The 63,266-nt window shown below is 43.3% G+C and overlaps 1 protein-coding gene and 2 long non-coding RNA genes across 4 annotated transcripts; all 3 read left to right on the top strand.

Annotated features, from left to right (window-relative positions):
- Positions 1 to 33,106: 33,106 nt before the first annotated feature.
- Positions 33,107 to 51,826, top strand: LOC126990271 (uncharacterized). Of its 2 annotated transcripts, XR_007744189.1 has the most exons (4): positions 33,107 to 33,152; positions 38,359 to 38,469; positions 38,822 to 38,945; positions 51,651 to 51,826. It is a non-coding gene; the product is annotated as an uncharacterized LOC126990271 (long non-coding RNA). The 2 variants fall into 2 exon arrangements; XR_007744188.1 differs by lacking the exon at positions 33,107 to 33,152 and having other exon boundaries at positions 37,661 to 38,469.
- LOC126990270 (uncharacterized) lies at positions 40,050 to 48,095 on the top strand. The gene is made up of 2 exons (XR_007744187.1): positions 40,050 to 40,513; positions 47,780 to 48,095. It is a non-coding gene; the product is annotated as an uncharacterized LOC126990270 (long non-coding RNA).
- A 965-nt stretch (positions 51,827 to 52,791) lies between the features above and the next one.
- Positions 52,792 to 54,951, top strand: LOC126990269 (SCAN domain-containing protein 3-like). Its single transcript, XM_050848821.1, has 2 exons — positions 52,792 to 52,819; positions 53,140 to 54,951. The coding sequence occupies exon 2, from the start codon at positions 53,151 to 53,153 to the stop codon at positions 54,942 to 54,944; it is 1,794 nt and encodes a 597-aa protein (XP_050704778.1). The 5' UTR covers positions 52,792 to 52,819; positions 53,140 to 53,150; the 3' UTR covers positions 54,945 to 54,951.
- Positions 54,952 to 63,266: the final 8,315 nt, after the last annotated feature.

Here is a 63,266-nt window from a genome sequence, read left to right as displayed (position 1 = left end):
GTTCTTATTCTAATGTTCCTTCTTCTTTCTCTTCTCATTATTTTTATTTGTATTCTTCGTCTTCTTCTTTCTTCCTTTCTTCCATTTCTTCTTCATCTTCTTTCTTTCGTTCTTTTTCTTTTTCCTCCAATACTCCTCTCTCTCTCTCTCTCTCTCTCTCTCTCTCTCTCTCTCTCTCTCTCTCTCTCTCTCTCTTTCTCTCTCTCTCTGTGTGTGTGTGTGTGTGTGTGTTCATCTTTCTTGTTTATTGTGTTTATTACTATTTTTGTATTCTCTCTCTCTCTCTCTCTCTCTCTCTCTCTCTCTCTCTCTCTCTCTCTCTCTCTCTCTCTCTCTCTCTATCTATTTATGTATGTATCACTATTTATCTATCTTTCTGTAGTTAGCAGAGGCAACAAGTCCATGACGTCATAAGAAATGAGAGAGAAACTGAGCACGTTCCTCAGCTCGACTCTTCCGCCCAAAGATTTTTGCCCAGAAATTCATCGCTCTGCCTCCACTCCCTTTGATGTGTAACCTGTCCTGTCTCTTCGTCTCACCCTCGCCCCCTGCGTCTCTGTCTGTCAAGTCCACCACAAGTACCCGTCTGCCTGTCCTTCATCTCCGTGCCTGCTAATTTATGGCAAATCGCCTGTTTGTTTATCCTCCAAGTGTGTCTGTTTTTGCAATGTCTGCAGTCATGACTTTGAGCCGGACGGAAGTACGGTTGACATATAAGTCTCATCCATCCATGGCTCTGCCGGAAATAGTTGACGTAAGGATAAGAGCGTCTGATAACACTATTTCTCCGCGCGCGTGGCTGTCTTTCCCGTCACTTTCCCCGTGCGTCATGTTTATGCGATGGACCAAGACGGCAGCAAGGGCTCCTCGTTCCAGAACCCGCGGCCCACATCATCGAAGGCGCCCAGCAAAGTGCATCGTAGTCGCTAACAGTGTGTTGACGCACGTCCCTGTGGCGCAGCAGGTGTCACCCTTACCGTTGCTGCAACGAACGTGAGCCAAATACAAGCTTGGAGCTTGGGGAGAGAGAGTACTGGTGTGAGGAAAAACATGCCTTCTGTGAGTGGCGGAGGTCCCCAAAATCAGGCACTGTGAATAACCCGGCCCCATTCTCTTCGTCGCGGCATAAGGACGCTTTAATTAGATGAGGACTGAATGCGCTGAATGGGCGAGTGCAGAGTGGAAAGGAGGAAAAACAGAAGTAGAAGGAAAATGTGTTAACCAAAGGGTAGGTGAATATGTGACAGGATGTGTTCCAAAACAAGGAGATGTGAGCATTGTAGCAGAAAACAGAGAGAGAGAGAGAGAGAGAGAAGAGAGAGAGAGAGGAAAGAAGGAGAGAGAGAGAGAGAGATCAGCTGTTTCAGTAACTTGGAGGGTGTTGTGAATTCTCTCTCTCTCTCTCTCTCTCTCTCTCTCCTCTCTCTCTCTCTCTCTCTCTCTCTCTCTCTCTCTCTCTCTCTCTCTCTCTCTCTCTCTCTCTCTCTCTCTGTGTGTGTGTGTATATATATATATATATATATATATATATATATATATATATATATATATATATATATATAGAGAGAGAGAGAGAGAGAGAATTGCAATCAGGATTAATTGCAGGAAATCTCCTCTGATGTGTGTGTGTGTGTGTGTGTGGTTCCCACACAGCCCTAGTCCGTGTTGGACTCGTCATCGACAGCAGGCCTCCAGGCGTGAGAGCAGTGCTCATCATCGTCAGTCTCAGACTTTGGACCTCTGCCCACCCCCATCACTAACTGCTCAAGGGGGACAGTAACTTGCAGATCAACGGAAAGGGCTGGCTGAGCATCAGACGCACTCCTTTGGCGGTCAGCCCTCACCAGCGCAGCGCTCACCGATTGAATACCGGGCGCGCACGTGTGATATTATTATTGATGTGTGTGTGTGTGGGTGTGTGTGTGTGTGTGTGCTCGGGGCTCTGTGTGTGTGTGTGGTGGGGGGTGAGGGGTTGTATAAGGGACTCCGTGTGCGTGTGTGGGATCTTTGTGTGTGTGTGTGTGTGTGTGTGTGTGTGTGTGTGTGTGTGTGTGTGTGTGTTCATCTGCGTTTATTACTATTCTCTCTCTCTCTCTCTCTCTCTCTCTCTCTCTCTCTCTCTCTCTCTCTCTCTCTCTCTCTCTCTCTCTCTCTCTCTCTCTCTCTCTCTCTCTCTCAACAATTTTGATTATTATTTAACAAGTTGTATTATATATAGCTCAATTAGTGATCATTTCCTGTTGTTAATTCATGTTTCACTAAGCAACACTGTCCACTCCCCTAATACTGTTAATTCTATAACCAAGAAGAAATCTTTCCAATGAAAGCATAAGTGCATTTTAAACTTGATTTAATTAACATTAACTGGAATTCAAATGCTCGTGATTATGCGGGTAAATTATTTGTTTGGCAGTATACATAACGAAATTTTATTGAACTGTATATAAGTACCTTACCCGTTGGACACAATAATGAGCAAATTAAAGAAAGTACATATAGGTAAACCTTATATCACTTCTGCCATTAAGAATTCAATTAACATCATCGTAATGAAACTTCAAAAAACAGTATGCCATGGCCCTTTTAGATATGAAAACGCCTTTAAATCATGAAATAAATCAACAACGACCATAGGGAACAGCCAAAGCAAATTACTATAAGAACAAGTTGTCAAGTGAAGCAGGGACTCCAAAAGACCTAAGCTGGTCGGCTATAAATAGTCTACCTCGCTAAAAAACAAGCGAAACTTCCTTCATTTGTTTTATTCAATGGAGTGACTAACAGATTCTTTTAATGGAAGCGAACGCTTTCAATAACTTTATTTCAGTAATACGAAACACATTAATACGAACATCCCAGAGACCCAAACACCTTTTTTTCTTCCACTTTATCTCCTGGGAATCGGTTCATGTTTTCTTTCTACTTACGACCCACTACACTTCACTTCAGAAGTTAAGTCTGTCATTCTTAATATAAAGTCTCTTCCCCGGGATATGATGACATTAGTTACATTATCAAATTGGATCATGGGTAACCAAATTAACATTAAATATTATAAAACTAAATTCATGATTTCTAGTCCACTAATGACTCAAAAGCCAGTTCATACATCAATAAATATTACTACTACGTACTACTACTGCTAATACTACAACTACACCGTGCTACTACTACTACTAGCTACTACTACTACTACTTTCACTACTACCGTAACTGCTACTGCTACTACTACTACTACTACTACTACATACTACTACTACTGCAGCTACTACTACTACTACAGCAACAAGTAACTTACTTACCAACTACTTACCACTACTACTGCTACTACTACTTCAACTACTACTACTACTACTACTACTACTACTACTACTACTGCTACTCATCATTCACTGCAATCAATACTGCAACTACTAATTACTACTACTTTACTACTACTACAGCAACTAAGTGCTACTACAGCAACTACTGCAACTACTAGCAACTACTACTGCAACTATTCATTACTACTACCATACTACTACTACTATCAAGCTAACTTCAACTACTCAACCATTACTACTACTACACTACTACTACTACTACCATTACTGCTACTACTTTTTTTTTATTAACGGGCCTCTGATCTATTAGAAAGTTACAGAAAGCGTATATCTCTGATATATTTCTACCATAACAAAAGCAATTCATTGATTTCCCTGCCATAATATGACTGTGCCGACAACCATCTTTATTTAATATTACAAACTTACTAAACATTTTATTTTTAAGTTAACAGAGCTTGTGGTTGATACAACCATCAACCACCGTCGCCTCAAAGTCCAGGTCAGCAATGTTACCAATACTGATATTACTTTAACGCAACTACTTCACTACACCACTTTAACTACTACTACTACTACTACTACTACTGCCAACTACTTCGCACTACTACTATCATACACACTACTGCAACTTCTACTACTACTACCACTACTGGCCACTTCTACTACTACCGAAGTTACTACTGCAACTTTTTTTTCTTTTTTTTACAAACTTCTTTTTTTAATAATAAAACGGAGGCTCCTCCATCTGTATTAGAGCGCTGCGTGCTGTGAACGATATGGCATTCTCCTCATATCCTCTTCAGCAAGCAATTCCTTATTTACCCCACCTGCCAATGACTGTGGCTTTCATTTACCATCTTTCGTATTTAATATTACAAACCGGTACTAAACATAATACTTTTAGCTAACAGGACTTGTCAGGTTGATACGACTATCAACCACCGTCTTCCCATCGTCATCACTTACTGCAACTATCATTGCAACTACCGCTACCACACATTACTATCACTATCATCGTTGCTGCCAAGGTTGTTGCCGAAGGTTGCTGCTACTTACTACTACTGCAACTACTACTACAACTACTGCTACTACTTTATTATATTTACTACTACTACTACTAACACTTAACCTTATTACTAATAATATTACTACTGTTATTATTGCTATTTATTAATATTTTACTACTACTAGCCATTTTACTACTTACTAATGCTTTTACTATTTACCACTATTGCTTAGTTGTGTTGTATGTTGTTGCTACTATTATTACTTATTTTATCGTTGCTGCTGTTGTTGTTGCTACTATTACTACTACTACTATTAATAATAATACTACTACTTTTTAATACTACTAATTTATTATTACTTCATTATTACTATTTTGAATAATTAATACTACTACTACTACCATTATCATCACTACTACTAATACTACTACTAATAATACTACTATTTTCGCCACTGATTAATAATGTTAATTACTACTACTACTACTACTACTACTACTACTACTACTACTTGACTACTACTACTACTACTACTACTACTACCACTGCCGTTGCACTACCTTGGTTACCTGTACTACTACTACTATTATTACTAATACTACTACTACTACTACTGTACTACTACTGCACACTACTACTACTACTACTACTACTACTAGTACTACTACTACTACTACTACCACTACTACCACTACTACTGCTACCACTACTACTACTACTACTACTGCTGCTACCACTACTACTACTGCTGCTGCTACTACTGCTACTACTACTGTGTTATGTGTGCTAATGTTCAGGATCAGTATCACGGCTATTATGTTCTTATTATCATCACTACTATTTATTATTACTCGGCATTATTATTTATTATTATTATTATTATTATTATTATTATTATTATTATTATTATTGTGCATATCTATGCGTTACCTCACTGGGTTGTAATTATTATTAATGTCTGTCATGACTATCTGTGTCTCATTATTATCATGTCTGTCATTATCACTATTACTGTCAATATTATTATTATTTTTATTATTTTATTGTGCTTTATCATTATTTTCATTAAAATTAATATTAGTAATTTCATTAAGGAAAATATTTTTACTTGTTAGTAGTATTTTGTTACATATTATTATTATTATTATTATTATTATTATTAGTTATTATTATTATTATTATTATTATTACTTATTATTATTATTGATGCTATCCTTTGTTCACATTAATTGTAACAAAATATTATTTTTACTTACTATAATTTTGTTTTAAGTTTTGTATATATATGCATTCTGAGTTAGCCATATACTTATTTTTTTTTAATTTTTATATATTTTAGAGACGCTCGCACTCTGTTATGCTCACTTATATATATATATATATATATATATATATATATATATATATATATATATATATATATATATATATATATATATATATATATATATATATATATATATATATATATATATATATATGAGAGTTAATGCTCCAATGGACTGAAGTGGGCTCTTAAAGACCACTGAAAATGTGTGAAAAATAATCTGTGTGTCTTCTGTTTCTCTGTCTGTCTATTTAACTATCTATCTGTTCCATCTATCTATCCATTTTAAAACTCCATTCTGTCTTTTTATCTATTTATTCATCTATTTTCATCTATCTATTTTCTATCTATCTATTTTTCTATTCTATCTATTTTTTCTATCCATCTATTTATCTGTTCACTGAATCTATCTATATTCATCTATATAAGGTATTTATCTATCTATATGTTTATTTATTCATCTATGTATTTATTCATCTATGTTATCTATCTGTCTTTTTATTTATTCAATTATTTATTTATCTATTTATTTATTTCTATCTATTAATTTCACTATTTTTTCTATATATATTTCTCTATCCCTATCTATGTATCTATTAATTACCAATTTATATCTCTATTTATCTGTCTAATACTATTTATTTATTTATCTATCTCTACCTATTTATCCATCTATCTCATTATCTATTTATCTCACTATCTATATATTTATCACTATCAATATTAATCTCTATCTATTTATCTATCTCTATTTTTCCATTTCTCTCTCTCTCTCTCTCTGTATATATATATATATATATATATATATATTTATTTATTTATTTTATTTATTTATTTATTTTATCTATTTATTTATCTATTATCTATTATCTATGTATTTCATGTATTTATGTATGTATTTTATTTCTCCGACTGACAGATGACGAAGTTGCTGTGAACTTGAGGTGAAGGTGATGCTTTTTGTCTGAGAGAGAGAGAGAGAGAGAGAGAGAGAGAGAGAGAGAGAGAGAGAGAGAGAGAGAGAGAGAGAGAGAGAGAGAGAGAGAGAGAGAGAGAGAGAGAGAGAGAGAGAGAGAGAGAGAGAGAGAGACAGAGAAAGAGAGAGGATAGAGCTGTTTGTCTAATAATAGCCGTAATAATAATAATAATAATAGTCATAATAATAATAATAATAATATTAATAATAATAAATTAATAATAATAACAGGTTTATTAATGTATGGTGTATTACAGACTGAAAAAATACTAAATTAAAAAATACAATAATCTAATACTAAAAAGGCTACACTCAGAGGGGGGAGAGGGTGGGGTGGTTTTTGGGAGAGCTAGAAATAGAGAAACATGCAAGGAGAGGGAGGGTGGTGTGAAGGAGCGCCAGGAGGGTGAGCGGCGAGGTGCTAACTCGCTACCACATGCGGCCCTTTGGGTTTGACTATCCACTTTCTGTGTAATCATCCGCACTATCACTGGCACTGCGCTTCATTTGGTAACGACTGCCCAAGTTCATAGCTTCCTGAAGGTGGTGAGTTGCAATTTGTGGTGTCTGGAGCAGGAGCGGGGTGGGGACGCGGGCAGCATCCGGGTGGCAGAGAGGTAAAGCGGTGATGGAGGATAGGTGAAGCAGGAGATGCAAAGAATTTTCTGAGGGCGTCTGGTGCCTGTCAGGGGAAGAGCCTTCCCGGAGACTCAGGGTGGAATTAGGTGGGTGATTGTCGTATGTGTGTAGTCAGGGCCTAATAATGACCCCTGAATGCTTATCTTCAGGAACCCCTCTCTCAAAGTTCCTGTTGTTGGGTGAGGGGTGAGTGTTTGAAATGACCACGCCGGGAGGCACTTTATGGTGTATTAATGACGCTATGTGTTATACTAATGTTCTTTCTTCTTTCTCTCTCTCATTATTTTATATTTTATTCTTCGTCTCTTCTTCTTTTTCTCCCTTTGCCTCCATTGCTATTCATCTTCTTTCTCTCGTTCTTTCCTTCTTTTCTTCTTTTTCCTCAATATTCCTCCTCCCAGATTCATATTTTTTATTGACCCAGAGAAAAGATAGGGGATATTTACAAGAGGGGAGGGGTACATACATCATGACTTAGCTAACCTAAGCAATTCAAATGCATGAGAGGAAAACACAAAAGGGGTGGAAGTAAACAGAGCGAAAATGGAAGAAAGGGCATAGACGGACGGCTTTGCACTGTTTTTAGGAGGTACGTTTTTAAGTTGAAGGTAAAGGGTTACGAAAAGAGGACATGACAGCTATAAGAGAACTTATTACACTTAAATTTCGAAATTGGAGATAGAAGTGAGTGCAGAAACAATATAATACATACAGAGATACTAGACAGGAAGCAGACACAAGAATATAACGCATACACAGAATTATAAGCCTGGCTACAAACACATTTCACAGAGATACATACTATGATACTACGAACACGTACAAAGTCATATATATAAAAATAGCAGCTACAGGCACACACTTAGAATACAGGTACGCACATACGTACATGAAACATACATTGCAGTGAACAATAAGGAGATACAAATTCTGTGCAGATTTAAATAAAATACAAACACAAATACAGATGCAGATGGACACATACATACATATATACATGTACAGAGATACATAGAATCCTAAAATACTGACATTTACTCAAAAATTAATGGAAATATACAAATGAGATACAATACAGTAAGCAACGCAACTCACTTGATGCACACATGTTAAATATTATTAATATCGTTACACACACACACACACCCACACTCCCTCAGGCAGACAGGGCAGACGATTATGCACGGGCGCGCAGATGTACGGGGAGCGTCAGCGGTAGCAAGGGTCAGGATCTGGGTCTCTAATTACTTGGTGGCCGGGAGGGTTCCGCGGGAACCATCCGTGGTTCCTCTCAGGGGCTTCCTGGGAGGCGCATCAGTTCTTGAAACTGTGCCTGCAGCCTCCAGACTATCCCAGACAGCCCGTGGCCATCTGAGATAGCCGGACGTTGATTGCGTAGGGACAGCAGCCAGTTCGTGCACGCTGATCGCGACGTTTCTGAACGTTTCCTCCACCTGGTGCTGAACACGAACCTTCCCTAACGGCGGTTTCGCACTTTCTGGAGCTGGCTGAGGGCTGTGGCACTCAGCCCGTGGATGGGGATGGGGGAGTGCAGGGTGAGAACAGGGATCACCAGGGCCTTGACGAGATGGAGCTTGATTCCGGGTTGAGATCCCGGAATCGGTACACAACGTGTTCAGCGCCACTGCCTCGCTTTCGCCCGCCTCTCTCTTCAGTGACGTGGGGAGTGAGCCCACGTTTTGAGATCTTAAGACCGAGGAGTCTTCCTGCGGGCGAAAATCTGATGACGGTGTTATCGACTATGAGCAGGGGCGGGGGTCAGTGTCGCCAAGGAGTATGACGGTGACCTTGCACCACGTTTTGTACGTATCCGCCACCGCCTCTCAGTGGCTCAATCCTGGTGATCTGCCTACCACGAACGTGGCATGAGCATCTCACGGCGAGCGCGTCCGGGTAGGGAACCGCCGGAGTACGTCGTCCGTCCATACTATACATTAAGTCCGGTGCTTGGAGTGAGGGCAGTCATTGCGCTCTCTCTCTCCTCTCCTCTCTCTCTCTCTCTCTCTCTCTCTCTCTCTCTCTCTCTCTCTCCCCAGTTTGGTCTCCCCACGATGCAAAGGACCATTGCTAAATTAGAATGTGTTTCAGCGTCCGGGCAACAAAATGATCCCTTCCTTGCAACAAAAATGATTATTGTGCGCAACAAATCCCACGAAACTTTCCATCTTCAACATGTTCTCTCTTGAAACGTCGCCTCCGAGTGAAAACTGATCGAATGTTTTAAAATACTTACTGGTTTCAATGAATGTAGACATGGATCAACATTGTTTTATGATCGATGACACTTTGCGAACGAGGAACAATGGCATAAAACTCAAATGTATGAGCAGTAAATTCAGACTGCACCAAATTTTTTCTTCACCAACGTTGTAGTGCAGAGACACTGGAATAAGCTCCCACCTTCGAGTGGTCCAGTGCCAAATACGACTGACTCCTTTAAAAAACAAGCTCGACCATCACTTCCTTCAACTTGGTCATTAACTTCAGTAGAAATGCAACGTTTTGGGAGCCTTCTGCTACTAGAATCACTTAGGTTTAGGACAGCCAGATCCACCCAGCTCTATGGATACATAGGGTCTAAGGTGGTCTGATTTTCTATATAAAAAAATCTATGTAAATTCTCTCTCTCTCTCTCTCTCTCTCTCCTCCTCTCTCTCTCTCTCTCTCTCTCTCTCTCTCTCTCTCTCTCTCTCTCTCTCAGTGGATTATGTTTGCAGGCTTCCCTTGTGACGAACTCTCCATGCACAAAATCGCATTGACGCCTAACAGCTTGAGACGCCACTGCCTCCTCCATCGACTCTGTTATCATTATTCCAAAACATGAAGATAAACATCTCTCTCTCTCATCTATCTATCTGGCCGATCAACCTATCTATCTTTTTTACAACAAAGGAGGCAGCTCAAGGGCACAAAAAAAACAATAATAAAAAAAGCCAGCTAATCGCTTGCTCCCATAAAAAGAATCAGAAGAGGTGGCCAAAAGCAAGGTCACAATTCCAGGAGGAGAGGTGTCTGATACCCCTCCTCTTGAAAGAGTTCAAGTCGTAGGCAGGAGGAACATACAGATGAAGGAGATTGTTCCTGAGTTTACTCAGCGTGAGGGATGAAAGAGTGAAGATGCTGAAGTTAACTCTCAACATAAGCAAGTATAGGGATGACCATGAGTGAAAGTTGTGTGTATGGGGCCGCGGAGGAGGCATGCAGTTAACAAGTTCAGACGAGCAGTCAGCGATGAAATATCGATAGAAGATGAAAGAGGAGGCAATATCGCGGCGGAGATTTATAGAAAGTTAGAAGACTATCATTGTAGGAGGAGAAATGGCTGATGAGACGAAGAGCACTTAGCCTCCACTCTGTCCCCCACACATACGTGAGATGCATACTCACCATGTCAGAGGGGGCGGACGAGGCCTATAACCATATGGATAGCAACGGTGCGCGGGGAGAAAGAACTAGCGGAGACGATACAGAACCTTAACCTCGACAAAGCTTTTGATTTGGCAGGAGAAGAATATATGAAGTTTCCAGTTGAGATTTTTAGTTAGAGGATAGAATGAGGATGCATTTGCAGTATTGAAGAAGGTGACAATGAGGTGTTGTCGAAGAATAGGGGATAGGTGTACCTGGAAGATTGGTGTCAAGGCTAGTGATTGGTGGAGCAAAATTTGAGTTTTTATAACATGGAAAGGACACAGGTTTACCCTTCTGCTCCCCAGTCGGAAATGATAGCAAAGGTCCGAGGTTAAGCGTTCTTCAGCCTCCAGTCTGAGTCGTGTGCTTCTGTTGTGATGGTCTTCTATTGAAGAGAAGTTGAATAATGCAGAGTTGAGTCGTCGGCGCATGCAGTGGACCAGGACAGTTTGTTATGGAAAGAAGATCATTGATGAATAACAGGAAGAGATTGGGTGATAGGACAGAAGTTTGCCCTGTGGAACGCCACTGTTGATGAGTTTAGGGGAAGAGCAGTGACCATCTACCAATGCAGCATGGAGATAGAAATTTGGCCGGAAAGGAAACTTTGGAGATAAAGGAACAGAGAGAAGGATAGAATCCGAAAGAGGGCAGTTTGAAAGCTAAAGACTGGTGCCAGACTCTGGTCGAAGGCTTTCGATATGTCTAGCGCAACAGAGCAAGGATTTCACCAGAAACTGCTAAGAGGCACCATGTTAAAGAGTCAGTTAAGAGAGGAAGAAGATCGCCAGTAGAACGCCCCTTGCGGAATCCATACTAATAACGATCTTGATAGAAAAGATTAAAAAGTGGAAAGGTGCTTTTGAATCTTCCGGTTAAGGATTGATTCAAAAAGCTTTAGATAGAAGATGAAAGTAAAGCTATTAGAACTGGTGGTTGAGAGGGATTGGAGCGGTCACCCTTCTTCTTAGGCACAGGCTGTACAAAGGCATACTTCCAGCAGGAAGGAAAGATAGATGTGTCCGATAGGCAGAGACGAAGAAAAGAGGCTTTTGACCAGGCAGGGTGTCAGCACAGAAGGCATGCAGTTTTTAAGGACAATAGGAGGCACTCCATCAGGTCTATAAGCTCTTCTGAGTTGAGGCCAGAGAGGGGCATGAAAAGAAAACATCATTAGGAAGAATGCTAATAACTTTGGGCATAAAAAGTTGAGTCAGAGGGAGGATGTGTAGGAGGAATATGCCCAGAATCGTCCAAGGTGGAGTTCTTACAGAAAGTTTGGAGCAGAAGAGTTCAGCCTTAGAGACCAGATGAAGGACGGCTTTGATGTTGCCGTCAGGGTTAAGGAGAGGAGGAAAGAGAAGAAATGAAATTGGAGGAGATATTTTGTACCAGATGCCAGAAGTCGGAAGAATTAGAAGAAGCAAGGTGTTGACATTTTCTATTTATAAAAAGAAGTTTTGGTAAGTCGGAGAATAGATTTGGCACGATTCCGAGCTGAAAATATAGATCAAAAGTTAGTGGGAGTTCAGAAGAACTCTGGAACCTTTTGTAGAGCAGCCTCTCTATCTTTAATAGCACGAGAACAAGCATGATTAAACCAAGGCTTTTTAGCATGAGGAGTAGAGAGAGAAATTACGTGGAATGTATGCACTCATTCCCTGAGACAATCACCTCTGTGATGCGTAGAGCATACCCTTACAGAGGGTCTCTCTATCTATTTATCTATCTATATCTATATCTATTTATTCTTTCTATTTATAAATCTATTTATCATCTATTTATTTATCTATTTATTTATCTATTTCATTTATCTGACTATCTATTTAAGCTATCTATTTATCTATCTATATTTATCTATCATATTTATCTATTTATCTATTTATTCATCTTTTATCTATCTATTTTATCTATCTATCTATTTATCTATCTATTCATTTATCTAACTGTTGACTGTTGCTTGGCCTGCAAAACTTAGAGAGAGAGAGAGAGAGAGAGAGAGAGAGAGTGAAAATGAACTTGAAATGTTTATCTTGTGATGTAATCTATTATTAAAATTCTCTCTCTCTCTCTCTCTCTCTCTCTCTCTCTCTCTCTCTCTCTCTCTCTCTCTCTCAATGTTGAGAGATAGATAGAGTAGAGAGAGAGAGAGAGAGAGAGAGAGAGAGAGAGAGAGAGAGAGAGAGAGAGAGAATGGAGACATAGATAGGAGGATGAAAGGTCCACATGCTCTCTTGTTTACATTCCAACGTGGGTGTCCCAGGTGTTGCGATAACGGACCATTGCATAGATAATCCTTCTTATATATCTCGCTATCTATCAATAATTTAACCTTTTTAGCGACAAATAATACGAAGAGGAGAATATAAAATTTACTGCATATCTTTCAATTTTTATTTCTTTACTTATTTTTTTTAAATTTGATATAGTTTAAACACTTCTGCCCTACACCTACAGTGCTATATTACAGGGGAAATCTAATCAATTAACCTAACTGAGAGCCTCCAGGAAAAGAAAATAGCGTGAGGACGCACAAGAAGACACCCAGCAAACATTTGAGAAAGTCCTGAAGCCGATACCGGCAAATAACGGAACTATGGCATAAAGTTTCAATTTTATCAGGCCAATATAAGGCCGATATAAATATTCTGCCAATCGGGACCCATAAGAGGCAAATGTACATCGGGCCAGTACTAAATAGCCTACCATTACGTCTCTTTTTTATTTTGTTGTAGTTCGAGGATTTTGTTTATCGGGCCAATATAAAAAACGATATAAATATTCTGCAAATCGGGCCATAAGAGGCAAATGTACATCAGGCCAGTACCTTGCAGGTCCCTATATTGAAGGTGTGTGTGTGAGTGTTTTTGTGTTCAAGCTTCCAGTCTGTTTCTTGAGAAGGCACTTGCAATCTAGGACTTGTCTGTCAATACCACTGTTTCTTAATTCACTACACTAATAACCTTGTACTACATACTGTAACCTCATCCTGGAAGGCTTCTCTTTATAATTATGCACTTTTTTTTTTGTGTGTGTGTGTGTGTGAAATAATAGACAGTAAGTAAGGATAAGAAAAAACAATGGAGGAAAAAATCACCCCGTTAACAAAAGGCTGGCAGGCAGGTGTTGACTCTTGCTTTTAAACTATCAATATCAACAAGAGATTCTAATATGGCTGCCCCTCTAACTGTGTCTCCCCTCGTCTTAGCCAAAGCAACCCCGAGCAGCAGCAGCCGTCCCCCTGATGGATTGCACTCCTCTCATCCTATGTGGGGGTGCTGCTGGTGTGGAAACCTTGCCCCCCCAACCCCTACTGCAAGGGGAATTTCTCCAGGGTAGGGCGGCATGTGTGTGTGTGTTTAGTGATTTATTTTTCATTTTCTATTTTTATTTCTTGCAGCCTATTGTGCCAGTAGTGCCGTAGCCTGATAGAATGTCTTAATTTTACATCTGCTGTATCTACCCATTTATAAAATATCTTGACATCCATGATTGAAAGAATACATTAAATCTGTAGGCCAAATCCTGGAAGCATGTGTGTTTAAACGAAGCATGCATCAGAAACATAACAAATTCTTGAAACAGGGGATTAGCTTTGAGATTAATTAGAATGGGTCAATATTAAGGCAAACATAATAAAAAATGCACATCAAATTACAGCATAGTTTAAGGCCCCTGGTATAAAGGACTTTTTCATCATCATTACTGTGAGGTTGAGGTTATTGGCCATAGTCACCTACTAACAGAAATCGGAGTTCATACACCTTTCGTAACTGTTCAAAGTCCCTCATCCTGCTGATCAAACATGGTCGTCTCCATTGGGGTGAGTCTCTTTGGCAGCCGACAGTTGCAATTGCAGCATTACTTTATTTCTGTCTGGCAGGCAGCTGGGAATTTCAGACACAATGGTTTGCTTCTCTGTCTGAAATGTCTGGCCGATGGCTAGTAGGGACAACTGTTCCTGTTGTTCTGAAAGGTGTAAGAAGGTGACCGAGAAGATAGTAATACACTCCCATGACAACTTTGGACCCGTGAAAAATTCATACCCATTTTAGAAGAGGTTTCTTAACACATAACCAACAAAAAGATGAGACTACATTTTATGGTGATATCAATGTTTTTGTTATGAAAAGGTCTGTATTTCCTAAAAAAAAAAAAAACATGGAACGGGCTACTTGTTGATGGCATATATCAACATAACCACTTACCAAACATGAACTTCTGAGCTGCGGCAAGGGTTGAGTACTTCCTATCATGTCCATCAGTGTGTCTGCGCTGCACATAAACATCTCCTCATCCTTCTTCAACTTTCTCTCCTGGATCCTTTGATGCCGAGCACAACTGATGGCGACCAATTCCTGGCAAGACACTTTACGATGACCAAGGACACCTGTGCTATTTGGGGCCCAGTCGGGATTACTAGTATCCTCAAGGACTGCTGGCCGTCACAAGTAACAAATAGAATGCAGGGTTAATAATGAGTTTACCTCAGCAGTCACTTTCTAAGACAACATTTATTTTTCCAGACTAAAGGTCATACTTTTTCTGTAAGTGACATTGTTTTAAATCCATAAAACCAAATTATTACCTATATAAAATTCAATCTATTAACTATTGAGTTGAGCTCATGCCTTCCAATATACGATATTGCGCCTCCTTATTACAGTTTATGGGACTAAATCCATGTCCCTGAACCATAATATGATAGAGCTAGTTCTTAAAATTAAAGAAGAAGAGAAAGGCCTGAATAACGGATTTAGTCTCTTATGATAGGGAAGGTGTAATGTCATCTTTTGGAGCTTATGGGCCTCAACTCAACAATTGCCTGACCCTTCAGGTGTGCCAAAGCCAACATAGCAACAGTGAAATTCAGTTCAAACGAAACCTAGCAATATGAAGTCCTTTGCCCAATGACTGAAGATACATAACAATGACTGACTGTTGAAAAGGGAGGCAGAAAAAATGTATACAGTATAAGCCATATAATATAAAATTTTGTGTACCAGATAAGGCTGGATATGAACAGTGAGAGAGACACACTGTGCCATAAGTTAGGGTTAGAGTCAATTGTAAAGTTTGATTTGACATGGTTAGATTTACCTGTACAAGATGCCGTTAATAGGTACAGAGAATATAATTGTTCATGAGTATAAAAAGCGAATTCATTCCAAGGAACAATTTGATCAGAATATCTGGTCTGTGTCTTTTTGCAGTAGCAGGTGTGGTGGCGCACCATGGTGGAGAGTTACTGAATCCTGTGCCACTTTTGTGCAGTCTTCAGTGAAATTATTGACTTTCATTCCAGATGTTGTGCCTTAAATAGGAAATAAATATATACTTACCTACTCAAAAATGATCATTGCACACACGAGGAGATGCCTTTTTCCAGCCTCGGATAAGTCAACTCTTGCCAGACTCTGCCAGCCACTTCCCTCGCCGTTCTCTTTCGAGCTATTATTTTTCTCTCTCTCTTCCTCCATATCTCTTTGGTCTACTGCTGGGTGTCGTGCCCGGAAATTCCGGGACACTAAATGTTGTAAAAAAAAAAGGGGTCACCTAGGGATATCCTGAGGGAGAACAAGGGGACTCACCCTGGGGGGTAGTTTTTTGCTGCCTACCGCTCAGAGATCTACCGATGAACTATGTCGCCGGAAGCTCACTGGGATATACCTAAGAGTATATGTATATAAAGGACTAAGGATTTAATTGAGGATTAAATGACCCAGAGCGAGACTCCCTGTGATTCCTGTGGGCAGGGTAGCGAGGTGGGCAAGAACTGGCTCTCGAGGGCGGTAAATGGTTAGTTTAGCTTTCACAGCCAACCGGACAAATCCATGGGGAGTGACAAAATAAAAGGCCTATATACAGGAGTGCCGACATTCCTGTGACTTAGTTTGAAAGGCAATACACCAGGCGCCACATACCTGACAGCACGGTTTTATAATTAATTCCTCATTAGAGGCACGATTTTCCGAAACTGACGAAATGGGCAGGCTGTTTTGACACAATTTTCGTTTCTCCTGCCTGGTAACCAGATAAGGCTGATGATTCTCACGAGAAATCTTTACCCCTTGGGCAGGTGTACAATTATTGTAAAACCAGTACATATGATACTGTGAGAGACTCAGAGAGGGAATTGCATTTCCGGGAAAAACTATACGACGAACCATCTCCGTCGTGAAACCTGAAACATACAGCCTCTTAATTCTTTAACACTTCTTTTTACAGGTAAAGCACCAGTTACTGGCCTAAATACTCCAAAAATAGCACCCGCAATGAGGGAGCAGGGAGAGAGGGCTGTAAGGGGACTCGATTCCCCGTTTCCTACCTAGTATGGCTCCAAGAACGCATACAGGGCTCTCTCCTAGCTCCTACTGGAGAATAGAATATTGAGTTTAACAACTAAAAGAACATCAGGGGTGGATGCACGGGTTCTTAGCTGTGTGTGGTGGGTGTGTGTGTGTGGGCTAGAGGTTTCCGACCTGTGGAGTAAAAAAGGAAGATGGAGTGGGCGAAAGATCAAACTTATTTCATTGCACAGGATCAATGCATTTATAGGATAATTAAAGCAGATTGGCTAAAGGAGACAGTAGTAGCTAACCAGGAGCACTTTGGGGGAAAATGGGATGGAGGGGAAAAAATCACAGGTAATACCTGTATTCAGGAGAAGATGGTGGCGAATGCTTATAAACGTATTCCCTCGTTTCTCTCAGCCTGCAGCTGTAGGGAGGGAAGGACCAGTAGCGGATCTGTATCCTCACGTTTTAATTCAAATGAAAGTCTAGAATGTAGTTTATGCATGGGCATGGGTCTCTTAACGTGTAAGGTGACGAAATTTCATGTGGGCGGAAAAAATCTATGTGGTGGACAGTTTTTAACTGATAGGGGATTTTGTAAAGCAAAGGCTAAATAACATTCCGAGGTGCGTGCGCTGGTAAGGAGAAGGGAAAGAGGAAAGGGAGGGGTGACCGACGCTATGTTCAGGGCAGGAAAATACTTGGCGTGGTATTGCGTCATATGGTACCGGAAGGTAGCCGATGATCAGGGAGGCGGGGATGCATTCCTTATGGGTTTGTGATCAAGAATACCTACTACATTCTTACATATCTGATGGCCTTACGGTGACTTATAATTACTTACAACTACATGTAATCGCCTGGCTTAAGCCCCATTTTGTCTTGTACTTCTAGGTTTCTTCTGCTGCCTTCCATTACACTGGTAATGGAGAAAAACTTAGGAACTTTGTCCGCTTGTCTGCGGTGTGTGTGTGTGTGGCAGAGACTTGGACGCCCGACCTGTGAGTAAGAGGAAGATGAGTGGGCGAAAGATCAAGCTTATTTCATTTACTGGGATCAAAAATGCATTTATAGGATAATTAAAGCAGATTGGCTAAAGGGGAGACGGTAATTAACCCTTGGGGAGCACTTTAGGGGGAAAAATGGGATTGAGGAGGGAAAAATCACGGAGTACAATACCTTTGAGTAGGAGGAAGATGAGTGGGCGAAAGATGCCCTCAAACGACGCTCCCCTCGTTTTATACCAGCCCTGCGGCGGCCCCGTAGGGGAGGGAAGAGGGGCCAAGTAGCGGATTAATAATCAATCACGTTTTAATTCAAAATTAGGAGAAGTCTAGGGTAGTTTATACATGGGTATGGTCTCTTAACGTGTAAGGTGACGAAATTTCATGTGGAGCAGCGGAAAAAATCTATGTAAGGGTGGATGATTTTAACTGATAGGGGGTTTTAACAAGCAAGGGCTGGTAACAATTCCGAGGTGCGTGCGCTGGTAGGGTAAGGGGGGAAAGGGAGGGGTGACCGACGCTATGTTCCCGGGCGGGAAAATAATTGGCGTGGTATTGCGTCATATGGTGTAATTGTAGTCTGAGGGGGGGGGGGGGGATGTATTCTGTTATGGGTTGTGATCAAGAATACCTACTACATTCTTACATATCTATGATGGCCTTACAGTGACTTATAATTACTTACAACTACTTGTAATCACTTATAATGACTTAAACTACGTCTTGTCCTTGTACTTCTATGGTTCTTCTCCTGCCTTCACATCCCGGCATTACACTGGTAATCGGAAGAAAAACTTTTCCGGGAACTTTGTCCGCTTGTCTGCGCACCCAATAACACCACAGAATGCTGGCATCTTGGCAAATTCACTGTCTTTCGTATGATTACCAAAGTACCTCGCACGTCAGCTGATACGGGCTCGGTCCCACACAACGCTAAAAGCATCGTCTGCTGCCGCCACGGAGAGGGTGTGACGTCACGTGCAAGTAACCTATGGCTCACCAAAAGCTAGCTTCTGTTCATTAAACTCCTGTAACACATCCAGTCTATTAGACTGTGGCCTAGATGAGACTGAAATATCCCTTGTGAGTCTGTAATAACAACTGGAACCCTGTGGGAGAGATCACAGCCAATAATTTTGGACACAATTAAGGGCCACAGCTTCCTTCATCATGCCTGGACCTGAGGTGAACTATTGTTTTAGTACGTCCTTGTAGCTGTGCCTCTCTCACAATGGTTTCCATAGACAGTACAAAGGGAGGGCGGTTATGACAGCAAGACGCACACAATGGCAGTGTGTGTGTCTTGCTGTCATAACCGATGGTTTCCTCCCAAGACGACTGACTGTTAGCACGCCTCTGTCTGTCTTCTCAGCGGCCTTGCAGTTAAATTATACACTTTGTATCCCCTCTGTGGCATGTTGCTACAGCCGAATGCTAGGCAGCAAGGCATTGTTACTTTAAAAAGCAGCCGAATCCGCTTCCAAAATAGGTAAAATTATGCTTTTAATACCTCAGTTCAAAGTCGGCGCGGTGCTCGAAGGGCCAAAAATGGCGCCCAGCAGCCTTATACACAGGGCCGCCTATGTCGGGACTCTCTCTATAAAGGGACTCTATAGGGGCCGCTTTCACAGTCGTTTTGTTTGTTTTGATCGTTACCAATGGCTGTTATCGCCGCTATAGTATTTCCACGTCAAACTGGCCGATGGGGTAGTGGCGGCTGCGGGTTAGCCTAGCCCGCACCTTGCCACACACTCTCAACACCTCGCTTCCTCTGCAGCCGCCACTACCCCATCGGCCAGTTTCACGTGGAAACTATAGCGTCAATCGCGGCCATTGGTAACGATCAAAACAAACAAAGCGTGACTGTGAAAGCGGCCCTAGGTGACAGTGGCGTACATGGGAGTGGAAGGGGCAGAAGACCGGGAGGAAAATAGGAAGCTGTACGGTGGGAAATTAGCGGCAGGGTAGGCAAAGGAAAATGGATAGTCATGGGAGACTTTAATGAACACATAGGCCTAAATAATGCACCAGTAAATATAGTAATGGACGCATGCTGCTAGACGCTGGTGTCCTACATGACGGTGCAAGATGAGAGAGCCGTGAGGGAGAACAGAGGCCGGGAAGTATGGCGTGGTGAGGAAAGTTGTGAGGGAGTATGCCGGAGAGAAAGTTGTGGTCATGGGAGATATGAATGCACACGTGGGTGTACTTGGGGAGAGAATGAGCCGGAATGGGGAAATGCGGGATGAGTTTGTGGATGAAATGAATCTGGAAAACCTGAATGTGACGACGGCTGAGGGACGTGTGACGTGGAGTGCGAGGGATCAGGAGTCTGCTATTGACTATGTGTTAGTGAATGGGAGAATGTGTGAGTGTGTGTCTCATGTGTGGATAGATGGAATGATTGATGTGGTGTCTGATCACAATATGCTGGTGGTGGAATGTGACCTGTATGCTAGGAATGAAAGAGAAGCGAAGAGGGAAAGAAAGAAATGGAGGTTGAGGGATGTTAGATGGAAAGATTTCCAGGTAGACCTGAGGAAACTAGACTGGATGAATGGAAGTGTGCATGACGTGGATGGAGCCAATAGTGAGTTTGTAGGGAATGTAAGGAGAGCCGCAACTCGACGGATTGGGTATGTGAGTACGAATGGAAGAAAGAGAGAGTGCATGCAAGCCGTGGTGGAATGGGGAGATCAGGGATGTTAGGAAGGAGCGAAAGAGGCTGAATAAGGTTTGTAGACTGAAAGAGAGACATGAAAGTATTGAGGCAGAGAATGTATATAAGAATACATGGTCAGAGTATGTAAAGCAACAGAGGGTTACTATAAATAAACAGAAGATTAGGGAGGCCAAGGTCAGGTGTGAGAGGAGTCTGACTGAAGCTCTGAAAAAAAGGTCTATAGAAGGCGGGCGTGAATGGTATAGATTCTTGAGGGGTGAGAGTGTGACTGATAGTGAAAACGTGGAGTACCTGAAAGTAAATGGTGAGGAAATCAGGGTCACAGACAGAATGAAAGAGTACGTGTATAAAAGGTTTCTGGGAAGAGATTGCATGGAAGGGTGGGTGAAGCTTTTGAGGTGAGAGAGGATGTGTAACGCTTGAGATAAATTAAAAAGCAGAAGAATTGCAAGGCAGCAGGGCTGGATGAGATCCCGTATGAATTGTATAAGAAAGGAGGTGAGGTGGTGATAGACAAGATGACTGAGCTGTTAAACTGTGTATGGGAGAATGAGAGAGTGCCTCGGGAGTGGAACGAATGCAGAGTGACTCTGATACACAAGGGAGGGCATAGGAGTAGGAAAGAGCTGAAGAATAGGCGTACCTAAAGGCGGCTTTACACCTGGCAAGTCCTGGCCGGCAATACAGCCGCGACGATCTAGCAGCTAGACCGTCTGGGTGCTCTCGGGAGCAAGTACCTTCACACGTGGGAGGAGCCGCCGGGAGCATCAAGACGTAAACTGCTAGTAAATGCAAGGGCATGAATTCATCTTAGACACCCCAAAAGGCTACTACCATATCTGAAAACCACAATGAGTTTGGTCCATTAGCCTAATATTGTAGAGATACTTTAAGTAAACGAGTTTTATCATGAGTAGTATTGATTGATTGATTGAATGCTTATTGTTGCATTTAACAACAAAGGAGAAGGGAGGAACATGCCATCCCAACCCCCAGGCATTACATAGTGTGATTATATAATACATGAAAATAATCGTTCCTTTATTACCTCCTTTGATATCTCGCAAAGAGATACACATTTCCCGCAAAATATATTGTTGCTGCCACTCAAAAGTTGTTTTGCGCAGACTCTGCCTCTAGTAGAGCTTATCTTATGGGTCCCACAAGTGTCAATGCTGCCTATTTCCTCTAACAATGCCACCTCGGCCTCCCGGCTCCAAATCTTGTTATCTGCATCTGTCATTTCTTGTTTTATTGGCGCCGACACGTTGTTTACCCAGCCGCCCGTCGATCGGCAATACAAGACGGACATGCTCAACTGCAGAGAACTTGCCGCGAGAAGGGCTCCCAGACCCAGACCCAGACCAAAAATGCTGCCGGCAGCACGTCGCGGCTGTATTGCTGGCCAGGAATTGCCAGGTGTAAAGCTGCCTGAACAATCACCAAATGGGGGGTACAAACTAAGGCGGAGGGACTTTTTTGGCAGCCATAGCCGGTAACGGGCTAAAGAGTATATAGCCTATCCAGATATTTTGTTTTTTTTATTTATTAATAATCCACGAGATATCCTAGAGTTAAATCAATATATGTGCTTATCTTTGTATTCATTCATACACACACTGGTAATATTTCTGGACAACCCAAACACAGCGGGGCGACACGCGTCTGGACGCATCAGCGGCACAGACGGTACTCGTCTGATTCACTTGTTTGAGTGAAATTCTATTGTGAAAAAGTCATAAGTTCGTGTCACTGGTAAAAATGAAACTAGTAATGAAAGTATTGCCACCAAGAAATATACACAAATAGATAAATATGAAAGCTCACGAAGTTGCAATAAGTGACATCACCTGCTTTGCGCAGTAAGAATATGCTATTTACGGTATGACACCCGCAAAATGGCTCGGGCCAAGGAGCTACAGCCTCAACGGTGCCAGATTGTCGTACTCACCCGATTATATTTCCCGACTTCCTACCCCAACACTGTCTTCTGGCTCCAATAACGAAACTAATTTATAGTTATCGTTAAAAGAGTTAGATCCTAATGTTTCTTGGCAATAGTTAGGCGTCAGAAACGAGTACGACAAAGTGATGTAATACTGAAAAGAAAAGTGTGTATAAGTGAAGAAAAGAGGAACGAAAGGAGGAGGACCTAAGAAGCGATACAAAGCGTCACAGGTCAAAAGAAGAAGAAGAAGGAAAGATTTTTCTGTGCTGTGTTGAGTGAAAGGCTGTGTTGCGAGTGGAGTCCCACAGGGGTCGGTGCTGGGTCCTCCGCTTTTTATTATTTACATCAATGACTTGGACACAGGAATTAGTAGTGATGTCAGTAAGTTCGCAGATGATACCAAGATCGGTAGAGTAATCCAATCAGACAGGGACGCTAGCGTTCTCCAGGATGAGCTTGACAGACTATATGATTGGGCGGGGAAGTGGCAGATGGAATTCAATGTCGGGAAGTGTAGCATTCTGAGTGTAGGCAGGAATAATCCCTCACACAATTACTCCCTAAATGGCACTCCTCTAAGCAGGTCTGGGCGTGAGAGAGACTTAGGAGTACTAGTGAGCGCTGACCTCCGTCCTAGGGCTTAAGGCATTCAGGCTAAAAATCGGGCAAACAGAGTACTTGGTTTCATCTCAAGGAGCGTAAGCAATAGGAGCGCTGAAGTCATCCTGAAACTTTACTTAGCACTAGTTAGACCTCATCTCGATTATGCAGTTCATTTCTGGTCCCCCTACTATAGAATGGATATCAAGATGTTAGAATCTGTACAGAGGAGGATGACAAAGATGATTCAGGGGGTGAGAAACTTGCCTTATGAAGACAGGCTGAAGCAGTTAAACCTACACTCTCTAGAAAGGCGAAGGTTGCGAGGAGACTTGATCGAAGTCTATAAATGGATGAAGGGCTTTAACAAAGGGGATGTCAATAAGATTTTGATAGTAAAAGAGCCAGGTAGGACGCGTAGCAATGGTTTCAAGTTAGACAAATTCAGATTCAACAAAGACGTAGGCAAGAATTGGTTCACCAATAGAGTGGTAGATGAATGCAACAGGCTTGGGAGCCATGTTGTGGGCGCCAACACCATAGATACATTCAAAAAGAGGTTAGATAAAGCCATGGATGGTGAGGTAAGGTGAGGTTGAGTGTACAGGAGCTGCCTTGTATAGGCCAACCGGCCTCTTGCAGTCTCCTAACGTTCTTATGTTCTTATGTTCGTATGTAAGTGGACTGAAAGGGAGAGAGTGCTGGGTGTGAGGAGCAGAATGGTTTTCGTGCAGACAGGAGGGCAGAGGACAATATGTATGTGATTGATTGATTGATAATTTATTGTTGCAGGTAAACAACAAGGGAGAAGGGAGGAACATAGTGAATGAGATGATAGAGAGGAAAAAGAGGAATGGAAGTCCGCTGTATCTTGGGTTTCTTGATACTGAGAAAGCGTATGATACTGTAGAGCAGTGGTTCCCGACGTTTTTCCACTCGCGACCCCTTACCCAAAAGCTTGAACCCCACGCGACCCCCTGCTATCAGCAGCCTGATTTACATTTTGTTTTCTATGAAGGAGAGAGAAATAAACTTCTAACAAAAAAATTCTTCAAGAATCCTGTAGTTATCTATTAGCAAACAATCACAACATTGGTCCAACCTTAATTCACAAAAAGAACACAACTATTCCTACACAATAATATCAACATAGGTTTCAACAGCTATCCAGCCCAGCCAGTGGGATGCCTGATGCTGCATTTGAGCAGCAAGCCTTGAAATTCGTGGCCGAGCGTTTGTTATGTCATCTCCAACATCCAATCTATTCCTATTCTTCGTTTTTATATTGACAAGAGTTGAAAATCCTGCCTCACACAAGTAGGTAGAAGCAAATGGAATAAGGACACGTAAGGCTATCATGCTGACTTTGGAGTACACGTATTTTAGGACGAACCTTTGACAAATTTTACTGGCTGGTTTTGTGATTAACCAAAAAATGCGCTCACTACAATTTTAAGATACTGAATTTTATCTGCTTGACCATTCAGTTAAAAAAATACACACACACACACACACACACACACACACACACACACACACGGCACGCGCTACAGCACTACGAGTATAAGCCCCGTTCAGACTGTAGCGATTCTAGGCCACGACAGCCCAGCGAGATCTGCATTTGACAAGTCGGCTCCCACGCTCCAAGAATTTTTTGGCGTCTTGGTGTCGGCTAGCATGATTGCCGACTGTCTAGGACACTCGGCCAACTAGTTGGCAGAATGTCTGCGACATGCTGCCAACTAGTCTCAAGACGAGTCTCAACGGTCAGTTTTTGAAATGACGCCATGTCTACGACAACCACGAATATGCCGACCGATTGGCCGACAGCCGCAGACGGTCTTGAGAACAGTCTTCCAGATTGTTTGTCAACTGGTTGGCCGACTAGCTAGCCGACAGTTTCTAAGGAGTTGACCGACGGTCTGCCTGACGGTCTTCGCGACTGTCTTGGTGACTGTCTTGGCGGCAGCCTTGCCGTTCCTTAAAATACGGAATCGCTTTGTATTCGAGAATGAAATATATCGTTCCGTTTTGAACCAATACGGAACGGTATTTGTTCCGCACTGTATTTTGTTAACTGAATGGTCAAGCAGATGAAATTCAGTATCTTAAAATTGTAGTGAGCGCATTTTTCGGTTAATCACAAAACCAGCCCGTAAAATTTGTGAAAGGTTCGTCCTAAAATACGTGTAAAATACGCGACGTAACGTCCCTCCCCCCTCCCTCTTGCCTCCACCAGAAGCGTGATGCGGCTGTCACTCATTGCATGCTCGAGAAATTTTATGATTGCCACCCGTTCCTTTAAATATGGATCCATTCCGTATTGGAGAGTGAGATGTTGCATTCCACATTTTTCTGACCTCTGGGTGGCAACCCTAGTTATGTTATTCAACACAAGAGAGATCGAGGCAAAAGGAATGCGTGCGTACTGTGCAGCTCCCAAGTTTGTTGCAGCGAAACGTAACCATGCCCAGAAGTTGTTATTGTCCTTGTGAGCTGCAAGATAAAATAAAAATTTCTTGATAGCAGCAGTGTTAGCCTATATTTCTGAGCCGACAGTCGTCACGAACGTCCTTCATTAAGCGAAGACTGTCGTCACGACAGTCCCTCATCTTCTTAGGAAGTCAGCACAGACGATTGTGCCGACAGGAAACGGTAAAAAATTGAAAAATGGTCCCGACAATCGTCACGATTGTCTCAAGACAGACGACAGTCTTGACGACTGCCCCCGACCTCCCTCAGAACTCAACCGGAAGTGACGGTTGGTCCAGGCTCTTGCCGACTCTTGTCGTGAAAGTTTAGCATGGAATACTTTTTTGCGCTAATCCTCACGACTGCAGACTCCCGTCACGACGTCGGCGCAGCATTCGGCAACAGTCTCAAGATCTCTTTCAAGACATGCCCGACCCTTTCACATCAACACCCAAGACCTCGTGTACCCTAGAGTCGTGGCCTAGAGTCGGCACAGTGTGAACGGGGCTTAACTGAACACATGCTTAAGCACAGCTAACAGACACTCAAGCATACGTACATGCCTATACACTCACATACTCGCTAGTACAGACACAAACATACACTTGAAGACACACATACACATTCATACAGGCACATACACTCACAGGCACGCATACAGACACCCCCAATGTCATCTAATCACATTGAACCGCTGTAACACGATTTTTTGCACTGAAACAAAAACAAAAAAATATGTATCAGCATAAAAAATGTAATTGATGAGTTGAAATTAATATCATCCCAAGCTACTTTTAGCAAGGCTACGCGACCCCCCTGCCAAGGCTCCACGACCCCCCAGGGGGTCGCAACCCACCGGTTGGGAACCCCTGCTGTAGAGTAAACAGGGAGGTGATGTGCAAGGTATTGGAAAAAAGTAGGTTTGAGTGATAAGATAGTGCGAGTCATTAGGAATATGTATGTGGACAAGAGAGTCAGGTATTGAGGTTTTGCAGCTGACGTCATTAGTGTGGGTGCGGGGGTAGCGTGGGCCTGCACGGCCATCTTGGTGGTCAGTGGCGGTGGTCACTTATCAAAGCAAACCTTGGTGGCGGCTGCACAAGTGCTCTGTGTGTTCGTCATGCCATACGTTTGCTGTGTGGTTGGATGTTCTAACCGACACGGGAGAGACGTTGTGTCATTTTATAGGTTTCCAGCGAATCCAGAAGAGCGGGGGAAGTGGATAGCAGCTGTGAGGAGGGAAAACTGGTGGCCGTCTGCTTCATCTCGACTCCGCAGTTTTTTTTTTGTTTTTTTTTACAACAAAGGAGGCAGCTCAAGGGCACAAAAAAAAAACAATAATAAAAAAAAAGCCCGCTACTCGCTGCTCCTAAAGTAAAACAAAAGAGGTGGCCGAAAGGAAGATCAAATACAGGAGGAGAGGTGTCCTGATACCCTCCTCTTGAAAGAGTTCAAGTCGTAGGCAGGAGGAAATACAGATGAAGGAAGATTGTTCCAGAGTTTACCAGCGTGAGGGATGAAAGAGTGAAGATGCTGGTTAACTCTTGCATAAGGGGTTTGGACAGTATAGGGATGAACATGAGTAGAAAGTCGAGTGCAGCGGAGCCGCGGGAGGGGGGGTGGCATGCAGTTAGCAAGTTCAGAAGAGCAGTCAGCGTGGAAATATCGATAGAAGATAGAAAGAGAGGCAATATTGCGGCGGAATTTAAGAGGTAGAAGACTATCAGTATGAGGAGGAGAGCTGATGAGACGAAGAGCCTTAGCCTCTACTCTGTCCAGAAGAGCTGTGTGAGTGGAGCCCCCCCACACATGAGATGCATACTCCATACGAGGGCGGACAAGGCCCCTGTATATGGACAGCAACTGTGCAGGGGAGAAGAACTGGTGGAGACGGTACAGAACGCCCAGCCTCGAGGAAGCTGATCTAGTAAGAGATGAGATATGAAGTTTCCAGTTGAGATTTTGAGTTAAGGATAGACCGAGGATGTTTAGTGTTGAGGAAGGTGATAGCTGGGTGTTGTCAAAGAATAGGGGATAGTTGTTTGGAAGATTGTGTCGAGTGGATAGGTGGAGAAACTGTGTTTTTGAGGCGTTGAAGGACACCAGGTTCTTCTTGCCCCAATCGGAAATAATAGTAAGGTCTGAGGCTAAGCGTTCTGCAGCCTCCAGCCTTGAGTCGTTAGGTTCCTGAAGGGTGGGTCTTCTATTAAAAGAAGTTGAGTAATGCAGAGTGGAATCATCGGCGTAGGAATGGATAGGACAGTTCGTTTTGGAAAGATCATCAATGAACAACAGAAAAGAGTGGGAGATAGGACAGAACCTTGTGGGACACCACTGTTAATAGATTTAGGGGAAGAACAGTGACCGTCTACCACGGCAGAAATAGAACGGTCAGAAAGGAAACTGGAGATAAAGGTACAGAGAGAAGGATAGAAACCGTAGGAGGGTAGTTTAGAAAGCAAAGATTTGTGCCAGACCCTATCAAAATCTCTTGATATGTCCAGCGCAATAGCAAAAGTTTCACCGAAACGGCTAAGAGAGGATGACCAGGAGTCAGTTAAGAAGGCAAAGAGATCACCAGTAGAACGCCCCTTGCGGAACCCATACTGGCGATCAGATAGAAGGTCAGAAGTGGAAAGGTGCTTTTGAATCTTCCGGTTAAGGATTGATTCAAAAGCTTTAGATAGACAAGAAAGTAAAGCTATAGGACGGTAGTTTGAGGGATTGGAGCGGTCACCCTTCTTAGGCACAGGCTGTATGAAGGCATACTTCCAGCAAGAAGGAAAGGTAGATGTTGACAGGCAGAGGCGAAAGAGTTTGACCAGGCAGGGTGACAGCACGGAGGCACAGTTTTTAAGGACAATAGGAGGCACTCCATCAGGTCCATAAGCCTTCTGAGGATTGAGGCCAGAGAGGGCATAGAAAACATCATTTTGAAGAATCTTTATAACAGGCATAAAGGAGTCAGAGGGGGGATGAGTAGAGGAATATGCCCAGAATCGTCCAGAGTGGAGTTTTTAGAAAAAAGTTTGAGAGAAGAGTTCAGCCTTAGAGATAGATGAGACTGCAGTGTTGCCGTCAGGACTGAGGAGTGGAGGGAAAGATGAAGAAGTGAAGTTGGAGGAGATGTTTTTGGCTAGATGCCAGAAGTCACGGGAAGAGTTAGAGAAAGCAAGGTTTTGACATTTTCTATTAATGAAAGAATTTTTGATTAGTCGGAGAATAGATTTGGCACGATTTCGGGCAGAAATGTAAAGTTCATAATTAGCATTAGTTTGAAGGCTCTGGTACCTTTTGTGAGCTACCTCTCTATCATTGACAGCACGAGAACAAGCGTGATTAAACCAAGGCTTTTTAGCGTGAGGTGTAGAGAAAGAACGAGGAATGTATGCCTCCATTCCAGAGACAATCACCTCTGTGATGCGCTGAGCACACACAGAGGGGTCTCTATCCTGGAAGCAATAATCAGTCCACGGGAAATCGGAAAAGTACATCCTCAGGTCGTCCTACCGAGCTGAAGCAAAATGCCAGAAGCATCGCCTCTTCGGTGGGTCCAGAGGGTGTACAGGAGCGATAGGACAGGATGCAGAAATAAGATTGTGATCGGAGGAGCCCAGCGGAGAGAACAGTTTGACAGAATAAGCAGAGGGGTTTGAGGTAAGGAAGAGGTCTAGAATGTTGGGCCGATCTCCAAGACGGACGGGAATACGTGTAGGGTGCTGGACCAACTGCTCATTTTTCAGAGGTAAATATTACAGGCAAGACTAATCAGATTATTACATGAGGTAATACTCATTTAGGTATTGCACCGGGTCCCCTAGCTTATTGTGTGGCGGGGGATGGCTATGGAACGGGATTTACATGAGCTGGCGGAGGTAAACACGCATGGCGGCGCTCAAGCACGGGAAGAAAATAGGAAAGGAAATTCAGTGGAAGCAAAATGCACAGAGTGACAGAGCTCAGTGCTGGGTGGAGTATATAAGTGTACGCATGGAAGTGACCAAGAGTGCGTAGTGTAAGGTGAGTTGCCGTCACCTGCCCTCACCTGTCGTCACTTTCCCTCTCCTGTTTGCCTGCCTGTGCTGCCTACCTGGGCCTACCTGGGCATCACTGGTCAGCAACAGGAGATCGGCCAGGCAGAGGGACACCCAGTCAACCGATCAGCCAGACAGTCAGCCAACCAACCAATCAGCCAGTCAACCAGCCAGCCAGCCAATCAATCACGAAGTCAGTCAGCCACCCAGTCAGTCATCCAGTCAACCAGTCAGCCATCCAGTCGGTCAGTTAGACAGACAGTTAGTTTACCAATCAGCCAGCCAATCAACTCACCAGGCAACCCACCAGTCAACCAGACAACCAGCCAGCTAGACAGCCAGTCTACCAGTCTCCTCCTCCAAAAGCACTGTTTTTTTCGATGTATCTTAGCTTCGCAACATCCTAAAGCGATCTCGAGTAATCACTTAACACAAATGATGCTGAAGGTCCTGCCATTTGCCCGCGGGTAGTGACTTGGGGATGGGGCACACGTGGTCCGTCTGCTCACTCTGCAGGGTAGGTGACCACCAGCGGGTTTGCAGACGACGCACAAGGTGCAGACGACGCTATTTCGTGACGTCCCTGCAAAACCTCTATAGGTTAGGAGCATTGGAGACAGAGTGGGTGAGGAGCGAAAGAGGTGTCAGGAAGGGCTGCATCCTGTCTCCAATTCTCTTCAGTCTGTATACTGAGGAGTTGGCAGCCAGGATGAGGAGAAAGAATGCAGGAGTAAAAGTGGGAGAAGACAGGGTAAGTGTGCTTCTGTATGCAGATGACGTGGTAGTCATGAGTGAGTCAGCGGAGGAACTGCAGGAACTATTAGATGTGGTGAATGAGTATGGTAGAGATTTTGGAGTGAAATTTAGTAGTGAGAAAAGTCAGATAATGATTGTGAATGGGACAGAAGATGAAAGAAATAGGACCTGGAGGCTAGGAGACACAGAGCTAGGGCAAACAGATGCATACAAGTACCTGGGTGTATGGATGAGTCCGAGCGGATGTGAAAGGACAAAGAATGAGAAGATTAGTCTTGTGAATCAATGGGTGGGCCGTCTGGGAAGTGCGGCAAGAATGAGAGCATGTAAGTATGATGTGCTGAGAGAGGTGTGGAAGAGTGTAGCAGTGCCGAGTGTGATGTATGGGATGGAGGTGATTACATGGAGTGAGTTGGAAATGGATAAATTGGAAGTAGGGCAAAATAGGATCGGGAGGCTAACTTTGAATGCACCAAGGTATGCAGCGGTGGAAGCATTGAGGGGTGATATGGGATTGGATCGAAGGTTTACTTAATTGTTTACCGTTTACCGTTGATGAGGTTTCAGGCCCCGGTCCGCCGCCGTGGCAGCGCTCCACAGCGCCGCTAACATTATAACAGTAATATTAGCACCTAAAGTTGTCCTCAATCCTCATATTTGTTAAGTCGTAGGATTTAGTGAATAAGTAAGTCTTCAGCGCTTTCTTGAAGGTTGCCAGACTGCCACTGTTCTTAACGTCCCCGGGTAACTCATTATAGAGCCGTGGGGCACTCTTCTCAAATGCTCTGAAACCCAGTTCCAGGTTGACCCTGGGCTCATAGAGTCTATACCGTTCTGTACTGTGTCTCACTGACATGGTGGTGTCCAAATGAAAATCCTGTAGAATATTTCTCAAATATCCAGGTTTACCAAGTCGCGTTGCTTGATCAGTCAAGACACATAATTTGTAGACTATTCGTGCCTTGATGGGTAGGCAATGCAAGTCTATAAGTGCAGGTGCTATTCTCTCACGGGGGGGCAGACCCTTTATTAGCCTTGCAGCTCTGTTCATAACAAGTTGTAGTTTCTTCTGCAGATATTTAGGAAGGCCATAATAAAGTGAGTTACAATAATCCAGCTTACTAGTTACATGATTATATATAAGCATCTTCATAGTCTTATCATCCAGGTATTTCTTGACAAATGCAATATTTCTCAGATGATAGGATTAAGAACTGCATAAGAATGGTTGGTGACAGTGGTATGCGAGTCAGGTGGGTGAGCAGAGAGGAAGGGAGGCGTTTCTTTGAATGGAAGGTGACTGACAGGAACAGTGAGGGTCCAGAATGGGATGTGAGAAAGTGGAAGAGAGAGATAGACAGTGCAGTGAAAGGTGGCGGTCTGAGGAGGTGGAAGCATGCGATGGAGCGAAAGACTACTTTGGAGTGGTACAGGGAAAAGGAAGCCCCGCAGTGTGTCAGCTGGTATGATGGAAGCCTGGGTGGTGAACTTCTCTTCCAAGCTCGAGCGCAGTATATGAATGTGAATGCAAGAAATTACAGGTGGTCTGAGTCCCGCAGCAAAGTGTGTCAGATGTGTGACAGGGGTGTGGATGAAACTGTCGTGCATGTGATACTGGTGTGTGGGAGGTACCGGAGAGAAAGGATGGAGATGATGAGGGTGGCACTGATGGGCTGGGAAGTGAATGGGAGGATTGCAAGAACGGAGAGGGAATGGATGCTGCTGCTGCTGGGACTGAGTGATGAAGCAAATGATAGAATTATAGCAGCCATGAAGAGTTTTCTGGAAAAGATGTGGTGTGTAAGAAATAGGGAATTGGAAGATTTGTAATGGATACTGCTTGTGTTGTTTTATTTTTACAGGGTGTGCCGATATGAAGGCCTGACTCCCAACGGGTCACCTGTACAGCTAATGGTTAATTAATGATGAGAGCAAGAACCAACACGCTAAGTTTAAACTGGAGAAATGGCTACCAAGGAAAGAGTGAGCGATGTCCATATGATGACTGACAAGGAAATATTAGAACATTTTCTTTTAGAATGTACAGGTTATGAAGATATAAGAAACAAATTTAACTTACAGGTAACTTCTCACAACACAGACAAAATAATAGCAGAAACACTACTATTTGGTGAACAATGAATCAAAAATATACAAGAAAGAAAAGAATATATTAAAACTATCTGGAAAACAGGACACAGAAAACACAGGAACTGCAGCACAACTAAAGAAACAGCCTAGTGGGAGCCATGCCGAGGCTTATCCCACGCCTACTACTGAACTGAACTGAACTGTAGAGCAAGAGCAAGAGCAAGAGCCACATTTTGACGATAACAAACCTAATACTTCCTTATTTAAACCCTCGGAGACACTTATATAAGTAGAATATATGCAGGCGTGGGAGGCGGAGGCGCTGGCGTGGGGGCGGCGATCCCTTGAAATAAGGTAAAATGTCTTCCATTCTTCCTGTGTCCTGTTCGAGCTCGTTATTGGATGAGTGACATGTTGTAGTAAGAGGCTGTGGCCCTACAGCCTAACTAGCCCCATAAAACCACCCAAGAAGAAGTGACATGTTGTGAGACAAAGTGAGGAAGGCGCAGGTGGAGCGGGCATACTGGATCTGGATACATGATGCGCAGGGCAGCCGTACAGGTACATAACACGCATATTTGTGTTAGCTGTTGGGGGGACGGGGTAGCCGGGTGTGCAGGGAAGGGAAGTGAATCAAGTGTAATCGTTAGTGTTGGTGTGTTGTGGTGACCAGAGAGTGTGTATTTGTTTTCTGAATGAGTCTATTGTACCGCAGTCTAAAATCTGTTGAGGGCGGCTGTTCCAGTCATGTATGGTGCGTGGAAAGTATGAGTGCTTGTATGCGTCAGTGTTAGTGTGATATGTTTGGTATTTATGAGTGTGTGTGTTACGAGTACGTTGACTGTTTGTGTTGTGTAGGTATGTTTGTGGGTCAATGTCAATGTGAGTGTTTGTGATCTTGTACATAAATGTAAGTCTGTGTGCTTGTCTGCGTATGTGAAGAGGGTCCATGTTTATCTGTTGTTTGATCCGTGTTGTGATTCCAGCCGTTCGAGTGTAATTGTACACTCCATCCCCCCAGCCTTCTCTCTCTTGTATTAAATGTCACCCTTGAGTAATAACATAGCAATCCGAGATAATTCTCTCACTTTCCAAAAAATCCGACCACCTGTTTTTAACTAGCCTCTCACATATCTTCGCTACCACACTAGTGAGTGATACCGCTCTGTAATTTAATGGGTCCTCTCTCTTTCCTCCTTTATAAATTGGTACTATGTTTGCTCTCTTCCAATCTTGTGGTACCCTTCCTTCACTCAGAGAGGCGCTCATTATGGAGTACAGTTTCTCTGCAAGTTTCTCACTACATTCTTTCAGGATCCACCGTGATACTTCATCCGGCCCTGTCGCCTTTCTTACATCCAGCTTGTTCAAGCTTTCCTTGACCTTCTGCACCGTTAACTGTATCTCCTGCATAATCCTTCCTCTTTCTTGGCCCGGTGGTTGTACGAATTCGTCTTCCTTTGTGAAAACTCTATGGAAACTATTGTTCATCACTTCTGCCATCTCTGTTTGGTCTTCATATGTAGTTCCATCCATTTTCAGTTTATCGATTGTTTCTCTATTCTTTAATTTGCCGTTCACATGTCTATAAAATAATTTAGGTTGGTCTCTGCATTTGTCGATTATATCTTTTTCATATTTCCGTTTTTCTTCTCTTCTAATCTTTGTATATTCATTCCTTGCTTGTTTGAAATTGTTCCACGAGTTGATTCTTCTTCGTCTCCTCCATCCCTTCCAGGCTTCCTCCTTACTTTTTCTAGCTGCCTCGCATCTTTTGTTAAACCATTCCTTTTTACAAACATCCCTTTTGGTTACCTTAGGGACATATCCATTCTCGGCTTCTTTGTACAGCTTTAAAACTCCTCTCAATTGTCTTTTGTACTTTGGGCTTTGTACAGCCCACTCAATATTTTCAAAAAAAGTTCTCATATTAACAAAGTCTGCCTTAGAGTAGTTACTTCTCCCTATTTTGTGATCCTCTTTTCGGTCAATCGTTCTCTTTTCTTTAACTTCAAATTCCACAATCGCATGGTCACTCTTTGCTATTGGGCAATCTATTTTAATATTTTCTATTACTTCTGGTTCCATGCTAAAAACCAGGTCTAGTCTTGATGCCTCTCCTTCTTTCCCGAATCTAGTATGTTCCTTAATCCATTGCGTCAGCACATGTTCCATTGCCATTTTAAAAAAAAAATGTTTTACAATAAAGGAGGCAGCTCAAGGGCACACAAAAAAAAGAAAACAATAATAAAAAAAGCCCGCTACTCACTGCTCCCAAAAAAGAATCAAAAGAGGTGGCCGAAAGCAATGTCAAATTCGGGAGAAGAGGTGTCCTGATATCCTCCTCTTGAAAGAGTTCAAGTCGTAGGGAGGATATATAGATGAAGGAAGATTGTTCCAGAGTTTACCAGCGTGAGGGATGAAAGACTGAAGATGCTGGTTAACTCTTGCATCAGGGGTTTTTACAGTATAGGGATGAGCATGAGTAGACTGTCGTGTGCAGCGGGGCCGCGGGAGGGGGGGGAGGCATGCAGTTAGCAAGTTCAGAAGAGCAGTCAGCGTGGAAATATCGATAGAAGATAGAAAGAGAGGCAACACTGCGGCGGACTTTAAGAGATAGAAGACTATTAGTAGGAGGAGGAGAGATGATGAGACGAAGAGCCTTAGCCTCAACTCTGTCCAGAAGAGCTGTGTGAGTGGAGCCCCCCCACACGTGAGATGCATACTCCATACGAGGGCGGACAAGGCCCCTGTATATGGATAGCAACTGCGAAGGGAGAAGAACTGGCGGAGACGATACAGAACGGCCAACCTCGAGGAAGCTGATTTAGCGATAGAGACATCAAGTTTCCAGTTAAGATTTTGAGTTAAGGATAGACCGAGGATATTTAGTGTTGAAGAAGGTGACAGCTGAGTGTTGTCGAAGAATAGGGGATAGGTGTTTGGAAGATTGTGTCGAGTTGGTAGGTGGAGAAATTGAGTTTTTGAGGCATTGAAGGACACAAGGTTCCTTCTGCCCCAATCGGAAATGATAGCAAGGTCTGAGGTTAAGCGTTCTGCAGCCTCCAGTCTGGAGTCGTGTACTTCCTGTTGTGATGGTCTTCTATTGAAAGGAGTTGAATAACGCAGAGTGGATTCGTCGGCGCACAAGTGGACAGGATAGTTTGTTATGGAAAGGAGATCATTGATGAATAACAGGAAGAGAGTGGGTGATAGGACAGAGCCCTGTGGAACGCCACTGTTGATAGGTTTAGGGGAAGAGCAGTGACCGTCTACCACCGCAGAGATAGAACGGCCGGAAAGGAAACTGGAGATAAAGGAACAGAGAGGGATAGAATCCGAAAGAGGGCAGTTTATAAAGCAATGACTGGTGCCAGACTCTATCGAAGGCTTTCGATATGTCTAGCCCAACAGAGAAAGTTTCACCGAAACTGCTAAGAGAGGATGACCAAGAGTCAGTTAAGAGAGCAAGAAGATCGCCAGTAGAACGCCCCCTGCGGAATCCATACTGGCGATCAGATAGAAGGTTAGAAGTGGAAAGGTGCTTTTGAATCTTCCGGCTAAGGATTGATTCAAAAGCTTTAGATAGACAGGAAAGTAAAGCTACAGGGCGGTAGTTTGAGGGAACGGAAGTGTCACCCTTCTTAGGCACAGGCTGTACAAAGGCATACTTCCAGCAGGAAGGAAAGATATGTTGATAGGCAGAGACGAAAGAGTTTGACCAGGCAGGGTGTCAGCACAGAAGCACAGTTTTTAAGGACAATAGGAGGCACTCCATCAGGTCCATAAGCCTTCTGAGAGTTGAGGCCAGAGAGGGTATAGAAAACATCATTTGGAAGAATCTTAATAACAGGCATAAAGGAGTCAGAGGGGGGATGAGTAGGAGGAATATGCCCAGAATCGTCCAAGGTGAAGCTCTTACAGAAAGTTTGAGCGAAGAGTTCAGCCTTAGAGACAGGTGAGGCGGCAGTGCTGGCGTCAGGGTTAAGGAGAGGAGGGAAAGAGGAAGAAGTGAAATTGGAGGAGATATTTTTGGCTAGATGCCAGAAGTCACGGGAAGAATTAGAAGAAGCAAGGTGTTGACATTTTCTATTGATAAAAGAAGTTTTAGTTAGTCGGAGAACAGATCTGGCACGATTCCGGGCTGAAATGTAAAAGTCATAGTTAGCGGGAGTTCGAAGGCTCTGGAACCTTTTGTGAGCTGCCTCTCTATCTTTAATATCATGAGAACAAGCATGATTAAACCAAGGCTTTTTAGCATGAGGAGTAGAGGAAGAACGTGGAATGTATGCCTCCATTCCAGAGACAATCACCTCTGAGATACGCTGGGCACACACAGAGGGGTCTCTCTCCTGGAAGCAGTAATCATTCCACGGGAAATCGGAAAAGTGCACCCTCAGGTCGTCCCACTGAGCTGAAGCAAAATGCCAGAAGCATCGCAGGAGTCTTCCTCCCCACGACTCTTCGGTTCCCCGCGTATGCCAATCCTCCCATTCTATCTCTTTGCAATTAAAATCACCCATTAAAAATATTCTCTCACCCCTTCTCAACATTCCATCCAGGCAACTCACTGTGTCCTGTATCATTTGTTCATATTCTCGGGCCTTCCATGCATTGGTTCTTGGTGGCACATACCCTACTACATACTGCCTCCTTCTTCCTTCAGCACCCACAATTTTCACTTTCAGTACCTCTGCCAAGCCTTCACCCTCAATCACCTCTTCCACCCTAATGCCTTTCCTTACCATCAGCACCACACCTCCTCCCTGTTTTCTCTATCTGTCTCTCCTCCATATATTGTATGCACCTTCTCCAATCCCCACCACCTCAACTGAGTCATACAACTTAGTTTCTGTCAGCCCCACAATATCAGGTTCTGTCTCTCAAATAGTCGTTAAACTCTATCCATGATGACCCTATTCCATTGATATTCGTATAAGACACTTTCCATCCTTCCTCCTTTCCTGTGTGTGTGTGTGTGTGTGTGTGTGTGTGTGTGTGTGTGTGTGTGTGTGTGTGTGTGCGTGGTTCTAGTGGAAGTTGTCAGGGTTTCCATGGTTGGTCTCGTGAGCCTGGCGATAGTTGTGCAGTTAAGGCTTGTGCGCTGTGAATGAGTAAAACACTCCTGGCAACCTGACGTAGCTCCTTTCTGGCCTTAACAACTGGCCCTAACAAGAACCCAGAGTGCTTAGTAATGCCAGTGTGTCTTGCTTCCTTGCTTCATCACGTCTTGTGGGCGAAGGAGCAAATCCGTATAGATGTGACTGTAGAGTTGATAAGAAAGTTTAGGTCATCACTGGTGTTAGAGTTACAGTTTAGAGGAGTGTTCCAGGCCTCAAGAATAACCTTTGCTGTGTATATATTTGTTCCATCAAGTGTGGGGTGCCAACTCTGCTGCCACATTCCTCAGAGAGACTGACAAGTAAATACCAAATCTGAGTGCCCCTGTGACAGTGTGGATGAGTTTTTTGGGCCCAGAATATAACCTTGGCTTTGTGTATATCAAGTGTGGGAAGCCAACTCTGCTGCCACATTTCCCAGAGAGACAGACAAGTAAATACCAAATCTGAGTGCCCCTGTGACGGTGTGGATGAGTTTTCTGGGCCCATGCAGGGTAATGAGGTTCCCTTGGTATCTGTTGCAAGTGCTGGTCTGATGCATGCTGGAGTGTACTGCATCTGCCACTCACCAAAGATGAGGGCTTTGCACTCCTTTACAAGCAAACAGCCCTGGCTACATGAATCACTATAAGTTTAATCCATTGCAGGCAGCACTCACTCCCTGAAGAAGGTGCCGGAGAGGGGGGTCGGCTGCCGAGATGGTCAGGCTCACCGGCAGGGTTGTGGACGCCATGTCTGAGAAGCAGCCGCAGCCCGGGGTGAGGTGAACTGAGGGTCGTGAGTTTGGCCTTTGTAATTTCTATATCATTCTGTTTCCCTTCTCAGTTTATCTTTCTTCCAACATGATGAGTGAAGACCCTTCCTTCCTGCCTCAATTACACGTCCTTCCTCACGGCTCAGACATGCTACAACTAGACTACTACAGGCACCGATATTTACTTATCCCTCGGCCTGGCTTCCTCGCGTACATTTCCTCCTTCACGGTGAAAGAGAGGGAGAGGAAGAAAGTATAAATGGTGTATAAGGAAAGGGAGGAAGGCTGTATATATGGTGAAACAGGAGGAGAGTGGAGTTATGAGTGTTTATCTACTTATATATTATCTATTTCAGGTTAGACGTGGAGAAGGTTCAGTCCACCGTCCGCCAGGCTGTGCGTGACTGGTCTCCATCAGGCACATTGGAGCGGCCCCGTCACTAGCAAGAGTGACCTCCTCTTCCCCAGGACACTGTGGAGGTGAGTACACTACACTCTATATACATGCAAGAAACTCAAGTCAATTGTACCAGGTGTTATTTTGTCATGCTGCACCACATTCTAGAGCCACACAAGAAACTCAAGTACAATAGAGGCGGTATTCTAGCCCTCTCTGTATCATGCCTGAGTGTTATGCCACATTCACATTGCATTCTAGTGTATGGCTGGCATCTTAGTGCAGGGCATAGTAATAGCCCAGGGTGACAGAAGGCCTCATTGTCGCCAGGTTTGCCATGTGTTGGCTTCCTTGCCAGTGTTGTGTTCCAGTGTAGTAACCCTGGACAAGAGTCACTGAATAGTCCAGCATACTTAGTGACTCATTAGGGTTCAAGCACCTCCGCAATAGGTCTGGAGCGTTAAGTTCCTTGTAGACCCCTCGGATTAGTGTCAACTTTTCCAGAGGGATTTTTGCCAAGTACAGGTTCCTTGATTTGTGACTGTCAGGCGTCTGTGTCATTGCGGGGCTCAGCTCTGTTGAGAAAGTACCACGAATATGCACCTTGGGACACATCTGATGTCTGTCTGATGAACACAGATGCCAGTATATATATATATATATATATATATATATATATATATATATATATATATATATATATATATATATATATATATATATATATATATATATATATATATATATATATATATACATATATATATATATATATATATATATATATATATATATATATATATATATATATATATATATATATATATATATATTTTTTTTTTTATACAACAACGGAGGCAGCTCAAGGGCAACAAAAAAAGAAAACAATAATAAAAAAAAAGCCTGCTACTGCTGCTCTAAAGTAAAACAAAAAGGTGGCCGAAAGGAAGATCAAATACAGGAGGAGAGGTGTCCTGACACACTCCTCTTGAAAGAGTTCAAGTCATAGGCAGGAGGAAATACAGAGGAAGGAAGATTGGTCCAGAGTTTACCAGCGGTGGGGATGAAAGTGTGAATATGCTGGTTAACTCTTGCATAAGGGTTTGGACAGTATAGGGATGAGGATGAGTAGAAAGTCGAGTGCAGCTGGGCCGCGGGAGGGGGAGGCATGCAGTTAGCAAGTTCAGAAGAGCAGTCAGCGTGGAAATATCGATAGAAGATAAAAAGAGAGGCAACATTGCGGCGGAATTTAAGAGGTAGAAGACTATCAATATGAGGAGGAGAGCTGATGAGACGAAGAGCCTTAGCCTCCACTCTGTCCAGAAGAGCTGTGTGAGTGGAGGCCCCCCCCCACATGAGATGCATACTCCATACGAGGGCGGACAAGGCCCCTGTATATGGACAGCAACTGTGCAGGGGAGAAGAACTGGCGGAGACGGTACAGAACGCCCAGCCTCGAGGAAGCTGATTTAGTAAGAGATGAGATATGAAGTTTCCAGTTGAGATTTTGAGTTAAGGATAGACCGAGGATGTTTAGTGTTGAGGAAGGTGATAGCTGGGTGTTGTCAAAGAATAGGGGATAGTTGTTTGGAAGATTGTGTCGAGTGGATAGGTGGAGAAACTGTGTTTTTGAGGCGTTGAAGGACACCAGGTTCTTCTTGCCCCAATCGGAAATAATAGTAAGGTCTGAGGCTAAGCGTTCTGCAGCCTCCAGCCTTGAGTCGTTAAGTTCCTGAAGGGTGGGTCTTCTATTAAAAAGAAGTTGAGTAATGCAGAGTGGAATCATCGGCGTAGGAATGGATAGGACAGTTCGTTTTGGAAAGAAGATCATCAATGAACAACAGAAAAAGAGTGGGAGATAGGACAGAACCCTGTGGGACACCACTGTTAATAGATTTAGGGAAGAACAGTGACCGTCTACCACGGCAGAAATAGAACGGTCAGAAAGGAAACTGGAGATAAAGGTACAGAGAGAAGGATAGAAACCGTAGGAGGGTAGTTTAGAAAGCAAAGATTTGTGCCAGACCCTATCAAAAGCTTTTGATATGTCCAGCGCAATAGCAAAAGTTTCACCGAAACGGCTAAGAGAGGATGACCAAGAGTCGGTTAAGAAGGCTAGGAGATCACCAGTAGAACGCCCCTTGCGGAACCCATACTGGCGATCAGATAGAAGGTCAGAAGTGGAAAGGTGCTTGAATCTTCCGGTTAAGGATTGATTCAAAAGCTTTAGATAGACAAGAAAGTAAAGCTATAGGACGGTAGTTTGAGGGATTGGAGCGGTCACCCTTCTTAGGCACAGGCTGTATGAAGGCATACTTCCAGCAAGAAGGAAAGGTAGATGTTGACAGGCAGAGGCGAAAGAGTTTGACCAGGCAGGGTGACAGCACGGAGGCACAGTTTTTAAGGTCACTAAGAGGCACTACATCAGGTCCATAAGAGTTCTGATGATTGATATATATATATATATATATATATATATATATATATATATATATATATATATATATATATATATATATATATATATATATATATATATATATATATATATATATATATATATATATATATATATATATATATATATATATATATATATATATATATATATATATATATTTATATATATTTATATATATGTATATATATATATATATATATATATATATATATATATATATATATATATATATAGATATATATATCCTTTTCAGCCTGGCATGTGGTGCCACAGTCGCCAGAAATTGCCTTCCCGTGGCATTATGACAGACAGTCAGTCCCATCATCTGTCAGCACTGCCTAGGACACTGCATATGTGACTGACACACTCTTCTTTGGTGAAACCACAGCGCCCTCCTTCTCCGTGGCACCAGACTTTCCATGACGATTATCATGGCAGAAATACTCTTATGATGGTCCTGGTGTAAGCTCCTGTCACGAAGCACACAAGACCCGTGGCCTCGTGGCATCCAAGCTGACCTCAATGGCCACGTCTCCATTATTCTTAGAGATTCACTTCAATATCTACTGGTGCAGAAAGGTGCAGTGCTGCGTGCCTGCGCTGAAGTTTTGGCCCAGGAATCCTGCACCTTGCTGCACGCCCCACACAGCTAAGCTACACTTGCACCAAATAGAACTCTGTGAACTTGTCCTTTGTAACCGGAGGAGTCTGGGTGGTGTCACGCTAAAGCTTGCGTCCAGCTTGAGGACTGCAGATATGACACAAGCGTTGCCTCTACGCCTCATACTGGACACCTCGGCCCTGCAACTAATGCCTGGAGTTGATGTTCTGAGATTATGTGCCTCCTAAATATTTTGGGGGGTTTAGGCACAGCGTCTTTCAGTGTCTTCAGGCGCTTTTGATGTGTGTGAAGACAAGGTGTTATGTTAGGTGCGCTGTGTAGGCTGTGCACGGCTGTGTGCTCGTTCTGTAGCTGTGCATGGAGCTACACATATCTAATGGCTGGAGCTCTTGCGCGTGTGTGTGTATAATAATAATAATAATAATAATAATAATCGGTTTATTAAGAGATAGCAGCTGTTAAGCTGAAAATATACACGTTACATATATAATATTGAAGTACAATAAAAAGGGGAAAAGTACAGTATGAAAGAGGTATCGGGGTCTGTGGTTAACACTGGGAAAGTTGTGATGAAAATGTTTAGGGCTGGGGGGAGGAGGTGCGGTGTTGGAATGCAGTGTGTTTGTGCGGCAGTCTTCTGGGTGGTGTGTCAGGTGTTAAGCTCCAGGTCACCCCCGGTCAGAAAGGGTCAGGTCGCGGCTGATGGGGGGCAGGGTGCAGGTAGAGGCGGTTTCGACCGTCACTCAGCTTATGGGCTTAGCGTTGATCTAATCTGCATCCAGCCGGCGAGACAAGAAGGGAAGAGGATGACAAGCGAGAGAGCAGGCGTGGGAACGTCTGTCGTCACGCACCGGGTCTGCACAGCCTTTTATGTTGAGGGGAGTGCTGGTTGCCTCACCCATGCCTCCACCTGAGTGACGGGCCTCAACACTGCACTGCACCTGAACCGACTTAACCGAGCCGGATGATGATCGGGCTGGTGTACCTGGGAGGACCTGGGGAGTTGGCCGGATGGTAAGGCCGCGGCGCCGTCACACTGGCCATTTCCTCTTCAGTGTCTTAACGGCACCACAAACGCACTGCTCTCACTGTCTGTCACCGCGATAGAGCTTGATGGCACAAAAGTTTCTTACGGAGTTGGGATTTTAATGAAATGGGAGAGGGGGAAGTAGGGGAAGGGGAAGGGGGGGAGGCCAACAGGCTGGGCCCTGGCTTCTCCTTTCGGCGCGCTGCGCCCCACGTCTGACCTCGGTCAGTGTGTGTGTATTTACCTAGTTGTAATTTTACAGGGCCTGGGCTTACGCTCGTGTGGTCCCGTCTCCGTATCTATAATTATCCAACTTTTCCTTGAAGCTCTGCACACTCTTCGCCGATACTATTTCTTCACTTAGTCTGTTCCAAACCTCTATTTTTCTTTATGGGAAGCTATATTTCTTTATGTCTCTTGAGCATCTTCCCTTCCTCAACTTTTTACTATGTTCCTGCTGGAAGGTTCCTCTCTTAGTAGCAATTCTCGTTATCCACTTCTTCCATTTTACTCAATAGCCTATATATTTGTATTAGGTCTCCTCTTTCTCTTCTTTGTTCTAGTGAAGGTAGTTCCATTGCCTTTAGTCTCTCTTCATATGTCAGTCCCTCCTGTTCTGGTACCATTGTTGTTGCCATCCTCTGTATTCTTTCTAGTTTTTTTGTGTTTCCGCGTATTCTAGTTTAGGTCTGATCATAGTAGTAATTATTTTTTTCATCAATTCTTTGTCCATGTAGTGGAATGCTATACCTATATTTCTCACCATGTTATATGTATCACCGAAGATCCGATTTATATGACTTTCTGGTTGCATATAATCTTGCATTATTACTCCCAGGTCTCTCTCTTCATTTACTTTCTTTAATGTTTCACCATCTCCCATTTTATATGTCCATTTTGGTCTTTCTACACTTTTTCCCATTTCCATAATATGACATTTCTTCACGTTGAATTTCATATCCCATTTCTGACTCCATTTCCAAATCTTGTTTAGGTCTTCTTGCAGCTCCTTGCAGTCTTCACTGTTTCTTATATGTCTTTGCAGTTTAGCATCATCTGCAAACAGGCTCATGTAGCTGTTTACTCCCTCTGGCATATCATTAATATAGACTAGGAAGAGTACTGGTGCTAAAACCGACCCCTGGGGCACTCCACTTTTCACCGTTCTCCATTCCGATCTAGTGTCCTTAACCATGGTTCTCATCTCTCTTCCTCTTAAGTAGCTTTCCATCCAGCTCTTCATTTTCCCTCTCAATCCTCCTTTATTTTCTAGTTTCAAAATCAGACTTGAATGTTGAACTTTGTCACATGCCTTCTTTTCTGAACTTGCTAACTGCATGCCTCCCCTCCCTGGCTCCGCTGCACTCGACTTTCTACTCATGCTCATCCCTATACTGTCCAAACCCCTTATGCAAGAGTTAACCAGCATCTTCACTCTTTCATCCCTCACGCTGGTAAACTCTGGAACAATCTTCCTTCATCTGTATTTCCTCCTGCCTACGACTTGAACTCTTTCAAGAGGAGGGTATCAGGACATCTCTCCTCCCGTATTTGATCTTGTTTTCGGCCACCTCTTTTGTTTCTTTTTTAGGAGCAGCGAGTAGCGGGCTTTTTTTTATTTTTGTTTTTTTTTGTGTGTGTGCCCTTGAGTTGCCTCCTCTGTTGTAAAAAAAAAAAAAAGACAAGACTGAGTCCCTCAAAACACACTGACTGGCACACACAAACACAAGACTGAGTCCATTAAAAACACACTGACTGGCACACAAAACGCGCGGGGTACGAAGAGGAGGAGGCTGCCGGCCCCGGTCCAGTCGAGGAGCAGGCCGGCGACACCTTCGCGGAAGGGGCCTCCTCCACTGCCCCCTCGTCCCGAGACTTCCGTTACTTAGACGCCCGTGAACAATGCGCCCGTAAACGATGCGAAACACGTAAACAATGCGCCCGTAAACGATGCGAAACACGTAAACAATGCGCCCGTAAACGATGCGAAAAACGTAAACAATGCGCCCGTAAACGATGCGAAAAACGTAAACAATGCGCCCGTAAACGATGCGAAAAACGTAAACAATGCGACCGTAAACGATGCGAAAAACGTAAACAATGCGCCCGTAAACGATGCGAAAAACGTAAACAATACGCCCTTAAACGATGTGAAAAACGTAAACAATGCGACCGTAAACGATGCGAAATACGTAAACAATGCGTCCGTAAACGATGCGAAACACGTAAACAATGCGGATTTATGCTATTCGTTGTTGTTATTGTTATTATTATTATTATATGTGTTCCGTGTGGTTTACAGTGGTATATGCACGGCACCTATGTAATATATAGATGGATTACCATTAATTAACCTAGGCTTATGTTGCTCTATTTGTATGTTGTGTTTGCCTTATTAAACACGATTCCAGTGGTTAGGTTCATCATATTAAGGAACTTGTTTTTCCCACAGCATATCTCCATATTATGGTTAGCAGTAAGCAACGATGGTGGAACAGTTGTTATGTACCGGCAGTCAGCCAATCGCAGCATATACACAACAAAAAGGATGTATAGAAATACGCTTTAAACCAAATCAGCTTTTATTTGTTATAGGCGTCCATGACAAACTGTCTAAGGGGAAGGCTGCATACAGACTCGTAACCTGAAAAAAAGTCATCGTGCTTCAAATAAAATTGATGAATGTATAACAGTATACAGGTAGCAGTAGACGCATGCACACGTACGCACACCCATACATACTCGAAGAAACTTTTTTTTTTTTTTACAGAAAAGGAGACAGTTCAAGGCGGATAAAAAAACAATAATGAAAAAAAACAACCGCTACTTACTGCTCCTGAATAGAGTACAGAGGAGTGTCCAAAAAGAGAAGTCAATTTCGGGAGGAGAGGTGTCCAGATACCCTCCTCTTGAAAGAGTTCAAGTCGTAGGCAGGAGGAAATACAGTTAAAGGAAGATTGTTCCAGAGTTTACCAGCGTGAGGGATGAAAGAGTGAAGATGCTGGTTAACTTTTGCATAAGGGGTTTGGACAGTATAGGGATCAGTTGATTAGAAAGCCGTGTGAGGCGAGGCCGCGGGAGTGGGGGAGGCATACATTTAGCAAGTTCAGAGGAGCAGTCAGCGTGAAAATATCGATAGAAGATAGAAAGAGAGGCAGGCACAATCGCGACGGAAATTAAGAGGTAGAAGATTATCAGTCAGAAGAGGAGAGCTGATGAGACGAAGGCCTTAGACTCCACTCTGTCCAGAAGAGCTGTGTGAGTGGAGCCCCCCCACACGTGAGATGCATACTCCATACAAGGGCGGACAAGGCCCCTGTATATGGATAGCAACTGTGCGGGGGAGAAGAACTGGCGGAGACGATACAGAACGCCCAACCTCGAGGAAGCTGATTTAGTGAGAGAAGAGATGTGAAGTTTCCAGTTCAGATTCTGAGTTAAGGATAGACCGAGGATATCTAGCGTTGAAGATGGTGACAGCTGAGTGTTGTCGAAGAATAGGGGATAGGTGTTTGGAAGATTGTGTCGACTTGATAGGTGAAAAAAAAAACACCGGAAATGATAGCAATCATCATGTCCATCACCCTTAAGCGTTCTGCAGCCTCCAGTCTGGAGTCATGTACTTCCTGTTGGGATGGTCTTCTATTGAAAGAAGTTGAATAATGCAGATTGGAATCGTCGGCGTATGAGTGGACAGGACAGTTTGTTAAGGAAAGAAGATCATTGAAGAATAACAGGAAGAGAGTGGGTGATAGGACAGAGCCCTGCAGGACACCACTGTTGATAGGTTTAGGGAAGAACAGTGACCGTCTACCACAGCAGAGATAGAACGGCCGAAAAGGAAACTGGAGATAAAGGAACAAAGAGAGGGATAGAATCCGAAACAGGGCAGTTTAAAAAGCAAAGACTTGTGCCAGACTCTATCGAAGGCTTTCGATATGTCTAGCTCAACAGAGAAAATTTCACCGTAACGGCAAAGAGAGGATTTTTTTTTTTTTTTTTCACAACACAGGAGGCAGCTCAAGGGCACACAAAAAAAGAAAACAATAATAAAAAAAAGCCCGCTACTCGCTGCTCCTAAAAAAGAAACAAAAGAGGTGGTCGATAACAAGATCAAATACGGGAGGAGAGATGTCCTGATACCCTCCTCTTGAAAGAGTTCAAGTCGTAGGCAGGAGGAAATACAGATGAAGGAAGATTGTTCCAGAGTTTACCAGCGTGAGGGATGAAAGAGTGAAGATGCTGGTTAACTCTTGCATAAGGGGTTTGGACAGTATAGCGATGAGCATGAGTAGAAAGTCGAGTGCAGCGGGGCTGCGGAGGGAGCATGCAGTTAGAAAGTCGAGTGCAGTCAGCGGGAAATATCGATAGAAGATAGAAAGAGATGCAACATTGCGGCGGAATTTAAGAGGTAGAAGACTATCAGTATGAGGAGGAGAGCTGATGAGACGAAGAGCCTTAGCCTCCACTCTGTCCAGAAGAGCTGTGTGAGTGGAGCCCCCCCACACATGAGATGCATACTCCATACGAGGGCGAACAATGCCCCTGTGTATGGACAGCAACTGTGCAGGGGAGAAGAACTGGCGGAGAGACGGTACAGAACGCCCAGCCTCGAGGAAGCTGATTTAGTAAGAGATGAGATATGAAGTTTCCAGTTGAGATTTTGAGTTAAGGATAGACCGAGGATGTTTAGTGTTGAGGAAGGTGATAGCTGGGTGTTGTCAAAGAATAGGGGATAGTTGTTTGGAAGATTGTGTCGAGTGGATAGGTGGAGAAACTGTGTTTTTGAGGAGTTGAAGGACACCAGGTTCCTCTTGCCCCAATCGGAAATAATAGTAAGGTCTGAGGCTAAGCGTTCTGCAGCCTCCAGCCTTGAGTCGTTAAGTTCCTGTAGGGTGGGTCTTCTATTAAAAGAAGTTGAGTAATGCAGAGTGGAATCATCGGCGTAGGAATGGATAGGACAGTTCGTTTTGGAAAGAAGATCATCAATGAACAACAGAAAGAGAGTGGGAGATAGGACAGAACCCTGTGGGACACCACTGTTAATAGGTTTAGGGGAAGAACAGTGACCGTCTACCACAGCAGAAATAGAACGGTCAGAAAGGAAACTGGAGATAAAGGTACAGAGAGGATAGAAACCGTAGGAGGGTAGTTTGGAAAGCAAAGATTTGTGCCAGACCCTATCAAAAGCTTTTGATATGTCCAGCGCAATAGCAAAGGTTTCACCGAAACGGCTAAGAGAGGATGACCAAGAGTCAGTTAAGAAGGCAAGGAGATCACCAGTAGAACGCCCCTTGCGGAACCCATACTGGCGATCAGATAGAAGGTCAGAAGTGCAAAGGTGCTTTTGAATCTTCCGGTTAAGGATTGATTCAAAAGCTTTAGATAGACAAGAAAGTAAAGCTATAGGACGGTAGTTTGAGGGATTGGAGCGGTCACCCTTCTTAGGCACAGACTGTATGAAGGCATACTTCCAGCAAGAAGGAAAGGTAGATGTTGACAGGCAGAGGCGAAAGAGTTTGACCAGGCAGGGTGACAGCACGGAGGCACAGTTTTTAAGGACAATAGGAGGCACTCCATCAGGTCCATAAGCCTTCTGAGGATTGAGGCCAGAGAGGGCATAGAAAACATCATTTTGAAGAATCTTTATAACAGGCATAAAGGAGTCAGAGGGGGGATGAGTAGGAGGAATATGCCCAGAATCGTCCAGAGTGGAGTTTTTAGAAAATGTTTGAGAGAAGAGTTCAGCCTTAGAGATAGATGAGACGGCAGTGTTGCCGTCAGGAGTGAGGAGTGGAGGGAAAGATGAAGAAGTGAAGTTGGAGGAGATATTTTTGGCTAGATGACAGAGGTCACGGGAAGAGTTAGAGAAAGCAAGGTTTTGGCATTTTCTATTAATGAAAGAATTTTGGTTAGTCGGAGAATAGATTTGGCACGATTTCGGGCAGAAATGTAAAGTTCATAATTAGCATTAGTTTGAAGGCTCTGGTACCTTTTGTGAGCTACCTCTCTATCATTGACAGCACGAGAACAAGCGTGATTAAACCAAGGCTTTTTAGCGTGAGGAGTAGAGAAAGAACGAGGAATGTATGCCTCCATTCCAGAGACAATCACCTCTGTGATGCCCTGAGCACACAGAGGGTCTCTATCCTGGAAGCAATAATCATTCCACGGCATCCTCAGGTCGTCCCACCGAGCTGAAGCAAAATGCCAGAAGCATCGCCTCTTCGGTGGGTCCAGAGGGTGTACAGGAGCGATAGGACAGGATGCAGAAATAAGATTGTGATCGGAGGAGCCCAACGGAGAGAACAGTTTGACAGAATAAGCAGAAGGGTTTGAGGTAAGGAAGAGGTCTAGAATGTTGGGCCGATCTCCAAGACGGTCGGGAATACGTGTAGGGTGCTGGACCAACTGCTCTAGGTCGTTGAGGATAGCAAAGTTGTAGGCTTGTTCACCAGGATGGTCAGTGAAAGAGGATGAAAGCCAAAGCTGGTGGTGAACATTGAAATCTCCTAGGATGGAGATTTCAGCGAAGAGAGAGTGGGTCAAGATGTGCTCCACTTTAGAATTCAAATAGTCAAAGAATTTTACAAAGTTAGTAGAGTTAAGTGAGATAAACAGCACAGATGTATTTAGTAATAGAATGACAATGAAGTCTTAGCCAGATGGTAGAAAATTCAGAAGAGTCAAGGTTGTGGGCACGAGAGCAAGTGATGTCGTTGCGCACGTAGGCGCAACATCCAGCTTTGGATTGAAATTTAGGATAGAGATAGTAGGAGGGAACAGAGTAGAGATTGCTGTCAGTAGCCTCAGAAACCTGTGTTTCAGTAAGGAAGAGAAGGTGAGGTTTAGAGGAGGAGAGATGATGTTCCACTGAAAGAAAATTAGAACGAAGACCGGGAATGTTGCAGAAATTGAGAAGAAAGAGGTTCGAGGAGTTATCAAGACACCTCTCGGGTCGGCAGCCAGAAGGGGAGTCCTCTCTGGGGGAATTTGTGGTCCCCCCCCCCAGGCGGGGACTCCGAGGCTTGGTGTAGGTGCGTCATTTTGAAATTTGAATTTTGGGAAAAGGTGTATATGTTGTGTGAATGTAGTGTGGTGTGGATAAAGAGAGGATCTGTCTTTAGAGAGCATGCTGAACTACTCTCCGGTGTTGGTGAGACAATAGGGAAACGGTTAGTGAGGACATGGGAAGGGTCTTTGGAGGGCTTCAGCTCCCTTCTTACCTCCCATATATACCTCACCGGGAGTGGCTTGCGCCCGTTCGGTAGGTGTCTTCCTACCTACTCTATAACATTCTCTCTCTCTCTCTCTCTCTCTCTCTCTCTCTCATACATTGTCAGATAAATACATCGGTCTGGCTAACGGTGTTGTCAGGTTTGCATGAAATCAATAAAACTTTTATAAGTTCAAATTTTAAAGGAGAAATATATGTGATTAGATTTTTTTTAAACGTCATGTTTTTTCCATGCTATGTAAAAACATTCAAATGATAAATGAAAACATATTGAAAAGGAAATCAGTTCAAATCACATAAGCTTGTTAGGATGATAGAAAAGTATCGATGTGCGGGTAAGAAGGAACTTGCTGAGGACAAATAGCCAGCGTCATTTTTTGTAAAATATTTTTTTGTCCGATCATCTTGAAATCTTCTTATGATAATTATGTTACTCTTACACACAACACGTGCACAGCCTAAGCAAGACCGTCGGTGCAATTTAAAGCTACGGCGGCCGTACTCCTCTTCCCTTGAGTATATAAAAAAGTGTTTCAAGTGGCCACGTGAAACCTTTCATTATTAGGACTCGTCGAAAGCAGCTCCGGTTCCTGCCAAAACTGAAGGGCTATTTCACACTGCTCGGCAAATATTGAAGTAGACACACAGTTATTCGTATATGAAGCAGTACGACTGGAATAATTAAGTATAGTATTTTATTTTTGAAAATATTGTCTCAATGCAATGTTAAAGTTCACTTTGCTTTCCTAAAGTTTGTGTGTGTGTGTGTGTGTGTGTGTGTGTGTGTGTGTGTGTGTGTGTGTGTGTGTGTGTGTGTGTGTGTGTGTGTGTGTGTGTGTAATAATAATAATAATAATAATAATAATAATAATAAACGGTTTATTTCATGAAGTACCAGGCAGCCCTAGAGCTGAAAATATACATCAATGGAAGATGAAATAAAATGAATCAGACAAATGATCAAAGTATTATGACTGAAACTAAAAAGGAAAATAGAAATAACAATAATAGCAATAATCAGAGTAAAGATAATAATAATAATGATAATAATAATAATAATAATAATAATAATAATAATAATAATAATAATAATCATAGTCATAATAATATTCATAATAATAATAACAATAATAATCACAACAACAATAAGTGCTAATGAAAAATATTTACAAAACATACAAATAGTGCTGCTCTTAATTTGCATTGTTGATATACTTGACCATCACGGGCACGGCGCTGTTCTTGTAGCGGTCAGTCCGTGCCCGTATCGGGGCAATAATGTTGTGATGTCTCACTGAGTGCTGAGGGCGGTTCACTGTGGGTGGGAGGATGTGTCTGTGTCTGGGCTGGTTGAGACGCTTGGGGTGTGTGTGTGTGTGTGTGTGTGTGTGTGTGTGTGTGTTCAGTCAAGCGTTGGTGCCATGCGTCATTTCTTCCTCAGGTACTGTCTGGGTCTCCATGGTGGCCGGCGTCATGGTGTGGAGCCTAACACTCTGGGCCTTGCTCAGGATCGTACAAACTGGCGTGGAGAAGCACCCGATGAAGCTCACCCGGGCACTTTTCTACGGGTGGGGCCTGCTGCTCGAGGACACGCCCTATGACCCGCCCGAGGGAACACACGGCCTGGGCAGCGGGGCCGGGGAAGCATGGTCCAGTAACACACTAAGTTAAATTTACGAAATATTTTATGAAAACAAAATGCAAAGTTTAATAATGGCACCAAATTTATCATTAACCAACAGCTAGACTGATGAGTCAACAGTAAACATTCAAAACTCTCAGTAAGTGACGTAAGTCAGACAGCAACGTTATATCAAGCAAACTTAACAATTTTTTTTACATGCTGCCAATAGCGCCTGCAAGCTCTCTTGAGGGGCCTCTTGCTCGACCCCAGCCCGTTAGCGGCGCAGGCAATTTTTTTTTTTTTATAGTGGCTGCCGTGATGTATGACTTGCTTGGCCCATGCTGCCCCCCGGTGCTCCTCTCAAAGGAACACAAAGGAAGGACAAACAACAGCAGACCTGCTGGTCCTTACGAGGCTGTTTGTGACAAGCTACACTAACTATCTAATCCAGTGGTTCCCAACCCTGGGGTCGCGACCCCAAATGGGGTCGCCAAGCGTTTTTCCTGGGGTCGCCAAGTCCTCGAACTTAAAACAGTCAATTTTCAATTCTAGGATATACAATCACATATTAGTTGAGGGATAGTTGCGAATTTTTGCTTGTGTATTATATAATTATTCAAATGTAGTAGTCCTGACTGCCAATGCTGTATCAAACTTGTCTATAGCTACTGGAGGCTACAGCCAGACAACGTATTATAATAAAAAAATCTAAGCCATTTAGTTGATCTCTTAGTAAAGATTAGTAAAGAAAAATATACAAACGCAATTGTGGATCTTTATTTTTCTATTTGTGTATATTTCCATTTATATATAAATATAGGACACTGAATTGTAATGCTGGCAACCCTGAACTGTGCCATACGCGTTTGGTACGCGAACAGCATTACCGTCCTTGTCCACCACCAAGCCGCTGCTACTGCTGGTACTCCACTCCAGCTGTACTGTCGCACTGGAAACACTGTCTGCACATTGTTCGTCGTATATCGGTAAGTTGATGTACTTTATTGTACCTGTTTACTGATATGGAATGTGCTGAATAGGTTGTACTCAGTCTTTGATTCTATAAAATTCTTAAATGCTCATGAAAAGTGGTGCGTGTGCCGACAATTAAAATTGTGTGTTTCCCTTGCCGACAAGATATTGCACCACAGTATGTCAGTGGATGATAGGCTATTTACAGTGTTCATAACAGCTGAGCCTTCGAAAACCCATATTTATTTGTTTATTCTCCCCCATACCTGCGTATGACAACCAAACAAAATGTTTTGTTTGAACTGTAACTGAACAATTATGAATTTGATTTCAGATTCTTCAGTGATGTCCAGAAAGCGGGTGTACAAAGAAGAATTCCTTGGCACTGGATTTACGTGTCTCATCGATCATGGTACCGAAAAACCTCAGTGTGTTGTATGTGGGGAAGTGCTCAGCCACGAGTCGCTTAAAGAAAATAAGCTTAAGCGCCATCTCCAGGGAAAACACCCAGCTCTGGCAGGGAAAGATCTTGAGTATTTCAAGAGAAAAGAAGAACAACTGAAGCGTCAGCGGTTAGACAACCCTAGGCACACAGGAGTGTATTCTGTTCAACAAGCCACACTTGCATCATATCTCGTTGCAAAAAGAATTGCAAAGTGTATGCAGCCACACACAATTGGGGAAAAATTAGTAAAGCCAGCAGCCCTTGATATGGTGAGTACTATCCTCGGAGATGCTGCAGTGAAAAAAATTCAAACTATTCCACTGTCAGATAACACAATCAACCGACGAATTCAAGAGATGTCAGGAGACATCAAAGAACAGGTAGTGGCTGCCATCAAGGAGAGTGGGAAATTCAGCTTGCAGTTGGATGAGTCTACTGACGTCAGTGACGATGCTCAGCTCTTGGTGTATGTAAGATACCAAGGGAAGAGTGACATTGAAGAGAACTTCCTGTTCTGTAAACGACTGGAGACGACAACAACAGGTGAAGATCTGTTCAAGCTGGTTGATAACTTCATCAAAGAAGAGGGACTTAAATGGGATCAGTGCTACAGTGTGTGCTCAGATGGAGCACCTGCAATGCTAGGGGCACGTCAGGGTTTCACTGCCAGAGTAAAACAAGTCAACCCCACAGTGATAGTGACTCATTGTCTGCTCCACCGGGAAAACCTTGCCTCTCGGAAAATGTCACTTGAGCTTAACACTGTTATAGAAGATGTGATTCAAATAGTGAATTTTGTTAAATCATCAGCCTTGAATTCAAGGCTGTTTAGTCAGATGTGCTCTGATATGGGATCAGAATATGAACACCTGCTTTACTACTCTTCTGTCAGGTGGCTGTCCCGAGGGAAAGTGCTCCAGAGGCTGCTTGACATGCGTGCAGAGGTTGAAATCTTCTTACACGAGAAGAAACATGCATTGGCAGCAAGGCTTACAGAACCAAGGTGGTTGCTTAAACTGGCATATCTGACAGACATATTTTCGGAGTTGAATTCGTTAAATGTGTCTATGCAAGGAAAAGATGAAACTCTTATCTCTGTGTCACAAAAGCTCAAGGCTTTTAAAGCAAAGCTGAGGTTGTGGAAGGGAAAGATCGAACTGGGGAAAACTGCGTCCTTTCCACTTATGAACCTTTTTCTGGAAGATGAAGAAGACGCCTCACTTCTGGACGTACAAAGTGTCATTTTGGGGCACCTTGAGAAATTGATTGAGGAGTTTGACAAGTATATTCCGGATGGAGAGTTGCATGAGAAGTACAAATGGTTGTGCAGACCCTTCGATGTCCAAGCCGAGGACCTTTCAGAAGAAGAGTCTTCTATCCAAAATCTGCAAGAGGAGCTCATCGAGGTGCAACATGATAAAACTCTTCGTTTTAATTTCGAACGACAAACACTAGGTGTGTTCTGGACTGCTGTGAAGAAAGAGAAACCAGTCCTTGGATGCGAGGCTGTGAAAATGTTGTTGCCTTTCGCTACAACCTATTTATGTGAATCGGGATTTGCAGCTCTGACTGCCATCAAAACAAGATATAGAAATCGACTGCAACCCGAACATGATTTGAGGGTAGCACTTTCCAAGACTGAACCACGAATAGAGAAACTTAGCAACATGATCCAGGCCCAAGGCTCCCATTGAAATTCATTTATCATTTCACATAAAACAGGTACTCCTTTTAGTTTATTTTTTGAGGAATGTGACAGAATATTACTTTAGAAGTGGTTGTTTTGATTAATGTCAGGCTTTAACCCATAAGCGTCGGGCTAGAGGACTATTGTCGTCCTCGCACCGCGCGGGCGGTGCTGATAGATTTTGTAAAATAGGTGTCTTTCATCTTTGCCCCGTGTGGCAATTTCAAACGAAAACATAATAATTTATATTGTTTTTTCATCGCCAATCCTTCCTCTCCACGATTAAATAAATTTGAAGTGTCTACGTCGCAGCACGGCATAGATATGATGTTGGGAAGAGGTGCTATTTTTGGCCAAGCCGTGCGCATCGGATGGCGGGAACTCCCGCCACCCGACGCTTTCCGCCCGAGCGGGAATTCCCGTCACCCGACGCACACGGGTTAAAATTCACAATGCTGTAGTTCTAATAAAACTCAATTATGTTACTTTTGTCTTTCACAACCTTACAGTATCTCTCTTACACATACTCATAATAGTTGTCGTTCCTTACTTTTATAGCCGACAACTAGTAATATATAGTTTTAATAACACATAGATATGCAACTAAATTATTGGGGTCGCGGTCCTATCTTGAAAAACATAATTGGGGTCACCTGAAAAAAAGGTTGGGAACCACTGATCTAATCAAAGGTGGAGGACAGCAAAGGCGAAGGCTCTTCCCCACCTCCCCATCCCTCCAGCCAAAGCTGGCAGGAAAGGAAAAAGAACCATGCAGCATGGAAAACTGCATGGAAATTATGTAGGAAAGAGGAAAGAACTACCATTACTGCTACCACTAACCGGGCGATAAAAGCGGACAAGGACACCAGTATTCGAAAGAACTTAACGTTATTACGACAATGAGTAATATCTTAGTTGCTGGTTGCATCCAAAACACTTGTCTAATCTATTCATGAAGGACGTAACTGTTGTACTATCAACGACATCACAGGGTAGAGAGTTCCAAACATTAACAACTCGATTCAAGAAGAAGTGTTTAGCTTCGTACGACGATAATCTTTTACCACTTATCTTCAAATTGTGATTTCTTCTTGTTCTATTTGATCGATCAATTGTAAAGTAATCTTCCGCATTAATATCACTGAATCCTTTAAACATTTTAAACACTTCTATTAGATCGCCTCGCATTTTTCGTTTTGATAGGCTGAATAAATTTACTTCTTTAAGTCTTTCTTCATATGACAAATTTCTGAACCTAGGAATCATCTTTGTTACTCTTCGTTGGACCCGTTCCAACTTTTCTCTGTCTTTTATGTAGTAGGGAGACCAAAACTGTACACAGTACTCTAGACGGGGTCGAACCAACGAATTATACAGTTTTAATATTACTTTTTCCGATTTATTATTAAAGACTCGTCCGATGAAGCCAACCAATTTGTTTGCAGTTTTAACTACCTCTGAACAATGCTGACTGGGCTTTAAATCGCTTGATATAGTGATTCCAAGATTCTTTTCTTTACTTACTGCAGAAAGTTGTTGGCCATTCATTACGTACCGAACGCGACTGTTTTTTTTTCCGATGTGCAACACTTTACATTTGTCAACGTTAATTTCATTTGCCATTGATTGGCCCAGCGTGCAAGTCGATCTATATCTGATTGTAAAGCTTCTTCGTCGAGTGTCGCAGTTACTTTACTAGCAATTTTTTGTGTCATCAGCAAATTTTGATACTTTGCAAGTGAGCCCATCATCGATATCATTAACATTAATTAAGAAGAGCATGGGGCCAAGCACTGATCCTTGAGGTACGCCGCTTCTGACATCGAGCCAGTTAGATGTAACACCGTTTAGAACTACTCTCTCTTTCCGCTCAGAGAGCCAGTCCGCAAGGCAATTGTGAATGTTACCCGAGATGCCGTGCGCCAATAGTTTGCTGAGCAATCGTTGGTGGGGGACCTTATCAAATGCCTTTTGAAAATCCAGATATATGATATCTATTGATCTGCTTTCATCGAACACCTCAAAAATATAATGAAAAAAATCAAGTAAGTTAGTCAAACACGAACGTTTACTACGGAACCCATGTTGCGAATTATTAATTATATTATTTTCTTCGAAGAATTTCACCATATTGTCGCGAATGATAGTCTCCATTAACTTACAAACAATCGATGTCAGGCTAATTGGTCGATAGTTTCCTGGATGAGACTTGTCCCTATTTTTGAAAATTGGTGTGACATTTGCAAGTTTCCAATCCGACGGAACTTTTCCAGCTGTTAAAGATTTATTGAATATGATGAAGAGCGGTTTACAAATTGGACGAAGTCGCTGAAGTTAGGGTTGATTGAAGGCCTGGGCAACACGTGGGTAATATTCCGACACTCGGCGATGGCTTGAAATATCAGCGCGTTTAGGTGGGACTCGATCCTAGGTCCACGGGCTCACCACGTACTAGGGTATTAATCCAAGGTTGAATTTCCTGTCACAAACGCATAAAAAATAAATAATGCTGTAGAAATACTTTGTGACTCCTTGAAGTAAACGTTTTCACGGTACTTTTTTGTATTGATTTCCACACGCTTGTCGTTCCTCGTCTGCCCCGCCATCCCGAGGGCCAATGAGGGGCCTCCGTCAATGCTTGACCTTCCGGCTTCCAGCCAATCACAAGGTAGTACGCCGTGACGTCAGAACCGAGCCTCCGGTGAGCTTCATCTGCTGCTGTTTATATGGCCAAGGGTGTGCCGTGGGTGTTGGTCGTACGAAGGGTTTTCTGCGCACGAGGAGGCCGATTCAGGGACGGGAGGTGAGCAACAGGACGTTCTCGGTGACGAGGTGATTGCAGGCGGCTGTTTTGTGTGTTATGAGGCAAGGACGAGAGGTGAGCAATATAACATTCGCGGTGACGTGAGCAGGTGGAGAGTGGCTGTTGATGCGTTATAAGGAAGCAACGTTCGAAGGGATATATTATGCGCACGAGGAGGCCGCTACGGTGACGAGAGGTGAGGAACATGCGAGTTGGTGGCGGTTGCTTGCTTTGTGTTATGAGGCAAGGACGAGAGGTGAGCAGTAGTGTTTTGTGAGGCAGAGAAGAGATGATCAACATGTTCTTAATAACAAGTTGCTGTCGATTGGCTGTTGGTTTGTTATGAGGCAAGGACGATAGGTGGGCAACAAGCTCTTACGCCCGTATTGTTAAGCGTATCAGCACCGCAGTTCGCCTGTTTGAAAAGCCTCTCCTTGGAGTTGCTGGGATGTTCGTTGGCTGTTTTGTGACGCTGGTGATAGTTTTACATGATTTCTGCACCTTGAACGGGAAAAATCACTCTGAAAACCTCGTTAATCTTCTCCGTGGCCTTGGGAATGGTCGTAATGGGAGCCCGATACCTTAGTTTTACCCGACTTCTTCATCATGAACGGGAAAAATCACCCTGAAAACCTTGTTAATCTTCTCCGTGGCCTTGGGAATGGTCGTAATGGGAGCCCGATACCTTAGTTTTACCCGACTTCTTCATCATGAACGGGAAAAATCACCCTGAAAACCTGGTTAATCTTCTCCGTGGCCTTGGGAATGGTCGTAATGGGAGCCCGATACCTTAGTTTTACCCGACTTCTTCATCATGAACGGGAAAAATCACCCTGAAAACCCGGTTAATCTTCTCCGTGGCCTTGGGAATGGTCGTAATGGGAGCCCGTCAAACATGTTCTTATTGTTCAGCGTCTCGGCACCGCAGCTCGCCTGTTTGAATAGCCTCTCGTAGAAGTCGCTGGGATATTCATGGACTGTTTTGTAATGTGATAGTTTTACACGACTTCTGCATCTTGAACGGGAAAAATCACCCCTGAAAACTTGATTAATCTTCTTCGTGGCAGGGGGCTTTGTGGTGCAGTGGTTAGCACACTCGGCTCACAACCGAGAGAGCCTGGGTTCGATTCCCGGGCGGAGTGGAATAATTTGGGCGGCTTTTCCGATACCCTGCGCCCCTGTCCACCCAGCAGTGAATGGGTACCAGGTATTAATCGGGGGTTGTGTCCCGTCTCCTGGGGTCCGTTCCCTTTTCCTATAATTCCTTCCCCTTCTGTCTCTCTCCGGCATATGGCCACAGATGTTGCGCCGACTAAACGAAACTTTCCAACTGTTCCCTTCTCCTATAATTCCTTCCCCTTCTCTCTCTCCGGCATATGGCCACAGATGTTGCGCCGACTAAACGAAACTTTCCAACTTTCTCCGTGCCCTTGGGAATGGTCGTAATGGGCGCCCGATACTTTTAATAATATATGGACTTCAGTGACGAGTTGATGGTGGATGGCTGTTGAGTGTGTTATGCCGGCAAACTGATGCTTTCAGACATTGATTATTGATTGATTGTGATTATTATTGACTTTCTTTTTTGCTTGTTTTCAGTATTTCTTTCCTCTGTTGCCGTTGTCAATTTTCGACGTGTTTGTTTTCATTTGACACGGCAATAAAAAGGAAGTAAGTAGAAGGGAAAAGGGAAGTATTCTCTCTCTCTCTCTCTCGATCAAAAAACGACTCTCAGCCACGTCCCTCCACCCCGCCCGTGTAAATAGACGCCGTGCATCGCAACAAACCCGTAACCGTGATCCCGCAAGTACCACCACCTCTATTACCAAGCCTCTAGATAACTTAAAAATCCTTAGTTTCAATGCGCGCAGCCTAAGAAACAAATTTGATAAACTGAGATGTCTTGCTCTAACAGAAAATTTTGACATAATTGCTATAACCGAACCATTTATCGACACCACAAATATTGATTTAAGTTCCAAATACAACATAGATGGCTACAGACTCTTCAACAAAGATCGTGTAAACCGTAGAGGCGGTGGCGTCGCCCATTATGTCAAAAGCTATTTGCAACCCACTGACAGAACACCAAGAAACAGTAACGTTGAACATTTGTGCGTGCGAGTAAACATTGCAAAAGTCAATTTAAATATATCTGTCACCTACAGATCTCCCGGGCAATCACTCGATGACGACCTTGAAATGTACAGCGTTTTAAGGCAGTCACTTAATAACAACGACTCACTGATATTAGGAGACTTTGACCTCCCTCATATCGACTGGGCGACACTGTCAGGTACAGAAGGCGAGTCACATAAAATGATCGAATTTCTAGAAGAAAATTATCTAGGCCTAATGGTTTCTGAGCCAACTCGACAAAATAATATACTCGACCTTGTTATAACGACCCAAGTTAACCTAGTCAGTAGTGTCACGGTAGGAGAACACCTCGGTTCTTGCGATCATAAATTAGTGCGCGTCGACATTAGAGCTCAATCATCAGTGACTGAAAATAAAGTAAAGGTGCCCAGTTTCAAAAGAGCTAACTTCGTAGAAATCCGACAAAAACTAACAGAAATACAACTATCAGATGACGGTAATGTAGAGGAAGCCTGGCTCAGCTTTAAAAATCATATACTCACTCAGCAGAACACATTCGTCCCCTTGTGCGAGAAGTGAATTAACACTAATAAAAGCCCACCTTGGTTTAATATCGAAATTAAACAATCAGTCAAGGAGAGAAAATTGTCTTACAGGTTAAAGAAACAACAAAGCACGCCCGAAAACATTAGACTTTATAATGGTGCCAGGCGACGAGTAAAAAGACTAGTAGGTCAGGCAAAGCGTAGATATGAAGAAAATATTGCAGCCAACTGTAAAAATAATCCGAAATTTTTCTTCAGTTACATAAACAACAGAAAGGCGATCAGAAGTGGAGTTGGAGCTTTAACAAACAGCGACGGTGCACTAGTGACTGACAGCCAACACATTGCAAACCTCTTAAACAATTACTTTTCCTCGGTGTTTAATACTAACAGTCTTCCTCCCACTACCACCAACACCAGTACTAATGTAAATCTCGAGCATGCATTACCTATTTTTGAAATAACAACCGATGAAGTCCTTAAAGCTCTCCAGTCACTTAAAACAAATAAAAGTCCCGGACCCGATAAAGAATATCCTATACTGCTCAAAGAAACAAAGAGCGAAATACTCTCCTCCCTCACTAACGTATTCAATATGTCCTTGCGACAAGGCATCGTCCCTTCGGATTGGAAAAAGGCTAACGTGACACCGATCTTTAAGAAAGGAGACAAAAAAATACCGACCCATTGGTCTAACTTCAATTGTAGGTAAGCTACTTGAGAGCATAATTAGAGAGAGTTACCTCGAAAGCCACTCATTAATTGGGGATTCACAACATGGCTTCCGTAACAAAAGATCCTGCCTATCAAACCTATTGACCTTTTATAACAACCTCTTCTCAGTTTATGACGTAACCAAATCATTGGACGTAGTCTATCTTGATTTCCAGAGAGCGTTTGATAAAGTCCCACATCATAAATTACTTTATAAATTAAAGCAAATAGGCATTGACGGTCATGTAAACCAATGGATCGCGAATTGGTTGAGCAACAGACAACAAAGAGTGGTGATTGACGGATTTAACTCAGAGTGGGCGCCGGTCACTAGTGGCGTCCCTCAGGGCTCGGTTCTTGGCCCAGTGCTCTTCATTATTTACATCAACGATGTGGATGTTGGACTCAATAATCGCATTAGTAAATTTGCAAACGACACAAAGATTGGTTTCTCGATTCTCACTGACGAAGACAGGCAAAACCTCCAAGAGGATTTGCACAAAATTTCAGCTTGGTCGGATAGATGGGAGATGCCCTTTAACGTAGACAAGTGCCAGGTCCTTCAAGTTGGAACAAGAAATAAGAAGTTCGATTCCGAAATGCGCGGCGTTAAACTCACAAGCGTTCAATGTGTTAAGGACCTGGGGGTCAAAATCGCGTCAAACCTCAAATTCTCATATCAATGCATCGATGCAGCAAATAAGGCGAACAGAATGTTGGGCTTCATTAAAAGAAACTTTTTAATCAAGAATAAAGATGTAATACTTCCGCTCTACAATAGTTTAGTCAGACCCCACTTGGAATATGCGGTACAGTTTTGGTCTCCCCACCATGCAAAGGACATTACTAAATTAGAAGGTGTTCAGCGTCGGGCAACAAAAATGATCCCTTCCTTGCGCAACAAATCCTACGAAGAAAGACTTTCCACCCTTAACATGTTTTCTCTTGAGAAACGTCGCCTCCGAGGAAAACTGATCGAATGTTTTAAAATACTTAATGGTTCCACGAATGTAGACAGAACAAAATTATTTATGATCGGTGACACTTTGCGAACGAGGAACAATGGCATAAAACTCAAATGTAGACAAGTAAATTCAGACTGCACCAAATTTTTCTTCACCAACGTTGTAGTGCGAGAATGGAATAAGCTCCCACCGTCAGTGGTCCAGTGTAACACGACTGACTCCTTTAAAAACAAGCTCGACCGTCACTTCCTTGAACTTAGTAATAACTAAAGTAGAAAAGCAACGTTTTGGAGCCATATGATTAGTGTAGATTCACTCAGGTTTAAGGACAGACCACCTAGTCTGGACCATGGGGTCTGTGTGGTCTGATTTTCTATGTAACTATCTCTCTCTCTCTCTCTCTCTCTCTCTCTCTCAGGAGGCACCAACGAGGGCTAACACCCACATATTTTGTGGGTTTACCTATGGTCACGAGAAAGAGAGAGAGAGAGAGAGAGAGAGAGAGAGAGAGAGAGAGAGAGAGAGAGAGAGAGAGAGAGAGAGAGAGAGAGGATGGTTCAGGCGATAAATTAGGGATGGGGGGGTTATGTTGGACCGTGGAACAAGCCTTATGTTGGAAGACTGCGACGCGATGCTTTGTGGGTAAAACATATATATCGTGGGGAGGCAAAGAGGAGGAGAATGAGGAGGATGTTTGAGAGAAAGAAAGAGGAGGACCCGATTACCCTCATTGTCCGTCTCCGGCTATACGGGCATTTAGCACGCCCCCATTCATTGACTGAATATCCTTATGATATCCAAATCTCTTATGCAAGAGTCAACCAGCATCTTCCTTATTTCATCCCTTTCATTTGTAAACTCTAGAACAGCCTTTCCTAATGTTTCCTCCTGCCTACGACTTGAACGCGTTCATAAGGGGAGTATCAAAACACCTTTCCGATTTTAACACTTCCGATTACTATTTAAACTTTTCACAGGAGCAGCGCCAACGGAATATTTTTTTTTTTATCCATTTTACCTTTGAGCTGCCTCTTTTCAACCAATGGGGGCATACGCTGGGGGCCGCGTAGCCTCGCCTACCTTACGACGCCATGTTCGGGGGTCACTCCGGGCAAGTATCCATGCAAGCCCGCTTCCCATCCTGAGTACCTCCTGGCAGGATCTGTCGACTTGCTCAAGTCACGAACTCAGAGGGCGTCCCC

Source organism: Eriocheir sinensis, unplaced genomic scaffold (assembly GCF_024679095.1).
Source record: "Eriocheir sinensis breed Jianghai 21 unplaced genomic scaffold, ASM2467909v1 Scaffold1511, whole genome shotgun sequence".
NCBI classification, from domain to species: domain Eukaryota; kingdom Metazoa; phylum Arthropoda; class Malacostraca; order Decapoda; family Varunidae; genus Eriocheir; species Eriocheir sinensis.
Note: the sequence above shows the minus strand (reverse complement) of the source record. Positions and strands in the feature narration are given on the sequence as shown.

What these genes read in the sequence shown, in the direction of transcription:
- LOC126990269 (XM_050848821.1), top strand. Translation starts at nt 53,151, where the DNA reads ATGTCCAGAAAGCGGGTGTACAAAGAAGAATTCCTTGGCACTGGATTT.